Genomic DNA, 72,089 nt, shown 5'->3' with positions numbered 1-72,089 from the left:
TTTCCAAATAAAGGAGAAAAATAGACAACACAATCAACTCTTCTCTGAGCAAAAAGTTTGAAATTATTACTGAAAATGGAAAGAAACAAACCTGAAAGACATCTCTGACACTGGATAGAATTGGACAGACAATGGGAGGCAAAGGCAAGAGAGAAGCAAAGGCATCCTAATCTCCTTAATTCAACTGAACTTTTTAATAGCTTTTGAGTCCAGCAGCATTCCTAGACAGTCTGAGAATCCATGAGGGGTTCTCACACTTTAGTGTCACATTCCTAAAATCTTATCTAATAAGGACTACGAACCATTTCCCCACCCTACTCCCAAAACATAAACACCAATTTTGCATTCAATTACAGTGGTGGGGAATCATAAATCTCTTGTTGCTGGTTCATGATCCCTAGATTCAGAACCCTGTTCTAAATTCTAAAGCTCACTTATAGAAAAATATCTCTAGTAACAATACATAATTCAGGAGGCGGTCACTACAAGCTCAGCTCATATAAACTGATTATCTCTTTCCTTAGTCCAGCCCACCAAAAATCAGTTTTCTTTCTAGACCTCCCCGTTTGTGTTAGTGACTCCCTTTACCGGAGGCTCACAGGCCAGAAGCCCCAGGGGATGTCTTCGACTTCTCCCTGAGCTTTGCTTCACACGTTCAATTTGTTATTACCAAAAAGAACTGCCTCTTATGTTAGTGCCCTGCTGCTCCAGACCCAAAATACTGCCGCTGCTTCCTAAGCAATGGGATATATATGTAGACAATCCATTCGTGACTGACTAAGTTCTAGATATTGGAGTTAGGGGGAAAAATAATTTCTGCTCTCAAGAAGCTCATAGAGGGGCTGGCCCCGTGGCCGAGTGGTTAAGTTCCAGCGCTCTGCTGTAGGCGGCCCAGTGTTTCGTTGGTTCGAATCCTGGGCGCGGACATGGCACTGCTCATCAAACCACGCTGAGGCAGCGTCCCACATGCCACAACTAGAAGGACCCACAACGAATATACAACTATGTACTGGGGGGCTTTGGGGAGAAAAAGGAAAAAATAAAAAAAAAATCTTTAAAAAAAAAGAAAGAAGCTCATAGATATTGGGAGTGGGGAAGCATAAAGTAGGAAATTAAAATGCAAAGTGAAAAGTGCCTGATAAGGGTCCTCAACTCAGATGGGGAATAGGAAGTCAACGAGAGAAGACTCTTAAAAGGCCAAAGACCCATCTCCCAGAAAACTCTAATTCACCTCATAATTCCTATGGTTAATATCATACAGTTAGCACTAGCTGTCTTGCCCTCCTCTTCAGGTTTTTCCTGTGTTTATGAACTGTCTCCAAAAATAGACGCTAAATTCTCTGGAGGCAGAGACCGTAGCGGATCTGTCTCCTCACAGTGCCACCCTGTGCCTTACTCACAGCAAGAACGCAATCAGTACTCGTCAATGGGCCGAAAAAGAAGGGACGGGACAGAAAAGAAAACATTCACCCAAACTATCAGGGGTGGCCGGACTCGGCACACTTGGGTAATACACATGTCAAAAGGGCAGACATGCAACCTCAATTACAGTAAAACAAACTACATTTCTTTCCGAAGGCCGCGTCTGCCACACGCAGTCCAGAGCGCTGCGTGGAGGTAAGTTGGTGGAGAGGAAGAGGGAAGCGACCCCCAGGTAAAAACAAAAGGCTCCTTCCAATCTCCTCAAACACGCGCGGACGCCTCCGCCAGTGGCCAGCCCTGAGGAGGGGGCCAGAGTGACAAGTCGCCGCTTTTCTCCCCCCTTAAAGCAGCGCGTCTCCGCACAGAGCCGCAGCGTGCGTGCGGAGGCGGGCCGGGCGCTCTCTCTCTCCCTCCTTGTCTTACCTGCTTGGACAAGAACCTGCCTAGCTCGCTGCGGCTCTTCTCGTTCTTCGCAGCGATTAACCGCAGCGGCGCAGCCGCCACCTCCAGCAGGAGATGCTCCATGACCGCGGGTCCTCCGCCCGGGGCGCCCACCAGCGCTCCCTGCCTCGACCAGAGCCGCCGAGCCGCTGAGGTCCCCACGCCGGACCTGCCACCAACTACGCCCCCAGGAAAACTGGCCGCCGCTGCTCCACAGACACCGGGAAAGCTGCGACACACGTGGGGGAGCACGCGGCGCAATGCGTCATCAGCCCGCGATGGCGACGGCAGGACGGCCGCAGCCCCACCCCCTCGGCAGCGGAAACGCCGAGTGTCACTACCGCTCCAATTCCGGGAGGGGAAGCGAGACAGAGATATTGCGTTCCGGGTCCAAGGCGTGCCGTGATGGAAGGTCCTGGAGACGACGCATGGCGGGACAGAGAGACAGAGGATTCCACTAGGCTGGAGAAGCGAGGGAGCCCCAAGGGGCGTGTGATCTTCAGCCCATCATGCCTCCCTCCGCCGCAACACGCAAAAAGATCGTATATCTAAAAAAAGTAGATTCGCCTCCTCAGACCCAGCAATTCTCCTAGCCTATGGAAATTCGCATACGAGTGTGACTAGCACACCCCTTGCAACCTTCTTAACATAAGTATTGGAAATAAGTGTTCCAAAATAAGTTTCTGTACTGACGTGGGCAGATCTCTAACAGGCAATGTTACTATAATTCAATCTTTTTAAACTGTATTTGAATTTGAATTTTTTCCTAGAGTTTGAATGTTTGTTTCTAGAGAAACTCTAACTCAAGTGCAGAACTTCCAGAACGAGTAAACTGTGAAAATGGAGCAGAAAACATTTCCAAATAATATTGTTTTAATTTCCAAGAAGATTGAGAGAGTTCCCTGAGGGCATAGCACAATGGATGAAAAGTGACCCACACTTGGGAAGTTACTCATTTTTTCCCTGGTTATCTCCCATGTATATATGAAGGATACATGTTAATAAACTTGTGTGTTTTTCTCTTGTTAATCAGTCTTTTATTACAGAGATCTCAGCCAAGAACTTAGAAAGGTAGAGAGAATATTATTTTTCCTTCCCAAACACCCTTTCTAAGGAATCTGTTGAAAGAGGTGCCCATCTTTATGAGGGTATAAACCCAGGAAAAGGAAGACATGGGATCTGAGAAATGAGATATTCAACACAAAGAAAAATGTAAAAAGAATACTCAGAATAACTGTTAAGAGAAATCCCAAGACTTTCAGCTGGGTAGCAGCAGAAAATTAACAGCTCTTGAGTAACTAAATAGATAGGTAGATCAATGGATGCCCGGGTTTGGGAGTAGAAGAGACGATTGACTGCAAACAACCATGAGGCAACATTTTTGGGTGACGGAAACATTCTAACACTAGTTTGTGGTGATGGTGGCACAACTCTTTAAATTTATGAAAATAATTGAATTGCACACTTTCAACAGATAAATTTTATGGTATGTGAATTATACCTCAAGAAAGCTCTATAACTAACAATAATAGTAATCAGCAAGGCATAGGGTGTGTGATCAAACAAGATTGGCAATATACTGATAATTATTGAAACTGAATGCTGGGAAAGGGGAGTTAGTTGTACTCTTCTTTCGACTTTTGTGTATGTTTGAAAATTTTCCATAATAAAAGGTAAAATAGGGGCCGGACTGGTGGCACAGCAGTCAAGTTTGCACATTCTGCTTCGGCGGCCTGGGGTTCGCTGGTTCATATCCTGAGTGTGGAGCTACACACAGCTTGTCAAGCCATGCTGTGGCAGGTGTCCCACATATAAAGTAGAGGAAGATGGACATGGATGTTAGCTCAGGGCCAGTCTTCCTCAGCAAAGAAGAGGAGGATTGGCAGCAGATGTTAGCTCAGGGCTAATCTTCCTCAAAAAACTAAAACAAAATAAAAGGTAAAATATTATTTTTTAAAATACTACTAGGGTCATGCCAAAAGGACTCAAGTACTAAAGGGTCTGCTACCCCAAAATATGCCACTTAGACATGAAGGAGTTCAGGACATGCCACCTCAAAATATGCCACTTTGGCATATTGATTATTTTGAGCTAAAGGCACTTTAAAAACAGCAGATGCAAAAAGGGCTCTCTGACCCCCCCTCTTCCTACCTAAAGACAGGCCATAAAATTTCCCATAAGAAATGTACAAGGAATAAAAGAACATTGTTATCTCCAGGGATTGGTAATTGACACAAAAATGGATCTGTACAAACTTACTAAAGAACCCTTATCTTGCACTGGTTTCCCCTTCATATATCTCCTAGTCTCTTCCCTGCAATTTACTGCCCCTAGCCCAAACCCCTTTTGTCTTATCATTTCTTCACAAAAGTATTGCTTCTTTGTCTGGAAGATATATTTCTTGAGCTGAAGGCAATTGAGAAGCAGCAGATACAAAGGCTCTCTGCCTTTCTCCTATTTGCCTAAAAGCACCATATAAAGTTGTAAAAATTGGGGCCAGCCCCGTGGCCGAGTGGTTAAGTTCGAGCGCTCCGCTGTGGCAGCCCAGGGTTCGGATCCTGGGCGCGGACATGGCACCACTCATCAGGCCACGCTGAGGTAGTGTCCCACATCCCACAACTAGAAGGATGTGCAACTAAGACATACAACTGTGTACGGGGGGGTTTGGGGAGATAAAGCAGAAAAAAAAAGTTGGCAACAGTTGTTAGCCCAGGTGCCAATCTTTAAAAAAAAAAATTTGTAAAAGTATCCCCCCTCGCCTCTCTACCAGGCAGGACAGCCATTAATCACTGGAGACAACTCTAGACCTTTATCAGCCCTGCGATGGCATCAGAGGAAAGTACGTAACAAACCTCCTCACTAAAACTAGCCCTTATCTATCATTAGTTTCCCCCATATGGTTGCCTTCACACAATGTGCCACCCCTAGAAGCTCAAAGTTCTTTTCCTTTGTCTTGTCACTTGTCAACAAATAAGAGGCATAAACTGCAAGAGAAGCAAAAAGTTTATTTGGGGTCTCAAGAATTGCAATTTGGAAAACACAGATTTGAATAGAAACTCGAATGTGCTCCATTTACAGGAGAGGGGCTCAGGCTTTTAAGGTAAAAGGGAGGAAAATGAGGTAAATTGTATTAAAAAGAGTTCATCAGTGCCAGATGAGGTAAGACTAGGTTTGTAATTCATAGATTGGCTTGAGATTCGGTCATCAGGCAAAAGACTAGATTCGTACTCCATCGATTGGTTAGCAGTTCGGCCATCGGCAAAGTTCAGTTTCATCAGTCCTTACAAACAGGATATTCTTGTTCTTACTGACTTCTTGGATTGTTGGAGGTTTGGTACAGTTTAGAAGATAAGGAAAACAAGACATGCAAGGCAATTCCTCTGAAATGGCTGCTCTGGCTCTATTCTAATATGGCTCCAGTCATGTGATCTTTCACATACTTCTCTAAAATTCTTTGTGTGTGTGAGGAAGATTGGCCCTGAACTAACTAACATCTGTTGCCAATCTTCCGATCTTTTTTTGCTTGAGGAAGATTGTCACTGAGCTAACATCTGTGCCAATCTTCCTCTATTCTGTATGAGGGATGCCGCCACAGCATGAGGAGCCATGTGTAGGTCAACACCCAGGATCCAAACCCACAAACCCCCTGCTGCCCCTAGCCTCCCCCAGCTGTGACTGCCGAAGCGGAGTGCTGGAGCTTAACCACTAAGCCACTGGGCTGGCCCTATTGTTGTTTTTTTTTTTTTTAAGATGCTATATAAGCCCAAATTCTAGCAACCTGTCTGAGTTACTTATTGCTAAGTGCTACCATGTGTATGCATGGTGCATATGTTAATAAACTTCTATTTTCCTCTTGTTAATCTGTCTTTTGTTAGTCTGATTTACAGGGCCCAAGCAAGAAAACCCAAAATGAGTAGAGGAAAAGATTTCTTTCCCTCCCTTACAGTACCAACTTAAAGAAGCTCCCACTGACAAAGATGGTGCAATTTGAGCTTCAATAAGGCTAACAATTGCAATGAATTCAAACCTGTTATATATGTTTAAGTCCAAGAATATGTAATAATACTTTTAAAAATTGGTCATGTCTGGAGAGCAAAAAATCAATCTTGCAAGCTGGTAAATAAAGGGAAGATATCAAAAATTTATCTTGCCTTTCATATATGAATTGTACTACTCAGGCAACCAAATAGAAGATGATGAGAAGTGTCTCTTCATAAAAATATTCTTGTTAATGTAAAAAAGAATTGACAGAGTTAGCATGTCACCGTTTCCCAACCTCCAATTAATTGATCCAATCATTAAGTATCAATGGCTGTTGACGTCACAAAAGGAGCAAAAAAACTGACTTTAGGTGGCTCCTGATGAAAGAACATGATATATACCACCTATAGTTGTGTCAAAAGGATCAAATCTCTGAATCCAGATGCCAATTTGCAGGAAATAAAGAGCACAAAGGAATGTGTTAAACTTCACCATGAATATGTAATCAGCAAAACCTAAACTGTTGGGAGATTCTACAGGTCAAAAGCAAAAGTTTTTCAAGAGATAAATTTAAAAGAAAAGAAAAGTATGGGAGGGGAAACTGCATATTAGAAGAGACTTCTGTGGACTGAGTCTTTGTATCCCCCGTCATTCATAAGTCGAAGCCCTAATCCCCAGTGTAACAGTATTTGGAGGTGGGGCCTTCGGGAGGTAGTTAGGTATAGGTGAAGTCATGAGGGCAGAGTCTCCATAATGAAATCAGTACCCTTACAAGAAAAGGAAGAAACCGGAGCCCCCTCTCTCTGTGTCCTGAGAGGATGCAGCAAGAAGGCAGCTGTCTGCAAAGCAGGAAGAGGGCCCTCACCAGACACTGAATCTGCTGGCACCTTGATCTTAGACTTCCCAGACTCCAGGACTGTACCAAATAAATGTCTGTTGTATAAGCCACCCAGTCTGTTGTATTTTGTTATAGCAGCCTGAACTAAGACCGAGACTTATGAAACTTATCAAATTTTTAAAACACAGACAAGAGTAAATTATAGTGCCTAGGGATGCACACTTGGTTAATAAAACCTTAAGATGCAGGGAAGTTTTTACTCTGAAAGTCAGATAGTGGTTACTTTGTGGGAGGAGGAGACGGGACAGGGTGTAGAGAGAAGCTTCTAAGTTTGATTTCATGACGTGGGTTGCAGTTACAGTGATATTTACCTAATAATAATTCGTTAATCTATACTTTTTTTGTTTTACAATATAAAAGTTTTTTTTAAATGAATGCAGAATATGCAAATAAAAACTAAAAAATCGTGGGATTCAGACTTAGGACACATCAAGGGTAAGAGTTCTTATTTCTCCCAGGTATTCTTCTTTAACCTCTAGTTATTGCTGTCAAAAAATTATTGGTATCTCATTAGGATAGCAAAAGTATTATGTGAGGTTGAGGGGCTGGTCTGGTGGTGTAGTGGTTAAGTTCTCACCCTCTGCTTTGGCAGCCCCGGGTTCACAGGTTCAGATCCCAGGCACGGACCTACACACTGCTCATCAAGCCACGCTGTGGTGACCTCCCATATAAAAAATAGAGGAAGATTGGCACAGACATCAGCTCAGCAACAATCTTCCTTAAGCAAAAAAAGAGAGGAAGATTGGCAACAGATATTAGCTCAGAGCCAATCTTCCTCACCAAAAAAAACCAAAAAAGTATTATGTGAAGTTGAGAGAGTGCTGAACCAGCCTCTGAAGACCTGAGGCATTGGTTGCACTTCTTCCATTAACTAGTTGTTGGACCTAGGTTAAGTGACTTGACCTTCCAAGACTTTGGTTTTTCTCTATAAGTTATGATTCTCTGTGTGTCTCCCAGGGTCGATAAAAACTCCTGGAACACAGGAAGCACCTTATTCATCTTCATATCTCCCACAGCACTAACATATTGTGTCTCACATACAATAGGCATTTAGTAAATATTCAATCTTTATAGGTATTTAGATGACTGAGAAAACCAGGAGCAATTTACTTAATTAAATCACTTGTGCAAATTAAAAAGAAATACATTTGTTTAGAAGCTGATGCATTAGCTGATTACTTATCAACTATGTAAGAGCAAATACAAATTAAGAGGCTTAATTCTCCTTGTTGAAAACGAAGGGAAGAAACTCCTCCTCTCCACTCTTCACCTCTCCCTTTTCTTTTGAAATTTCTTTCTCTCTCATTTTCAAATACATGTACAGTTGGTCCTTCATATCCTTGGGTTTCCTATTCTAGGATTCAATCAACCATGGATTGAAATCCCTGGATGTGAAATCCGCAGATATGGAGGGCCCACTGTATTCATTATACTCACATAAGGGACTTGAGCATCCTCCCATTTGGGTATCCGATGGAGTTCCTGGAAACAATTCCCCGCGGATACCGAGGGATGACTGTAAATCTTTTTAAATAAGCCTTTGCGAGTTTCACAACTCAGGAATTTTCCTCAAGGACCTGAGAGCCATCACTTTAGAATGAAATCATCATCAAGGAAAATAATGCCCAGTTGCCCAGTTTCTGGGGAGGAGATGGGCCTAACTTGTCACCTGACTCCAAATTGCAAAACTTACCTCATGTAATGGATTATATCCATTTGGCTATTGTTAAATTAATTAAACAAGGAGGTCATTAGACTGAGGTGGCTCTAATGCCTTGGTGTCCATCCTAAGTAAATCAAAATCTAAAGCTGTAGGGGCTGGCCCAGTCGCTGAGTGGTTGAGTTCGTGTTCTCCGCTTTGGCAGCCCAGGGTTTCACCAGTTTGGATCCTGGGCACCGACATGGCACTGCTTCTCCGGCCATGCTGGGATGGCGTCCCACAGGGCACAGCCAGAAAGACCCACAATTAGAATATACAACTATGTGGGGGGGTGGGACGTTGGGGAGAAGAAGAACAATATCTAAAGCTGTAAATGCCTGCATGTTAGGAAATCAAAACACTAAGGACAATCAATCACAAACAGCCAGCTAAGCTTTAAGCTATAGCCAATCAAATAATTTACTTTCTTTGCTGCCGCCCTTTCTCTATACGTATAAGTCTTTGCCCTGGGTCCTGTCAGCAGAGCACTCCTGACCACTTCCAGTTTGATCCTTCTCAATTCCGATGGATCTTTGCTCAAATAATCTCTGAAAATTTTTAATATGCTTCGGTTTATATAAAAGGGTGAGATTTCTTTCAGACTTTGCAGTCTCTTTAAGGGATTGTCTGTGATGCATGTCACATTCTGATCCAATGCTTATTCAATAATAAAATTGTTTTCTTTCTCTTCTACCTTTGACGAGAGATTTTCTAGGTTGGGAGGAGATTTTGTTTTTAATTATATTTCCCCCAACAACTGTGATTTCATATGTAAAACAAACAGTAAAAAGAACCAAAGCACAATGAGAATTAGAAGAAACTAAGCCACTCTCATAGTTATTATGGGCAATGAACTCCTTACTAAATTACCAGTTTCTTCCCTAAACATTGACTACCTCTTATTTGCAGTTAGTTTAGTCAATACATTATAGATCTTTGTGTTATTCACATTGAATAGTAAATGCCCACAAGAGCCCTCCAAAATTCTTTTTCTTTCTCAAGATTTTCTGATTCCAACTGTTCCTAATTCTCACACTCAATGTCATTTTAATGAATCAATAAATGTGCATTTAATACTTTTGCCAGACACACTGCTAGGTCCTGGGAATGTAAACATGATGGACAGGGCCCCTGTCCTTAACAGAATCTCAATCGTAGGGTGAAGATAGCTACCTAAGGGACATTGCCATACAAGGCTGAAATAGGGAGTTAGGGACAGGGTACAGGGAGAATACAAATAGAGAGGCTGCCAACCCAACCTAGAAGACAGGAAAAGCTTTTGGAGAAAGTGAGAAGTAAGCTCAGGCTCAAAAGTAGTATAATAGATTTTATCAAAGCTTTAAAGAAAATTCAAAGGAATTACACACTAGATGCTGTGAAACAACTTGATAACAGTACTCCATTTTGTACCCTGGACTCCATCTTTTTACAAAAATATGAAACCGTGCCGACCTTGCTGACTTGCCAAAAAGGGAGTTATTTGCTGAGAAAGGACTTTATGAAGGACTGTGCAATAATATACTTTTTCTAGTAGCAGCAAGATGTCCTTGAGTAAGCCAATGAACGTTAACATAAATTTATGTTCCCTAACAAGCAACGGAGGTATTTGTTCTGGGCTTTCCTTTTTGCTAATAAAAACCCTGACTCTTATTCCTCAGGGGGGCACTTTTCTGGCTGCTGCCAGACCCTCTGTTCCCTGAGTTGCACTTCTAAGACCCCCAAATAAACACTCTCCTTTTGTTTTGCAGGTCCTTCTTTTTTCTGTGTTGACAATGCTGTTTTTCCAGTATCCAGGGGAAGAAGAAAATATGCTAAGCTGTTCTTGGGACCTCTGCTGCTAATCCTACTCCCCTATCTCAATCCCCCTCCTCTCTGCCTAGCTCTGGGAGAGGCCCCTGCATCAGGTGAAGCTGTCTCTTTCAGGAAAACTCCATTCCTTTTCCCACAGAGTTTGGTCTCACCTATGCTCTGTTCTCTTTCCAAAATATCACAGAGACTTTCCAAGACATATTAACAGCCATGCATTTCTCAAAGTCTAACTTCTTTAACCAATACCCTCCCTTATAATTCTTTTCTTTTTTTTTTTTTTGAGGAAGATTAGCCCTGAGCTAACATCTGCTGCCAATCCTCCCCTTTTTGCTGAGGAAGACTGGCCCTGAGCTAACATCCATGCCCATCTTCCTCTTTTTTATATGTGGGAGGCCTACCACAGCATGGCGTGCCAAGCAGTACCATGTCTGCACCCAGGATCCAAGCCAGCGAACCCTGGGCCACTGAAGCAGAACGCGCGCACTTAACCACTGCACCACCAAGCCGGCCCCCCCCCCCCCCCCTTATAATTCTTAAAAAACAAGACCACAAGCCTGAAACAGAGCTGCTTATGCTCAGCCCTACATCATCACACCAAGACCTAACAATTACAGTTTCAGCTCTCCTAGAAATGGAATCGTAAACCAGTCAAAAAAATTGGATTGTTCTTTTGTTATTGATCTGTGGATGTGAATGTGGCTTGTTTTGTTTTTACTTTTGGGTTCTTTTTTTTTTTTTTGGTACCCTGAATATAACTTTTTTTTTTTAAAGATTGGCACCTTAGCTAAAATCTGTTGCCAATCTCCTCTTCTATTTATTTATTTATTTATTTATTTATTTTCTTCTTCTCTCCAAAGCCTGCCAGTACATAGTTGTATATTCTAGTTGTAGGTCCTTCTGGTTGGGCTATGTGGGACACCTCCTCAGCATGGCTTGATGAGTGGTGCCATGCCCTCGCCCGGGATCGGAACCAGTGAAACCCTGGGCAGCCCAAGTGGAGCACGTGAACTTAACCACTCCATGACAGGGCCGACCCCTGGATATAAGTTTTTGTCAGATATATGTATTATAAATATCTTCCCCTGGTTGGTAGTAAAAGAGTTTAGGACATGCCACCCCAAAATACGCCACCTTGGTATGTTGATTATTTTGAGCTGTAGGCATTTGAAAAACAGCAAATGCAGAAAGGGGCTCCTCTGAACTTCCCTTATCTGCCTAATGACAGGTCCTCCAAAAGGAACTCAGTTGTCAAAAATCCCATCCCAGGAAGTTTCATCAGCCGGGGAGGATTGACTCTTATCAAAGGAGAGGAGACTAAAGGTCAACACTACACCCAGACAAAGGTCACAAACTTTCCTGCCTCCCATCTGGCTTCTAAGGGCCCATTCGTCTTTCCTAAAAATCATTTACTCTCTTCTAAGAGGTCTGCATTTCCCGCTTCCTCTATTGAGATGGTATACAAGCTCTCAAATCTCACTGTTTTTTTGGGGGGTATTCACTTTTTTCCCTGTGATGTCCCTGTGCATGTAATATTAAAAATTAATACATTTGTATGCATTTTCTCCTGTTAATCTCCCTGTTGTCAGTTATTTCATAGACCTAGCTATTGGACCTAGGAGGGTAGTGGAAAAGTTTTTCATTCTCTACTGTAGCTTTCCTTTTCACTCTCTTAATGGTATTTGTCGACAAACTGAAGTTCTTAATTTTAATAAAGTCCAATTCATCAATGTTTTCTTTTGTGGTTAGTGCCTTTTTATCCTGTTTAAAAAATTTTTTGGCTATCCCAAATGTCACCTGGAGAAGTCCCTAAAACATTTTCCATGGCTAAGGCTTTTCTTTAAGTTGTGCTTGCTTACAGGAACCAATGCAGAACATTACCGGGTGGCCAAACAGCAGAACCGGTCCAAAATAGCAAGGTCCAAGATGGTGATGGGGTGCCATTCACAAAAGGAAATGTGTGCAAAAGGTGTAGTGTGCAAGAAGGGAAGATCTGCATGTGCCCCAAATGCTTCCACCCTGAGCAGTGACGTGGAGACTGCTCCTCTCTCACATCCCATAAGAACCCTCCCTACCTTCTCTTCAGGGAGAAGGTGTGTTAGGACATGAGCTCTGCCTCCTCCACTCATTGATCAATGAATAAAGTTTCTGTTCTGCTATTCCAAACCTGGTCTCGTTCTATTGGTGGGAGCAGCTCTGGGCAAAACAACCCAGTTATGAGTCACCAGTCCCGTGGGGCTCAGTAACACAAAGTCATTAAATTATAATCCTATGCTTTCTGCTAGAAGCTTTATTGTTTTACCTTTTACGTTTAGGTTTATAATCTATCTTAAATTGATTTTAACGCATGATATGAAGTACCAGGTTTTTTCCTTATGGATATCCAGTTGCTCTACACCATTTATTGAAAAGACAATCATTTATCCACTGAATTGCTGTGGCACCTTTGTCATAAATCAAGTAATCCTATATATGTGATTCTGTTCCTAGACTTACCATTCTAGGGGCCGGCCCAGTGGCGTAGTAGTGGTTAAGTTTGCATGCTCCGCTTTGGTGACCCAGTGTTCAGAGGTTCTGATCCCCAGCGTGGACCTATACACTACTCATCAAGCCATGCTGTGACGGCGTCCCACAGACAAAATAGAGGAAGATTGGCACAGACATTAGCTCAGAGACAATCTTCCTCAAGCAAAAAGAGGAAGACTGGCAACAGATGTTAGCTCTGGGCCAATCTTCCTCACCAAAAAAACCCAAAAAACAAAAACCCCTAGACTTTCTGTTCTATTCCATTAGGCTGTTTGCTTAAACTTATACCAATACCACATTGTCATAATTACTGTAGCTTTATAGTTAGTCTTGAAATCTGGTTGTATCAGTCAGTGTTTTCCAGAGAAACAGAACCAATGGGAGATATGTATGCATAAGTAATCAAATAAATAAAAAATCCTATAATATATAATATATATACGACATATATATAAAATATATGTGAAATTGACTCATCTGATTACGGAGTCTAGGAAATCCCATGACCTGCCATTTGCAAGCTGGAGACCCTGGAAATCTGGTGGTGCAGTTCTAGTCCTATTGCAGAGGCCTAAGAACCAGGAGCACTAATGGTGTAAGTCCCAGTACCAGAGCAGGAGAAAATCCATGTCCTAGCTCTACAGTCAGGCAGAGAGAGTGAAGTCTCCCTTCCTCCATCTGTTTGTTCTGTTTAGACCCTCAGGGGATTAGAGGAGACTCACCTACATTCGGGAGGGCCATCTGCGTTATTCAGTCTACTGATTCCAATGCTAATATCATACAGAACACCCTCACAGACTCACCCAGAAATAATAGTAACCCAACATCAGGGCACCTGGTGACCTAGTCAAGTTGACGCATAAAATTAACCATCTCACTGGTAGTGTAAGTCCTCCAACTTTGTTCTTCTTCAAGAATGTCTTAATTACTCTAGTTTAACAAGGTAGTCTTCACATTACTGTGTGGAATACTTTCAATTTCCTTTTCTCTATCTCTAGTGTCTACCTCACGCTTCACTGTTCTCTTCCAATAAAACAGCCATGGGGCCAGCTGGTGGTGTAGTGGTAAATTTACACGCTCTGCTTCTGGTGGCCTGGGGTTTGTGGGTTCAGATCCTAGGTGCAGACCTACGCACCACTCGTCAAACCATGTTGTGGTGGTATCCCACATAAAAGAACTAGAAGACTTGCAACTAGGATATACAGCTATATACTGGGCTTTGGGAAGAAAAAAAAAAGAGGAAAATTGGCAACAGATATTAGCTCAGGGCCAATCTTCCTCACCAAAAACAAAACTGCCATGTGACAGTTCTTCCATAAAACTTTATAGAGAAAGCAAAGAAGCTCTAAAATTATACCTTTTCTATAACTTGGGTAACATCAAATTCCTCTGCCTAGAGCCCTCTTTTGTCTACCATGTTAGGCCAAACACTTAATTCTTCAGTATAGATACAAGTCCCCAAGGGTCATGGGGTATTTTGCTTCCCTATAAATTTCTATAACACAAATCTGGTCCTTCACCTTCTTTGCTTAAAAATCCTTCGCTGGCTCCCCTTTGCGCTTCAGGACAGACCCAAACTCCTTAAGTTTGGTTTACACAAGCCTCTGCTTCCTCTAGAGCAGGGGTTGGCAAACGTTTTTGGTAAAGGGCCAGATAGTAAATATTTTAGGTGTTGCAAGCTATATGGTCTCTGTTATAACTATTGAACTCTGCTACTGTAGTGCAAAGCAACCACAGATGATAAAGAAACAAATGAGTTTGGCTGTGTTCCAGTAAGGTTTTATTTATAGAAACTGAAATTTAAATTTCATATAATATTTTTTTAAAGATTTCATTTTTCCTTTTTCTCCCCAAAGCCCCCAGGTACATAGATGTATATTTTTAGTTGCGGGTCCTTCTAGTTGTAGCATGTGGGATGCCACCTCAGCATGGCTTGATGAGTGGTGCCATGTCCGCGCCCAGGGTCCGAACAGGCGAAACCTTGGGCTGCTGAAGCAGCACGTGCGAACTTAACCACTAGGCCACTGGGGCCAGCGGCAAAATTTCATATAATTTTTGCCTGTCATAAAATATTATCCTTCTTTTGACTGTTTTCCCAACCATTTCAAAATGTAAAAGCCATTCTCAGGTCATGGGCCAGACCATACGGAAACAGACAATGAGAAGGATTTGCTCCATGGGCTGAAGTGTGATCCCATGCTCTAGAGGCTCATCCTTTCATGCTCCCTCACAGGCACTATGCTTCCTACGTGGCCCTACAGAACCAGTTTCATTGGCCTTGTCTTACCTCAAAGCCTCTGATTAAACTATTCCCCTGTCCAGAATGCATTCTCATTCCCCCCAATCCCCCGTTTCCCTTGGCTCAGTCCTCCACCTTCAGATCTTGGTTTAAAGGCTACTGTGTCTGAGAAGCCTTCCTCAGTGGTTGGCTTAGGCGTCCCTTCTAGTACTTAATGAAATTACTTCCTTTGTCTTTCCCCCCAACTAGAGTCAAAATTCTTGGACTCGGAGACTATGTCTGATTCATCTTTGTATTTCCATTGCCTAACACAGTGATAGCAGATAACAATAGCCAACATTTATACAGTGCTTACCCCATGCCAGGCACCTTTCTAAGTGTTTTACATGTGTCAACCATTTAACCCTCACAACACCTTATGAGGTAAGTACCGTTACCACAGAATCCCAAGGAAACTGACTCACACAGTAGACTCAGTAAATATTTGTAAATTAATGAATATCATTATACAGCCATGCTGAACATTATTCTCCTAACAAACCATGCTGTTTCCTGTTCCCATGCATTTGTTCATACTGTACTCTGTGCTTGGAATAGACACTACTCCTTCCATTTCCACTACCATCAACCTAATCTACTTTTCAATACTTAGCCTGAAAATTCTCTCTTCTGCCCCAAGTAGAAGGATAGTCTGACCACTTCTTCCCTTGGGTGCCCAGTGTTCCATATCCTCCCATTTAGAACTCTCAGTCATCCTCTCTCTCTGGGGTTGGGCCTTCCTCTTTGTATCCTCAGCACACCAAAGGAGCTCAATAAATGCTTTCTGAAAGAATTAATAAATGCCACTCTCCAAGAATAGCAACTTCTTCCTAGGGTGTATATTTTTCCAAAGCTGTGGACACAGTCTTCTAGACACTTATATAAACAGATACTACAAAGAGTCCAACCAAGGTCACCCTGATAGGATCCTATAGGAGAAAAAATGCGTGTATGAGTCTTTGTGTGACAGCTCCTCATATTCGTCCATGTCTTCACCTGTGAAATAGTGAACGTGGGGAATGCAGGAATCTGTTTTACTTTTCCAATTCTTTTTCTTTTTTTTAAAACAACCATAGCACCTACCATATTGCCTGGCCAATAGTGTCTTCAATAAATATTTGTTAAAGTGAAGAATATTGAACAAATGAGACACTGAAAAAAGTAAGAGAATCAACATTTAACAGTGCCACACTTCTAAGATCCAAGAGTTTGGCTCTTCCAGGTTACAAGGAAGAGAGAAGTGCTGAGGTGCAGTGAAAGATGCATGAGGATGGAAAGGGAGCCCAGGAAGCTCTGAAAGTGGGTCGCTGAGGCAAGCAGAAGCAGTGGCTCCCTGTCAGTCATGCCTCAGCAGGAGCACTAATGACTGACAGCAGTCTTGTCATTGCCTTAAAAGCACTTGGGTCTATTGGTCATTATTTTAGTAACTGTCAGATTTAAAACTCAGTTCCGCTCTACTGCTTTTCACTCTTCTGCCTCTCCCTCTCCTTTCAGTTTCAACTACCTTTTTTCTGTGTATTTCATATTTAAAACTCCCTTACAGAAAGAGGATAAGATTGGATCAGTTGGTCACCATCTAATAAGAATAATTCTATTAGGCCCTCCTTTATGTCAAATCCCAGAATAGGATATGGGAGTATAGTGGCCTATGTTGTTGGAGGAGGTCATCCCGAGGATGTGACCTCTGGCTGACCCTCCACCTGGATCCTGGGAATCAGAGACTCCACACTGCCTCCTCTGTCCTTGGAACGTACGTTCTGCCCCCTGTTCCCGCAGTAGGACCTGTTTCAAGGACATAGCCTTGAGAGAGTAATGTGTTGTTGAGACCATCTGAACTGAATACGTGACTAAACAGAGGTAAGACCTCCAATATAAACTTTTAAGATTCTGGCAGGTGAGTGTGGAGATCTATTTATCTTCATGCCTCCTAAGACAAGCCTCGTATGTAAGTTCCCTTACTTATTAAATCTGCCACCTGGTAATCTGCAGGGGTCTGTCTCTTTCTTGGGTCTTGCCTTGCCCTCTGTGTATAGGGGCCAGTTTCAGGGTTCATCTAGGGAACTCCCAAGGTTGTGAACTAATACACATGTCCTACATTTGCCCTGGTCTAGCCAGTAGATTAGTGGTCTTCACAGTTTTGGGAGGTTATAAACCCCTTTGAGAACCTATTGAAAGCTAGGAAATTTTCCCCCATAAAAATGTACCAATTCATAATTTTTTGCAAACAGTTTCAGAGGGTTCCATTCTCCAGGCTCATCCATAAGCACTTACCCTTGTGCATATCTCCATCATATTTTGAACAATACCTTGCTTTGTGGTACAACAAGGTATTCCAAGATCATCTTTTTTCCCTCTTGCCCCAATTCTGGATCATCTATATCTCTAAAGAGTTCCTTTTAATGAGGAATAGTATTTAGAGACAGAGATCTGGACACTATGAGTGCTCCTTGTTATTGGGGTGTCACTGCTTAGGTCCTTTCAGAGAGCAGAGCTAAGAAATATGAATATATATAATATACACACGTGTATACAGACGTATGTATTTAAATCATCAATTCATACTGATACTTCTAATCCAATCCCAAACCACAGGATTCTTCTTTGCCTTTCTGCATCCATATTTGTATCATCCTTTTCCCATAGTGAGAACTTAGGCTCCCACAATAATCAGTATATTTCTTCGTTTCTCAAATTTACAATCCACATGACATAATTTTGGAATTGCTGCATTTATACCACTACAAGCAACAAAGTTACTAAATGAAGATTAAGATTTATTTGCTGATTTTACGGAGCTGGCCCCACGGTCGGGTGGTTAAATTCACACACTCGGCTTCAGCGGCCCAGGGTTTCACTAGTTCGGATCCTGGGCGTGGACATGGCACCGCTCATCAGGCCACGTTGAGGTGGTGTCCCACATGCCACAACTAGAAGGACCCACAACTAAAATATGCAATTATATATTGGGGGGATTTGGGGAGAAAAAAGCAGAAAAACAAAAATGAAGATTGGCAACAGTTGTTAGTTTATGTGCCAATCTTTAAAAAAGAAAAAAAAAGATTTATTTGCTGATTTTTAAAATTTGTCTTTGTTTTTGTTTTAGATTGAGGATGTATAGTCAAAGTACTATGTTGCAAAGTTTCTTGGGTTAGCTTTTTTTTTTCCTTTTCTATGTGGATGTATTTCTTTGAAATGTAGATAAGTTCATTGGTTTTTGTTTGTGTTCATAGTCTTTTGATTTAAGTTGAAAGGTAAGAGAAGTTGACTAATGTTGTTAAAATTACTAGAATAAGAGAATTTGAGATTCACTATATGTTTAGCTAGTTAGGAATGTTTTACTTGTCAGGGTTTTTATGTTTGTCCTACCAGTATCTGAAGTGTTTAAAAAACAGATCAAATGCATTACATTTATAAATGGAGTTTAAAATAGTAAAGGGAATTTAATTAACTATACTCTGTAAATAGGAGTGATTATTAACTTAAGTCAATCAAACATCAAAGTCCTCCTCTGGCTTGCCATTTTCGCATTTCAAGTAACAATTTTAATAAAATTCTACATTATTTTGTCATTACCACTACTGTTCCAGTTATCTAATGCTGTGTCCAAATTACTTTAAAACATAATGACTTAAAACACCATCCATTTTGTAATATTTCACAACTTGAGGGGTAGGAATTTGGGCAGGGCTCAGCTAGAAATTCTTCTTCTCCATGACGTGTTGACAGAGGGCATTCAGTGGTATTGAGCTAGTGGATGGGCTGGTCTGGAAGGGTCCAAGATGGCTTCACTAACATGTCTGGTATCTTGGCAAGGATGGCAGGAAGGCTGGGCTCAGAAGGAAATATTAGCTGGAAGTCCTGGAACATCACTCTCCTTGCATTCTATGGTCAAGCTAGTCACTAAAGCCAGCCCAGATTCAAGGAGCTAGAAATTAGACTCTAATTCTCAATGGAGGAGTAGCAAAGAATTTGCAGTCATCTTTATCTACCACAACTATATCCACTTTTTGAGATTTCTAACAGAATTTTCCAGATGAACATCACTTTCATCTAAATTATTTGAGTAAGAGAATTAAAAAAAAATTATATATAATGCTATCACTGGAAATCTTAACCATAGCCACTAGTACCCACATTCACAGTACTGAATATCTTACACTTGCTCCTTTAGATATACTCCCCCTCATCTTCATTCTGCTTTCTGCCTTTAGGCGCTGACTGGTTCAGACAATGGGGAGTCCCAGTAAAAGATCTCCCTTTTAGTGGAAAATACTATTTAGAAATCATGATTTGGTGAGCAGGGGAACTAACAACAGACTCTGCAGAAATACAAGGGATTATAAGAGAATACTACAAAAAACTCTATGCCAACAGAATGGATAACCTAGAGAAAATGGATAAATTCTTGGACTCCTACAATCTCCCAAAGCTCACTCAAGAAGAGGCAGACAATTTGAACAGAGCAATCACAAGGAAAGAGATTGAAACAGCGATCAAAAACATCCCAAAGAATAAAACCCCAGGACCAGATGGCTTCCCTGGGGAATTCTACCAAACTTTCAGAGAGGATTTAATACCTATCCTTTTCAAGCTATTCCAAAAAATTAGGGAAGATGGAACACTTCCTAACACATTCTATGAGGCCAACATCACGCTGATACCAAAACCAGACAAGGACACCACGAAAAAAGAGAACTACAGGCCAATATCACTGATGAACATAGATGCAAAAATCCTCAACAAAATTTTGGCAACCAGAATTCAGCAATTCATCAAAAGGATCACACATCATGATCAGGTGGGATTCATACCAGGGACACAGGGATGGTTCAACATCCGCAAATCAATCAACGGGATACACCACATCAACAAACTGAGGAATAAAAACCACATGATCATCTCATGAGATGCAGAGAAGGCATTTGACAAGATCCAACAGCCATTTATGATAAAAACTCTGAACAAAATGGGCATAGAAGGAAACTACCTCAACATAATAAAGGCCGTATATGACAAACCCACAGCCAACACAATACTCAATGGGCAAAAACTGAACGCCATCCCCCTGAAAACAGGAACGAGACAAGGATGCCCTCTATCACCACTCTTATTTAACTTAGTACTGGAGGTCCTGGCCAGAGCAATCAGGCAAGAAAAAGGAATAAAAGGAATCCAAATAGGGAGGGAAGAAGTGAAACTCTCGCTATTTGCAGACGACATGATCTTATACATAGAAAACCCCAAAGAATCCACTGGAAAACTCTTAGAAGTAATCAACAACTACAGCAAAGTTGCAGGGTATAAAATCAATTTGCATAAATCAGTAGCATTGCTATACTCCAATAATGAACTAACAGAAAAAGAACTCAAGAACACAATTCCATTCACAATTGCAACAAAAAGAATAAAATACCTTGGGGTAAATTTAACTAAGGAAGTGAAGGACCTATATAATGAAAATTACAAGGCCTTTCTGAGAGAATTGGATGACGACATAAGGAGATGGAAAGACATTCCATGTACATGGATTGGAAGAATAAACATAGTTAAAATGTCTGTTCTACCTAAAGCAATCTACAGATTCAATGCCATCCCAATGAGAATCCCAATGACATTCTTTACAGAATTAGAACAAAGAATCCTAAATTCATATGGGGCAACAAAAGACCCCGAATTTCTAAAGCAATCCTGAGAAAAAAGAACAAAACGGGAGGCATTACAATCCCTGACTTCAAAACTTACTACAAAGCTACAGTAATCAAAACAGCATGGTACTGGTACGAAAACAGGTGCACAGATCAATGGAACAGAATTGAAAGCCCAGAAATAAAACCACACATCTATGGACAGCTTGTCTTTGACAAAGGAGCTGAGAGCATACAATGGAGAAAAGAAAGTCTTTTCAACAAATGGTGCTGGGAAAACTGGAAAGCCACATGTAAAAGAATGAAAATTGACCATTCTTTTTCACCATTCACCAAAATAAACTCAAAATGGATCAAAGACTTAAAGGGGAGACCTGAAACCATAAGGCTTCTGGAAGAAAACGTAGGCAGTACACTCTTTGACATCAGTATTAAAAGGATCTTTTCGAACACCATGTCTTCGTAGAGAAAGGAAACAATAGAAAGAATAAACAAATGGGACTTCATCAGGCTAAAGAGCTTCTTCAAGGCAAATGAAAACAGGATTAAACAAAAAAACAATCCACTAACTGGGAAAAAATATTTGCAAGTCATATATCTGACAAAGGCTTAATATCCATAATATATAAAGAACTCACACAACTCAACAACAAAAAACTCAAACAACCCAATCAACAAATGGGCTGGAGACATGAACAGACATTTCTCCAAAGAAGATATACTGATGGCCAATAGGCACATGAAAAGATGCTCATCATCGCTGATCATCAGGGAAATGCAAATCAAAACTACACTAAGATATCACCTTACACCCGTTAGAATGACAAAAATATCTAAAACTAATAGCAACAAATGTTGGAGAGGTTGTGGAGAAAAAGGAAAACTCATACACTGCTGGTGGGAATGCAAACTGGTGCAGTCACTATGGAAAACAGTATGGAGATTCCTCAAAAAACTAAAAATAGAACTACCATATGATCCAGCCATCCCACTACTGGGTATTTATCCAAAGAGCTTGAAGTCAGCAATCCCAAAAGTCCTATGCACCCCAATGTTCATTGCAGCATTATTTACAATAGCCAAGACATAGAGGCAACCTAAGTGTCCAGCAACAGACGAATGGATAAAGAAGATGTGGTACATATATACAATGGAGTAGTACTCAGCTGTAAAACAGAACAAAATCATTCCATTTGCAATAACATGGATGGACCTTGAGGGAATTATGTTAAGTGAAATAAGCCAGCGAGAGAAGGATAATCTGTGTATGACTCCACTCATATGAGGAATTTAAAATTACGAACTAAGAACATTTTAGTGGATACCAGGGGAAAGGTGGGTTGGGAGGTGGGCACAAAGGGTGAAGTGGTGCACCTACAACATGACTGACAAACATTAATGTACAACTGAAATTTCACAAGATTGTAACCTATCATTAACTCAATAAAAAAAAAAAGAAATCATGATTTGGGTCTTTGGTATGTTAATGATGTATTGCTACTGGGATGTTATTGCTTCTAGACCTTTAAGGAACAGAAATAAGAAATATATATTTTTAAAAATCATAAATTCATGTTGACATCTCCAGTTTACATATAATAGTGTAGAATTTTCCCCCTAACTTTTTTTATTTTATGTTTGGATCTCTTTTCTCTTTTACTAAATATCTTGATTCTTAAAAATATTAACATATTACATATTTCTTTATCCTACAATACACAGTTGAATCTTAGTATCCACAGGAGATTGGTTACAGAACCCCCTCCCCCAATACCAAAATCCATGGATGCTTAAGTCCCTTATATAAAATGGTATAGTATTTACATATAACCTACGCACATTCTCCTGCATACTTTATTTTTTATTTTATTCATTTATTTTTTGAGGACAATTAGCCCTGAGCTAACATCTGTCACCAATCCTCCTTTTTTTTTGCTGAGGAAGAGTGGCCCTGAGCTAACATCCGTGCCCATCTTCCTCTACTTTATACGTGGGACGCCTGCCACAACATGGCTTGACACGTGGTGCATAGGTCCACACCCAGGATCTGAACCAGAAAACCCCTGGTTGCTGACGTGGAATGTTTGAACTTAACTGCTGTGCCACCAGTCTGGCCCCCCTCCTGCATACTTTAAATTATCTCTAGATTACTTATAATGCCTATTACAATGTAAATACTACATAAACAGTTGTTATACTGTATTGTTTAGGTAATACTGACAAGAAAAAAGTCTGTACATGCTTAGTACAGATGCAATAGTTGTAGGCCTTTCAATCCATGGTTGGTTAAATCCACGGATGCAGAACCTGTGGATATGATGGCTGACTGCCATAAAATAGTTTCAAATTACAATATTAATTCTAACAAAACTACTCCACGAAGTATATGATTTCTTTGCAGTTCTTTTTGTCCTTAGAATATATCCCACTAATAATGTACAGTCAGAGCACTGTGTTCAAATGTCAGTTGAAATAATTATTTTTGTCTGAGTGGTTATATTTCTCTTGTTTACACAGTTAGGTTCCTTTATTTCAATTTACTTTCAATTTTAGCATTTTTTTCTTTCTGATTTAATTCAATCTTTGAATGTATGAAACACATGGTTCAAAAGTAAAAGTTTATAAAAAGGAAAACAACACTTTAAATAGGTGAAATATATGCTATGTGAATTATATCTCAACAAAGCTGTTGCTAAAAAAAGGAAGAAAAGCCATGCATATTTGCCTATAAAAATATTGAAATAGAGGTTTAAGAAAAAAAGCCGTACTCAAAGAAGTCTCCCTCCCGTCTCTATTCCCTGAGCCAGTCTTCTCCCATAAGTTATCCTTTTCATTAGGTTCTAATTTACCCTTCAAGTGCTTCTTATGCAACAACAAGCAAATGGATGTACATCCTTTTCCCCATTGTTTCTTACACAAAAGCTGGCATATCACATACACCGCACTGTACTTGTTTTTCCCTTAACACTACACTTCCTAGATTACTCCATAGAAGTGCATAGACGTCTTCTCTATTGCTTCTTTTTTTTTAAGCAACATTTGCAGTTGCGATTTCAGGCTCCACAAAACATGTAACTGTGTTACATTTCCTTGTTTCTGATAAACAGAAAAAAATACTCATTCCTTAGTTGACTTCTATAAGTATGCCAAACTGGCATTCACTGAGATCTAGCCAAGTGAATATCTTTAAACCAATCACTAATTTCTTTTCAGTGTAAAGTATTTAAGAGAGTAACAGTAAAATGAGAGGCTGTGTAAGGAGTTCAATAATAAGACCACTCTTTTCTGGATGATAATTTGGGGGGAAACTTTTAGTTGTTTTTGAAGTCTACATGCTATGTACTCAGTAAATATTTTTTGATGAATGCCATCATTATGCACCCATGCTGAAAACCAATATTCAATAAGTTGCTAAGTTTTGTCGATTTTATCTCCTGAATATTCTAAAATCTATCCCTTTCCCTTACCTACCATCTCCTTCTGATTCTCGTTTTCTATAGCCTGGATCACTGTAAGAGCATCTCAAATCCTCTTTCTCAAGGCCAATGGATCTTAATAATGCAAATCAGATCATAACCACCCCAAGCTTAAAATATTTCAGTGGTCCCTCATACCTCATCATTTAAAGGTAAATTCCAAGCTCTTTGACATACATGTAGCTTTTCAAGTTCTGACCCCTGCCTCCCTCTCCAGCCTCACCTCTCACTTTACACTCCAGCAACAGTGAACACCTTGTATGTTGCACACCCTCTATTTCCCCAGTCTCTGCTACCTGGAATGCCTACCTGACTAACTTCTCAGAAGCGAAGCTGATTGGGGGAGAATGTAGGAAGCCAGTGTTCACCCAGAACATATTCTTTCCAATGGGAGCCTTTTCAAAAAATTTAAAAATATTAAGTTGATACGACAGTTGCAAGTTGTTAAAACGGACAAACAGGAGGAAATGGCAAGGGATCGAGATCAAGATTAAGATCTCCAGATGAGGTAGCAGAGGAAGCCGGCTTTGCTTTACTTCCCCACCATTCAACGGTGCAGGCTCTGTGTCTGGAGACTAGACTCTACTGGCTTTTCTGGTTCCTGCAGGTTCTGTAAGACAATTCAGGTATTCTACCCTCTAAAAAGCTCTCCCTCCCACTTCGCTGGATTGGTATCCTCTCCTCAAAGCTCCCAACACCTTGGGCTAAGTTGTCTTCCTATCATCCAGGAAAGTGAGGGCAAAGAACAGCGCTTATTCATCGTTATCGAGCCAGCGCCCAGCATTCGGTTGATACTCAACAGAATTTATAGAATAAACGACTAAATAAACGACAGGGCCTTCTCAGAGCTTACTTTCCCTTTCCTTAAAGAACTCGGACCCAATCCCTACCTCCGCCAAGGTCCCGCCCCTTCCGTAGTAAAGCCCCGCCCCGTCTCCGTCCCCGCCAGTTCAGGCCCCGCCCCTTTCCCTTAAACCCGGTCGAAGACTACGGGAGTTTGGCGCCAACCGTGTTTTTTTCCCCCCTCCCAAAGGCGGGAACTAGTTATGTGCGCCGCGGCGTGCTTTGCGTCTGATCTGATTGGCTATGGGCGCTCAATCCCGCCTCCGCGTTCAGATTGCGGCCTGGCATTGGTGGGCATGCCAGGGAGACCTCGGTGTCCAGAAAGGAGCCCGGGCTACCTTGGGCCGGGCAGGGCGGGTAAGTTGTTGTGGGGGTCTGGTCCGTGCCGGGCTGACGGAGAAGAGGTTGCAAGGCGCGGTAGTGCCCCGAGCGAAGGCCGGCGGCGTTTGGGAAGCCAAGGAGTCGCAGGGAGCGGCGGAGTCGGGTGTGTGGGGGGGGGGGGGCCTGCTGATGTCCAGGGCCCGCAGGTATCCGCGTTCCCGCTGCCCGGTGCAGCTCTTGGGCTCGCACTCAAGTTCCTCTGTGGTCCCTCGGGAGGGTCCAGGCGGGGGCTGGGAGCGAGCGCACGTCGGAATTGCCCTTTCGACCGCTGCTCTCGCCCCTCCCCCGCAAAACCCAATTTCATCTTGGAATGTAGTCTTAAAGGCTTTCGGATGGGATTCTCTGGAGGAATGGGTTTTTCCGAAGTGTCAGGTGGTCCTTGAGGTTCGTTGTTTCCGGTGGTCATTGACGTTGGTTGTTTCGGAGACTGCTGTGCCCTGAGAAGTTGTCTTGATCTCCACAGCGCCTAGAACCGTACCTGACACACAGTAGGCCCTAACGCAGATGCTAATATAGAATTCACAGAATCTAGGATTTGTGCGTCAGGGATCAAGTTGGCATTGACTCGGATTCTTCCCTGGTCTTTCCCATTCTCCACAGCTCCAGCTCCAAACTTTTCACCTGTCCTCAAGGCCCCTGCCCCATCTCAGTCATTGTCTCCTTGATTGGAGGGGGACAGAAACTCTCAGGGCAAGAATCTCCCCACTCTCACCCCAGTCATCTTCTAGCGTTTCTTGCCATTTTACAAGAGATGGCCTTCTTTCAAAAAAATTGTACTTTTCTCCCTAATGAATCTTCTTGATTTTGTCACCTGGCTTTAGAGACAGAGCTGGGATCTCATTTCAGATCTGGCACGTAATAGCTGTTTGACCTTGGGGCAAGTTTGTTAATCATCTGTATCTGTTTCCTCATCTGTAAAATGGGAAAAAGAGTAGTATGCATCTCATGGGACTTTTGGGAGAGTTTAAAATAAGTTAATAATATATTTCGTGCTTTTAGGTCAGTGCCTGGCACATAGTGTTCAGTATATGTAGTGTTTATTGTTATTTTCCCCTTATATGTTCTTCAGGAATCTTGCAGTGTTAGATTTGAGCCTAAAAATACACTATCCTGCTCCCCTGGCTTTTTCCTGTTTTTCTCTACCAATGCTTACTTCATTCCCTCAGTTTGTTTTTTTTTAAAGAAAACTTCCTTTAGACTGTCTTTTTAAGACATTGTCCTATCACAAAAGACCAGCTTTGTTTTCATGTCTGAATCCATTGGAATTGTTCCTCAAAAGATTATGAGTGAGCTTGCAACTCTTTTCTTTCATCATCATGGTTCTCAACCGTTAAAATTTTGCCTGTACACTTTTCATAGGTGCAACACTCCTATCAGTAGCACCTCTCATTATATATCGAGCTCCTCAACTGGGAGAAGGTGAGAGCAAGTGTGAAAAAGCCCCTCTTCCCAAGAGATTCTGATACGTAATCCTTCTCTGCTCCCTTCTCCCTTCCTTTCCAGGAGAATCACTGGCCTTTGTGATTTCAAGAGAGTAATCTCAACTATGCCAATTATGTCTTGTCTTCAGTCCTACATACTCCAGTTTCCAGGAGTCTATAGATATCTTCGTTTGGATGTCCTACAGATAATTCAGCACATCTTCTTTGGTTCTCCATTTCAGTTAAAAGCATGTACTACCTTACTATCAAAGCTAGAGTAAGTGTCTTTAATAAGTTGGGAATTTCATTTATTCCCAACAATTTTTTTTTTATTACCTGCCAACCTGCCAGGCCCTATGCTGAGAGCTGGGGATGCAACGGTGAACAGCACAGAGCCAGTCCTGGTCTTCATGAAGCTTACAGTCCAGTGGCTGGGATGGACATTTCTCCAGGAATTCCACAAAAATGTAATCATAAACTGAGAAGAGGCCATGTAGAGAAAGGAGACAGTGGTATAAGAATATATAACAGAGTGCCTAACCTAGTGGAGACAGATGATAGCCAGGGAAGGCTCAAACATTACTTAAACCAAAAAATCAAAGGTGATTTAAGTGAAGATAGAGCTTTGAGGAAAGAGCACTGCTTGCAGAGGCCCTGTGGTGGGAGGGAACAAACAGCATGTTCAAGGAGCTGAAAGATTGCTGAGGAATGGGGGAGAACGATGCAGACTAACACTGCAGGGTGGGCAGAGGCCAGGTCACTCAGGGCTTAGTAAGCAGAATTGTGACAAAATTTGTTTTTTAACCTAAAATCAGCAGGAAGCACTGAAAGGTTTTAAACAGAGGAGTGAACCTGATCAGATTTGCAATTTTGAAAGACAGCTCAGGCTGTGGTTTTGAAGTGATCAAGAATTGACATTTGAATACGTTTTCCATTAAATCTTTTTGATTCTGCCTTGGAAATCTCTCAGATCTGCTTCTTGTCTTTATTCCACTTCTGCTAACTTAGTCATACCCTTCAGTGTCTCCTGCACTGTTTTAATAGTCTTTTCTGTCTCCCTTGCCACTAATGTTTTCTATACTCTTCTTGCTAGAGTTAAATTTCTGAAATGCAGATTTCGTTATGATATTCCCCTGCTTTAAAAACCTTCAGTGCTTTCCCCATTCCCTGCTGGATGAAGTCTAAGTATCTTAATTGTGTAATACGTCACCTGATTTTTCTAAAATCTCATTTCTTAGGTTCTAATCTGTGGGTATTCACACCCAGACTTGCTTGTGAGCTCATGGATAAATGTGGGGAGATGGTGTCAAGAATTGTGTTTGCAATTCAGGAGCTCAGTTTCATTGAACCTTGGCATTTTGGAAACCTTGGGATAGTGAATGATGGGGCTAGAAAGGTAGGTACCAGTCCATATCAAAGTAAGGAGTTTGGACTTATTCAGTAGACATTGGGAAGTAAGGGAAAGCAGGAAGTGATATGAGCAGGACTGCTTTAGAAGAACTAACTCAGCAGTTGTGTGTAGCATGTAATGTGGAGAGAGGAGATAATTAGATAGCTATAGTGAGAGATGGAAACAGATTCAGATGGCAAGAATGAGCGTAAATGGGAGAAACATTGCAGAGTAGCGTTAGTAGTCTATTAGGGAATGCTAGTGCTACTCAAGGAAGTAGAGATGTCAGGAGGGGACAGATGTTGATGGAAAGATGATCTTTTTTGGTTTTGGACTTGGTAAGCTTGGACATAACAGCAAAGCGTTTATTAACTTTGACATCTTAGTACTGACTATTGGTTTGTATTTTAGTACAACCATTTCCTAATTTTCTTTTTTTTTTTTAAAGATTGGCACCTGAGCTGAGATCTGTTGGCAGTCTTTTTTCTTTTCTTTTTCTTCTCCCCAAAGCCCCCCAGTACATAGTTGTATATTTTAGTTGTAGGTCCTTCTGGTTGTGCTATGTGGGATGCCACCTCAGCATGGCCCAACGAGTGGTACTAGGTCTGTGTTGAGGATCCAAACCGGCGAAATGCCATGCTGTTGAAGCAGAGCGCGTGAACTCGACCACTTGGCCACGAGGCCAGCCCCAAATAGCTCCTAATTTTCAAGCACTCTGAGGGGGCAGCAGAGGAGTCTTTAAATGTGATCTGATACCCTTACTGTGGCAGTACTTGCTCTTTATCCTCTACCTGCTTGTGTTTGCCCATCAAGTGTTTAACCCAAAGAGATAAATTTTTTTTGCAGTTCTAGAAAATAAGACATTGATGTCCAGGAGTTCATCACCTTAGGAAAGTATTCAACTACATTTTTTTTTCTCCCCAAAGCCCCAGTATATAGTTGTATATCCTAGCTGTAGTCATTCTAGTTCTTCTGTGTGGAATGCCACCTCAGCATGGCTTGATGAGTGGTGTGTAGGTCGGTGTCCAGGATCCAAACTGGTGAACCCCGGGTTGCTCAAGCGAAGTGTGCAAACTTAACCACTTGGCCAAGGGGCCAGCCCCTCAATTACATTTTTGTAAGTGCCCAGTAGCATTTAGAGCTAGTTAAGTGTTATTGAAATTGTAGTAACCACAGTTCTGTGAAATCCTCTTTGTGAGCTTTTCGTGGTAAATGAGACTGTAAGATAAATTTGTTTTGTTTAAGCCACTAAATTTGTGGTAATTAGAGCGGCAGTAGGAAACTAGTACACTCAGTCATGCTATGCATATTTCATTTACTCTAATAGACACATGTGGCTAGTAGTTACCATATTGGACAGCTCAGATATAGAACATTTTTGTCATCATAGAAAGTTGTACTGGACAGCACTGGTCTAAAATAATAGTTCTCAAAGTGTGGTCCGTGGGCCAGCAGCGTGGCCTGGGAACTTTTTAGAAATGCAAATTCTGAAACCTCAACCCAGATCTACGGAATCAGAAACTTTGGGGATGGAGCCCATCAACCTTGTGTCTTAGCTTCTCCAGGTGTTCTTGAAGCATGCTAAAATCTAAGAACAACTTCAGAGAGCAAATGATTGCAATAGAGGTTGCTCAGTGTAATAATAATGCATTCAGTGTGTCAGTAGAATAAGGGAATGGGGATTAACTATGTCAGTAGAAAAGCGTCTTCTCTTTTATGGTAGCTGGGTTTAGGAAGGGGATGAGCAGTCCAGGTAGAGAAACAGAATGAGCAAGATATTGTGGAATTGAACTACATGGCCTAGTGTAGAAGCTGTAGGTACAGACATTTCTGCTCTAATACTATGTGCATTCTTGAAAAACCTTTGGTTCTGCAACTCACAGAGTTTATGGGAAAAATAGGGGCAGAATACTCAAAACCTATCTACCCATGTTACTAGAACACCAATAGGAACAATAACAATTTTAAAAGATTGACATAATTAAGAAGACATGTTAAATTCCTAATAGATAAATGTCTCAGTAAATACAGGTCTTTTTCTCAAGAAAAAAGAAAGATGAAGATAGCTTGATGGAGTGAGAAATAAGGAAGGATTGAGGCTGTTGATGTGTGGAGACAAGAACAGAGGGACATAAACCTCAGAGGTTGTAGGTGTAGGGGCAGTGGAAGTTTTATGTGAAATGTTGTGAGGCAGACTGGATGGCTGTGGCTCACTCCCTTATGTTTGGGTCCCCCAAACCGCTACAAAGATTGAGGAAGACCATGCTTACACTCTTGCAAGACAAAGCCTGTTGCTGTACTGAGATGAGGAGAGGACATGATGGGCATCTAGGGAAAGGACTTAATATACAGGACTAGATTCCTTCAGGGCTGTCTGCATTTAGCTGCTATTAATTAATGGTGCGAAGCTTTAACAGCCTGGGCAGAACTCTGAACCAACGTAATTTTGGCATTATACTGACATCATTTCTCTATTTCTCAGTAATGTGTACACTAACTTGCATTGTAGCAGGATGTGCTATGGTGGTACAGAATCTGTCGTGTGGCCAACTAGGGTAGGTGAGGGGAGTAGTGTGAGATAGTTGGAAAAGTAGTGATAGTTATTTCTGGAAAGGCCTTGGGTTCTGTGCTAGGAAAGCTTAACTCAGTAATATTGTTTTGGGTAGTTTTAGGAAGATTTCTGACATGGGAGTGAAACACAGGCCAGATATAAACAGGATTAATTTTGGCTTCAGTGTGGAAAATGGTAAGAGGAAAAAGATACTGGTAGTATGAAAACTAGCTGTGAGATTTTTATAATAATTTTTTTGGCCTTTTTTTATTGAGGTAACATTAGTTTATAATATTATATAAATTTCAGGTGTACACCATTATATTTTGACTTCTGTGTAGACATCATGTTCACCACTCAAAGACTAATTACCATCTGTGACTGTACACATGTGCCCTATTACCTCTTTCTCCCTCCCCCCTCCCCCCTTCCCCTCTGATAACCACCAATCTAATCTCTGTATCCATGTGCTTATTTGTTGTAGTTTTTATCCTCCAGTTATGAGTGAAATCATACAGTATGGTATTTGACTTTCTTCGGCTTACTTAGTTTGCTTAGCATAATACCCTCGAGGTCCATCCATGTTGTTGCAAATGGCAAGATTTCATCTTTTTTTTTATGCCTGAGTAGTATTCCATTGTGTATATATACCACATCTTCTTTATCCATTCATCTGTCGATGGGGACTTAGGTTGTTTCCAAGTCTTGGCTATTGTGAATAATACTGCAATGAACATAGGGGTGCAAATATCTTTTCCCATTCATGTTTTCGTGTTCTTTGGATAAATGCCCAGAAGTAGAATAGTTGGATCATGTGGTAGTTCTAGTCTTAATCTTTTGAGGAACCTCCATATTGTTTTCCATAGTGACTGCATCAGTTTACATTGCCACCAGCAGTGTATGAGGGTCCCTTTTCTCCACACAGTTAAGTTCGCATGTTCCGCTTCTCGGTGACCCAGGGTTCGCCGGTTCTGATCCCGGGTGCAGACATGGCACCACACTGCTTGGCAAAAAGCCATACTGTGGTAGGTGTCCCACGTATAAAGTAGAGGAAGATGGGCACGGATGTTAGCTCAGGGCCAGTCTTCCTTGGCAAAAAGAGGAGGATTGGCAGTAGTTAGCTCAGGGCTAATCTTCCTCAAAAAAAAAAAAAAGGTAAATTTGAGAGACTTAAAAATTAAATCACTAAGAATTTGTGACTGCTTGAGAATGAGTTTGGAGAGAAGGAAAGAGTCAAAGATAACAGAAGCTCATAGCTGAGAGTGAATTTAGGCAGGAGATGATTGATTGTTGATACTTCCTATATCCAGGCATTTACGCTGTTTGATTTTTTCCATGATTATGCCTTACATAAACATTCTTTTCATTCTCACCCTCTCCATCTTGAGTTAAGTCTTATCATGGACTCTTAGAGCAGCCTCCTTCCCAGTTTCTTTTCCTATACTTTTGTCTTTCTAGTTCATTCCACACATTAATCTTGCTATTTCATTTCTTTATACCAGTGTTTCTAACTCAAACATTCAGTGCTTCTCTCTTCTGAAAATTCAGGACCAGACTCCTTGGTCTGACATTTAGTATCTTCTGTTTGACTCTAAAGAAATTTGTCATTCTGTTTTTTTTTTTTTTGAGGAAGATTACCCCTGAGCTAACATCTGCCTCCAATCCTCTTTTTGCTGAGAAAGATTGGCCCCGAGTTAACGTCCGTGTCCATCTTCCTCTACTTTATATGTGGGATGCCTGCCACAGCATGGCTTTGATAAGTGGTGCCATGTCCACGCCGGAATCTGAACCCGTGAACCTGGGGCTGCTGAAACAGAGCACGTGAACTTAACTGCTATGCCGTTGGGCTGGCCCCCAGAAATTTGTCAGTCTTATCTCCCAATCCTGTTCTATCTGAGGTCCGTTCCAGCTAGGCTGTTTCATTTATAGTTCTCCATGTGTGCCTTTCCTCCAAGGTTAATGGTGTTCTAATTTGGAATCTACGCATCTCCCCAGATACCTCTCACTCCTCTATTGATAGGCGAGTCCTTCCTCTACAAAGCAAGTCATCAGCAATGTGTGTGCTTTTATTCTCCACACCTTTGCCAACATTTGGGAGTGGATAGTGGCTAGAAGAGGGCGTGAGGAGTACTTCTAGGGTGCTGGTAATGATTTGTTTTTTGATCTGAGTGGTAGTTATATGGATGTGTTCAGTTTGTGAAAAATCAGAGGACTGTATACTTATGATTTGTGCTTTCTTCTGTATTTATGTTATACTTCAATAAAAAGTTTACTCCCTCATCATCAAAATAAAAGATGTCCTGACTGTGCTAGGCCCTTTGTACTTCAATTTGAATTTTATGATCAGCTTATTAAATTTGACTGGAATTGCTTTGAGTTTATAGGTAAAGTTGGGGAGAAGTGCCAAATTTGATGTTGAGTTTTCCTATATATGATTGAGATATATTCTGTCCTGTATTTAGACAGAGGTAGACTGCCTGCTTTTGTAAACAGAGTTTTATTAGAACCCAGTCACACCTGTTTGTTTACATGTTGTTTGTAGTTGCTTTTGAGCTACAGTGGCCAAGTTAAATAGTTGTGCCAGACGAGATGGACTGTGAGCCTAAAATAGGTACTTTCCGGTTGTTTAAGAAGAAAAGGTTTCTAGACCCCTGATTTAGATCTTTTGTTATTTTCTCCATAAAGGTCTTGGACATTTTGTATTAGATTAACTATGTACTTTATGGTTTTATTGTTGTAAATAATATCTTTTTATTAGCTATGTTTTAAAACTCTTTGCTAGCATATAGAAAAGCTATTGCCTTTTTTTTTTTTTTTTAAAGATTTTGGGGCCTGCCCCAGGGTTTCACCGGTTTGGATCCTGGGCGCGGACATGGTGCCGCTCATCAGGCCATGTTGAGGCAGCGTCCCACATACCACAACTAGAAGGACCCACAACTGAAATATACAACTATGTACTGGGGGGAATTTGGGGAGAAAAAGCAAAAGAAAAAAAGAAGATTGGCAACAGTTGTTAGCTCAGGTGCCAGTCTTTAAAAAAAAAAAAATCTCATTAAAGATTTTATTTTTCCTTTTTCTCCCAAAGCCCCCTGGCACATAGTTGTGTATTTTCTTTTTCTTTCTTTCTTTTTTTTTTTTCAAAGATTTTATTTTTTTCTTTTTTCTCCCCACAGCCCCCGGTACATAGTTGTATATTCTTAGTTGTGGGTCCTTCTAGTTGTGGCATGTGGGACGCCACCTCAGCGTGGTTTGATGAGCAGTGCCATGTCCGCACCCAGGATTCGAACTGGCAAAACCCTGGGATGCCGGTAGAGCACTCGAACTTAACCACTTGGCCAGGGGGCCAGCCCCCCATAGTTGTGTATTTTCAGTTGTGGGTCCCTCTAGTTGTGGCATCTGGGATGCCACCTCAGCGTGGTCTGACGAGCGTTGTGTGGGTCCAGTCTCAGGATCTGGTCCCGGGCTGCTGGAGTGGAGTGCAAGAACTTAACCTTACATCGCTGGTCCGGCCCCCTTTGCCCAGTTTTGATGTCTAGACTGTACTAACTTTATAAAATTATTTGTCTCTTAGCCTTTTTTTCCTCATTCTCTTGTCTTAAATCTATTATGTTTTCTCTCTTCTTTAAAGGTGTATTAGAGAATTTTCCTGTAAAACTGTCTGGGTTTAGTCATTTCTTTATGAGTAGATCTAACTACTATATCAAATTATTTAATCATGCTAGATATGTCTTTGTTTTCTATTTCTTCTTGAGTCAGTTTTGGCCATTATGTTTTTCTGAAAAACTGTCAATTTCATTGAGCTTTCAATAGTATTTCAATAATTTAATCTCTGCTATGTATGAAGCTGTCTCTCCTTTTTTATTCCTAATGTTTCTGCCTTCTTGCTTTTACTTGATTAGTTAAGCCAGGCATATGCCTATTTAATTTGTCTTTTCAAAGAGCCAGCATTTATTGTTATTCGTCTTTATAGTGTTTATTTCTTTGTATTAATCTTTGTTCTTTCTGTGTTTCTTTCTTTGGGTTTACTTCGTTCTTTTTCTTTTTTTTTCTTTTGCTGTACAAAAGAAAATTTTTTTCTTTTGTTTGTAAATTTTCAAAGGAACTGGGGAATTTGAAAGTGCATTGTTAACTTCGAGTTTTATTGGTCTTGATAAAAGCACTTCTGTGGTATTTGTTGAAACTTGCTCTATCTTGATAGATAGTCAGTTTTTATAAATGTGCTTGAAAGTAACATCAGTTCTCTTAATTATTGCATGCAGGGATATAAAATCATCAGATCAAACCTGCCAATTTCATATTCAGAGCTGTGTCTCTAAATTTCTTTAACTGCTTGATCAGCATAGCAAAGTGTGTTAAAAATCTCTATTGTGACTGTTTACCTGTATTGGACAGGATCCAATAAGGAGGCAAAAACTACGTGGTAATTTGAAAAGAGAAAGCTTAGTGTAACGAATTATTAACAGAGGATTGGAGTAACTGAGAATTGGTTAATAAGAGTTAAAGATAACTCTAAAGAACATGGGAATAACAGATATAGGGAGCAGCCACCATCTCTAGAGTTGAGATAGATCATCCAAAGAAGAGCTGTCTTCCCCCTCATTGGAAAGAACTGGGGCTACCTGGATGGTGGAGAAGTTGCTAAGTGCCTTGCTGGTGACACTGCTTTGAATCTGACAGAGGAGGTGCATAGGGAAGCTCCTGGATGCTACTGGCTGTCAAGTGCTGGGGGATCCAGGAGTTGGAGAAGCTGCCATCTCCATGAACCTGGCAGGAGAAAGTGTATCCTGCAGGAGCCTATTGTAATGGAAACCTCATTTATAGGAGGCAAGCATGTAGAAAAATTGTGCCCTGTGGGAGCCTAGTGCTGGAGAAACTGTCTGCTGCAGGAACCGAATGCTGGTGAAAGCATGCTCTGCAGGAGCCTGGCTAGCCAGGGTCACTGAAACTAGGAAGAGAAACCTCTTTGGCAGTGTCCCTCCAGCAGTCTCTAATGACAAAGCTTAACATCGTGCCAGTTAGCAAAAGAGAAATATTTACAAAGCCCGTCTCCATTATCACAGAAGGGTGCATTTGGAATTGAGAGGCATGATAATTGCCACAGTTCCTTTAACTTTTTATGTATACATAGTGAGAAACCACATATATAACTTCTTTTGATGACTTCTTTATATTACGATATATATTATTCTCAGAAATAACTTTGAAGAACTTTTCTTTTTGTTGAGGAAGATTTGCCCTGAGCTAACATCCATTTCCAGTCTTCCTCTTTTTTTGCTTGAGGAAGATTTGCCCTAAGCTAACATATGTGCCAGTCTTCTATTTTATATGTGAGTCACTGCCACAACTGATGAGTGGTGTAGGTCCGCACCTAGGAACTGAACCTGAGCCGCTGAAGCATAGTGCACTGAACTTAACCACTAGGCCGGCTCATTGAAGAACTTGTAATGCAACATGTCATATGACTAAGAAATAAGCAGTCACTTTCTCTTAAATTTATGAGCAATTTTTTTGTGTGTGAGGAAGATTGGCCCTGAGCTAACTTCTGTTGCTAATCCTCCTCTTTTTGCTTGAGGAAGATTGTTGCTGAGCTACCATCTGTGCTAATCTTCCTCTGTTTTGTGTGGGATGCTGCCACAGCATGGCCTGATGAGCGGTGCTAGGTCTGCGCCTGGGATCTGAACCTGTGAACCCTGGGCCACCAAAGTAGAGCGTGCATACTCAACCACTATGCCACCGAACTGGCCCCTATAAGTAATTGAAAAAAAATACCTTCTTTGGTGGGGGGCATAGAGATTAAGATGTGGAGACAATGGTCCCACCCACAAACAAATGGAGAAAAACTTAAGACATATGAGGGACAAAAGATCCAGGATTTGTCGGGACTTTTATGTTTATTTCTTAGTTTTAGCTCACTAGGCCAAGTAGAATTTTTTTTTTTTCAGGTAATTCCTGCCAGTAATAAAAATTAAACCTGTGAAACAACACGCAGTGAAAACTTTTGGTCTGTTTGATCTGTGTTTAACCAGATCATTAGATTAGCTGATTTCCATTCTGTAAAAACGCCGTTGACTGATGCTCCCCACTCCACACGACAGTTTCTAACTAGTAGTAGATTACTCTTAGGAAGCCTGAGTTTCTGCCCCACCGGTTGAATTTTGCTTTACCAAGAGTCAGTTACATTATTTGCTAAATATAATCAGGCCATTTGTACCTTTTGTTATTATTGTACAGTCTATATTATAACAGTTAATTAATCAAATCAGCTTATCGGAGAAAAGGTTGGAATGGCAATGTGGGGAATGAAGAAGGAATGAAGAAAAAAAGATATATACCTTAATTTTATTTAACAGAGTGACATAAATTCTCTCTCTTGTGGTAGAACCATGGCCATTTCTTTGAATGTGAATCCAGTGATTAGAGTTCTGACTTCTTTCGTGCATAGATCATACCCATAAGACATTATTATGATTTGCAGCAGTTTTTTCATTAAAGTGGAATAAGAACTTAGATACTTGTGAATCCTTCTGAGTACAGGCTAGATTTCTTCTTCCAGTACTTTGGATTATTTCACCTTCACTTGATTTGACAAGCAGTTATGTATGTGTCTTGCTACTTATGAGTCTTTCCAAAGCACTCGGCCTAGTTTTCACTGGAAAATTACCCTTTGGTAATGTGATCTTTCATCATACTATTATTTAGAAAAATAAGGAAACACACATAGTTTGATTTGGTAATAAATGCACCTGGCTGTTGGTAAGTGTATATCTCAGTTGGTGGGAGCAGAAATATGCAGGTGCAGGTACCCTTAACGACCCCCAGTAGCCACAGTGGCCATAATTCATTGACCATAAGCAGCATTCCTCAGGTTTTACTGGCAGAATGGAGAATGTCATATAATTCTGATTTTTTTTTACTGTTTTAGATTTTTATGTTGCTTCCAATCTTGCCACTACAAACAGCACTGCATTAAATATTCCTGTACACATATTTTTGTAATCATGTGCTTGTATATCTGTAGAACAAATTACTAGATATGAAATTGTTGGATCAAAGAGTATTTAAAAAGTATTGATAGCCATTGCCAAATTGCCTCCATGCAGCTTGTTCAGTATACATTTGAGTGATGTATGAGAGTACTTCTTTTCCCACACCTTTACCAACCTAGTATGGTATCAAATTGTTTGCTGTTTGCCTGTCTTACTATCTTACTGATGAAAACATGTGTCTGGAGTCTCTAAGACCACCCCCAGGTTTGATGATTTGCTAAGAAGACTCACAGAACTTACCATATAGTTGTACTTATTTAATGGCTTATTTTAGTATAAAAATTAATTTCTATTTTTGTCTAATTTATAAAATTAATGTCATTTACTTCATGACACGGCTTAACCATACCAGCAACTTTAAGGTTTTTGTCTTAGAGAGTTGGCTTTTGGAAAGTGTTAATCTTTTTTTGAAATCACAGTAGTGAGAGAACTTATTCAATATATCCAAATTTGAAAGTTGCTTTTTAATTTAAAGCTTGCTTTATTCTCTGAATTGTGAGGTTGATTTTAATAGTGGAAAATCTTTATGTTTGGTACTTTAGATGGCGACTATCAAAAGGAAATAGGATCATGGCAGCAGATGATGACAATGGTGATGGAACAAGTTTATTTGATGTCTTTTCTGGTAAGAGCTCATTTTAATTCTTTCTAAATTTATTTATTTAATTACAAAATCATTTACTAATTCTTATTGAAAAAAACTGTCATTATGAACTTTTTATCCCCACACGTAAATGAGTCAATACAGTAAAGTGCCTGGCAGATAGGAAGTGCTTAGTAAATCTGAGCCTCTTAAATGTAGTAAAATTAGCAGCTTTGCCAATAAAAGTGGTAATGACTTTTATTGTCATATCCAAAAAAATGTGTTTGTTACTCTTGAAGTTAATGCTACCCGTAGGTGCGGTCCTGCTTGTTTACTCTTGTTCAGGGAAAAATTGACAGTCACAGTGAATGATTAGTTTGCGAGAGATAACTGAGACCTGGTGGTAAAATAAGCTCATAGGTTACAGATAAGTTCAATAATATGCAGAATATAAATGTCCAAATCCTGACATAATATTTATCTGATTCTTTTGTCTTGTTATATTATCCCAAGCAACCTCATTAAATTTTTTGAGATTATAGATGTATATTTATTGACTAGAATTATGATTACTCTGTTATAGAATGAAAAAGGCAGTTGTAAAACATGCCTAGTAGAATTCCATTTTTGCTTAAAATATATGTTTTTTTAAAAGTAATATTCATAGATATGGAAGAATTCACACGAAATATGGCCATCATAACCACTCTGGGTAGTGTTGTTTTTTGGTGTTACTTGTTTTTTGCTGATGTAGTTTCAAATTGTTACACTGCTATGTAATTCTCTGTTTCTTTTTTTGTAAGGAAGATTGGCCTTGAGTTAATATCTGTGCCAATCTTCCTCTACTTTGTATGTGGGATGCTGCCACAGCATGGCTTGATGAGCGGTGAGTAGGTCTTCGCCTGGGATCCAAACCTGTGAACCCTGGGCCACTGAAGCGGAGCGTGCAAACTTAACCATTATGCTACTGGGCCAGGCCCTGTAATTCTCTTAAGATAATCTTTTTTTTCTTTGAAAAATTCTAAGCCAATAGAAATGTTGAAAGTATAATATAATGAACACCTTTACTTTTCACCTAGATTCACAGTTAACTTTTTTTAATTGAGGTAATGTTTTATAACATAAATTTCAGGTGTACATCATTGTATTTTGATTTCTGTGTAGATTATATCATGTTTGTCACCCAGTGACTACTTACCATCTATCACCACACACACGTGCCCAGTCTCACAGTTAACTTTTATTACATCTGCAGCTCTTATTATTTTGAAGGACGAAACTGTATCATTAATCTTGTTTGCTGGAAACGGCTGTCTTCATTTCTACATGTTATTGTCTCTCAAGTTCCTGTCCATGTGTGTACATGTTTTGATAATCACAGCCACAGCGTGTGTTTTGCTTTGCATTTTACTTTTTACCACTTAACAGGATTTCACAAAAATTTTTATTGCTTCCTATAACATTTTTGTAATTGTCTTTTATTTGTTTGGAAATAATTTGAAACTTAAAAGTTTCAAGACAGCATACAAAGAACCTTTTACCCAGTTTCTTCCCAATTTACCTCTCGTTAATTTTTTTTTTCTGAGGAAGATTCACCCTGAGCTAACATCTGTTGCCAGTCTTCCTCTTTTTGTACGTGAGCTACTGTAACGGCATGGCCATTGGCAGACAAGTGGTGTAAGTCCGCTCCTGGGAACTGAACCTGGGCCACTGAAGTGGAATACATTCAACCACTAGGCCACTGGCGCTGGCTCCCTCTTGTTAATATTTTATACTAGTGGCTTTATCATCATACACATCCTCTCTTTTGAAATACATGTACACATCCACAATTTTTCATGATTTATTAGAGAGTAAGTGGCATACATAACATATTTTACCCCCAAATACTTGTGTGTATTTCATAAGAAAAAGTTGCTTTTCTTACATAACAATGGCAGTTATCAATTTCAGTAAATTTAACACTGACACAGTACTTTTATTTATAAATGCCATTTTCATTCCAATTTTATCAGTTAACCCAATAGTGTCCTTTATTATTGTGATTGGATTTAGATTTATCATTTTAATATTTCATTTTAGTTTGTCTCATCAGATTTTTTTTTTCTGATTTTCTTGCCTTCTTTCAAGTATTATTTGAATATATTTGAGAATTTCATTCTAATTTGTATATTAGCTTTTTGGCTATACCTCTTTGCATTATTTTTTAGTGGTTGCTCAAGGGATTGCAAAATACATCTTTAACATTTTGCAGTCTCCTTGTTAGTATCATACCTTTTCACCTAAGATGTAGAATCTCATATGTGTGGTTACATTTGACCTCCATCTGTCCGTTTATGTTAAAGATGTCATAAACTGTACAATACAATGCTTTAATTTTTACTTTAAACGATTCTATATATATTAAGGAAATTAAGAAGAAAAATTAGTCTTTTATATTTACTTAATTATTTACCATTTCTAATTCTTCTAGTATCCCTCTAGTATCATTTTCCTCCCTGTTCTCTGTTTTTTCTTCTGGGACTCCAGATATATAACATGTGAAAACTTTTGGTGATTATCCTATAGGTTACTAAAACTTTTTTTTTTCAATTTTTTCCTCTCTGTTCTTCAGGTAAGTTCATTTTTATATCTATCTTCAAGTTCACTGGCTCTTTGGTCAAGCACATTCAGTGAATTTTTTTTACATTAGATATGGTAGTTTTCAGTTTTAGGATTTTTATTTGGTTTTGGGATTTTTCTTTGTTTCTTTTGTTTCTATTTCTCTGCCAAGATTTCCTATGTAGTAATTTTGGATTGCATTCTGGACATTGTAAATGTGATGTTATAGAGACATTGGATTCTGTTATATTTCTCTAAAGAGTGGTGGTGTTTTTAATTTTAGCAGATATTTAACTTGGCTGAACTTAAACTTCTGTCTTCCCTATGGTGGATAGCAGCTGAAATATCTGTTCATATTCTTTAGCTTTAGCTGGACTTTTGGAGTTGTAACCTTTACTTGTGTAGTTTGGGGGTCACTCAGAGATTTGGGGGCACAATTTGGGGAGTCCCCTCTGTGGCGCTCTGAATTTCCTCTCTTACTTTCTATTTGCTGTTATCATTCCCAAAGTTTTTTCTCTGGTTCTTCAAGCTATTAGGACTAGGGGTTTCCATCTGAGTTTTCACTGCCCAGTTTTAGGGCTCCGACTAGGGCCTATATTTCCACAAAAAAATTGTTATAAAAGGGGGCTAGGGAACTCACGCAGCGCTGTTTTCTTCTTTCAGATGTTGTCTGCCTTCCAGTTTTTGCCTGCTGTGGGCTGCTCTCTGCATTTTCAGATGGCTTTTTTTTTTTAATTGACTTGTAATTTATATATAACATTATATGAGTCTCAGGTATACATTGAAATGATTTGATATTTATATGTATTGTGAAATGATCACTACAATAGAGCGTTTGACTGCAGATAGCTTTTGATATTTTGTTTAGAGTTTATAGTTGTTATCTGCAGGAGAATTGATCTAATAGAAACTACTCTGCTATTCCTCGAATTGGAGCCTTCTCACTAGTATATATTTGAAGGTGAGTTTTTAAGTCTAAATCTGAGGTAATCGAGTCATAAATCTGTGTGCTAAGATCTTCCTGTTTATAAGGATGTATAAAAACTTCTAGGGGGCTGGCCCGGTGGTGGAGTGGTTAAGTTTGAGCACTCTGCTTCGGTGGCCTGGGGTTTGCAGGTTCAGATCCTGGGTGTGGACCTACACACTGCTCATCAAGCCATGCTGTGGTGGCATCCCACATACAAAATAGAGGAAGATTAGCAACAGATATTAGCTCAGGGCCAATCTTCCTCACCAAAAACAAACAAACAAACAAAACAAATAACCCCCCCAAAAAACTTCTAAACAGTTTCCCTTTTTGGCACAGAGTAGGAATGGAAAAACTTCACTAAGTGCATGAAGTCAGTTTTAACTAGTCTTTGATTTTCTTGCAGCTTCTCCTCTTAAAAATAATGATGAAGGTTCTTTGGACATATATGCTGGGTTGGACAGTGCTGTTTCTGGTATGTAAATTCTATAATAAAATAGTTTCATTTTGTTTGGTCAGTCCATTGGAAGTGTTTATTTTATTGTTACAAAATCTTGGCGTAAACTACTGAACAATCGGCCCATTCTTTCACATGATTACACTCAGGTGATTATTTTTTTGCCCAAAGCTTGATCACTGAAACAAATTAGCACTCAGGTTTGTTATTCATTTAGCTCTCAGATTTAATTGGACCTTGTGCAAAAATATTTTGTACCATTGAAAAGCAGCTGGTGGTGGTGTCTATACATATATTACTGGCCATACTGTCACAGGTTACATGACGTTAGAACTTTTGCAAAGGGTGGTTATAAATATTTTTGAATGAATCAGTGAGAGTGTGATATGCAGAGTCTAATGACCTATCCAAATTAGAAACCTTTTCCAGAATCATATCTCTGAAAGCTTTGAACAAATATGGTCCTCACACCTGATTTGTTGACACAAACGTTTTAGATAAATTGGTTTTCCAACTCTTACCTGTGAAATCAGTATAGATTTGGATGAAATTGCAGGAGATGGCAAAATGTATAGTCCTTTGAGTTGAAATGGAATGTGACATCAGAAATCTTAACATGTATTTTTTCCAGTGTTATTGAGATATAATTGACATATAACATTGAGTAAGCTTAAGGTTCAAGGTGTTGATTTGATACACTTAATTTATTGCAAAATGATTACCACTGTAGCATTAGGGAACACCTGTATCACATCACATAATTACCGTCTCTTTTTTGTGGTGAGAACACAAGATCTACTCTCTTAGCTACTTTCAGTTATATAATACAGTATTATTAACTGTAATCACTGTGCTGTACATTAGATCCCCAGAACTTAGTCTCTTATAGCTGGAAGTTTGTACTCTTTGATCAACATTTCCTCTTTTCCCCCACCCCCAGGCCTTAGTAACTACCATTTTAGTCTCTGTTTTTCTGCTTTTGGCTTTTAAATTCCACGTATAAGTGATATCGTACATTATTTGTCTTTCTCTGTCTGACTTATTTCATTTAGCATAATGTGCTCAAGGTCCATCCATGTTTTCGTAAATGGCAGGATGACCTTTCTCGTGGTTGACTAATATTCCATTGTATTTGTATACCTCATCTTCTTTATCCATTCATCTGGTGACAGACACTTAAGTTGTTTCCATATCTGGGCTGTTGTGAATCATGCTGCAGTGAACATGAGGATGCAGATATTTCTTCGAGGTCCTGTTTTCATTTCCTTTGGAGATATACCCAGAAGTTGGATTGCTGGATCATATCGTAGTTCTATTTTTAATTTTTTGGGGACCTTCCATATTGTTTTCCATAGTAGGTGCACCAGTTTGCATTCCCACTAACAGTGCACAAGGGTTCTCTTTTCTCCACATCTTTGCCAACACTTGTTATCTTGTCTTTTTGGTGACAACCATTCTAACAGGTGTGAGGTGATATCTCATTGTGGTTTTGATTTGTGTTTCCTGATGGTTAGTGATGTCGAGCGCCTTTTCATGTACCTGTAGGCCATTTGTATGTCTCCTTTGGAAAAATGTCTGCTCAGTTCTTCTGCTTGTTTTTTAGTCAGATTTTTTTTTGTGCTATTGAGTTGTATGAGTTCCTTATATATTTTGGATATTAACTCCTTATCAGATATATAGTTTACAGATATTTTCTCCTATCCTTTATGTTCTCTTTTCATTTTGTTTTTTGGGTTTTTTTTTTTTGCTGTGTAGAACCTTTTTAATTTGATGTAGTCCTACTTGTTTGTTTTTGCTTTTGTTGTCAAATCCAGAAAGTCATTGCCAAGATCTTTTTCTAGGAGTTTCATGGTTTCAGGTCTTATGTTCAAGTCTTTAATCCATTTTGAGTTGATTTTTGTGTGTGGTGTAAGACAGTGGTCCAGATTTGTTCTTTTCTATGTGGCTGTCCAGCTTTCCCAAGACCATTTATTGAAAGCACTGTCCTTTTCCCTTTTGTGTATTCTTGGCTTCTTTGTTGTAAATTTTAATTGACCATATATGTGTGGGTTTATTTCTGGACTGTATTCTGTTCCATTGGTCTATGTGTCCGTTTTTATGCCAGTACTGTACTGTTTTGTTTACTGTGGCTTTGTATTTTAGTTTGAAATCAGGAAGTGTGATGCCTCCACCTTTGATCTTCTTTCTCAAGATTCCTTTGGCTCTTTGCGGCCTTTTGTGATTCTATTGTTTTTTTTCTATTTCTGTGAAAAATGACATTGGAATTTTGATAGAGATTGCATTGAATCTGGAAACACATATTTTAACGTAAGGGTTTTTTGTTTGTTTGTTTTAGACAATGCCTCCAAATCCTGTGTACCATCCAGAAATTGTTTGGATTTATATGAAGAAATTCTGACTGAAGAAGGAACTGCAAAGGAGGCAACGTATAATGATGTATGGGTTGCCAGAATTATTGGACAGTTATTTTACTCTTTTATAGCTCCTGAAGTACAGGCATCAGCTTACTATTGAACAGACGCTCTGTGTTTAGGAAGTAGCTCTTAGACTAAAATAATATTTAATTCAGTTTCTGCCTGGAGATCTGCTTTCAGTGTTTACTGAATGCTTATCTAAATTTAGTTAGAATTTTGCTTGATTAATTGTAAGTGTCTGAATATATAAAACCTCACCAGGCAATCAGTGTGATATAACATTTTATCTTTTCATGATATCTACTAAGTTATAAAATGTCCAACACTTGTATCAGATAAATTTCTTTCCACTGTATTTGAATTTTAAGGTTTGGAGATTGAATGTGAAACAAAATATATTATTAGTAGGGCCAACTTTAAAAACCAGTAATCTTACTAGATACCTGTTAGTAGAAATAGACCTAATCTTCCCTTCTTAGTGGATTGATTTGCAAAATTTTAAATATTTTGAAATGTCATTTAAGCTAAGAAAAGAATTTAGAATGATGCTTAAATTAATCTTTTTATGTCATACAGTTGCAAGTAGAATATGGAAAATGTCAGATGCAAATGAAAGAGTTGATGAAAAAGTTTAAGGAAATACAGACACAGGTAGGATTATTATGAATGTTTTATTTTTGCCTTACTAAATTTTTAAATCAAAATTTAATAAAAACTTTTTGTTAGAAATTAAAATGCTAAAGTGTTAGCAGTTTATAAGGAAACTATTTTTTTAGTATTAAATGAAATAGGAAATCTGGCAAAACATGCATTATTTCCTATGTCAGTGAAATTGATACAGGAAAACTGCTTGATGTATTAAATGATATTGACATAAAAAATCTGTTAGATTAGTTAACAGTTAAATAATAAAAAATTCACAGAGATGATATCAAGTGGTTTAAAATAGAATGGTTTGAGGAGAAAAGATTTAGAATGGCCGTTGGGGGGAAAATGGTCAGACCTTCACAGTTTTTGCCAGTCACTTTTTTGGTGATCATGCTGCAAAAATCAGGAATGTCATATCTTGTTCTGATTTTTTATTTTCTGGTTAAGTTATTTCTCTTCCTTTTCCCATTCCCCAAAAGAACCAGTCAATCCTAGATTTGTTCTTTGTTCATCTGCAAATTAGTACATTGTTGGAAGTTAAAGCTAAGTTGTTAAATATAATAAAATTTTTATCATTTTTATTTTCAATTTTCAGGATGACTCACATAGAACTTTTTTCCTGTTATTTATTGTTTTTTCATTTTGAGACCTGTTTTAAGTAGTTCGCTTTAAATAACGTTTCTCTGGTGCCAGTTATCTTCTCTGAATCTCAGCTTCCCCATCTGTACCATAAGCATAATAGTACTTCTCAAAGGACTTTTTTGAGAATTACATAAGGTGAAATATATGATGCCTGGCAGGTAGTTGGCATTCAATAGTCACTAGCTATTATAAGTAGTAGGGTTTTTTCTTTTTTTGAGGAAGATTAGCCCTGAGCTAACATCTGCCGCTGATCCTCCTCTTTTTTTGCTGAGGAAGACTGACTCTGAGCTAACATCTGTGCATATCTTCCTCTACTTTATATGTGGGATGCCATGGCCATGGGATGCCATGTTGGACAGAATGGCTTGCCAAGTGGTGCCATGTCTGCACCTAGGATCCGAACTGGCAAACCCCGGGCCACTGAAGCGGAACATGTGAACTTAACTTCTGCACCACTGGCTGGCCCCTATAAGTAGTAGTTTAATAATCCTGTAGATATATGCTTTATTAAATATATTTTATGATGTTTAGAATTTCAGCCTAAAAAATGAAAACCAATCTCTTAAAAAGAATATTTCAGCACTTATCAAAACTGCCAGAGTGGAAATAAACCGCAAGGATGAAGAAATAAATAATCTTCATCAAAGGTATGATTGAGGGGTGTGGGTCTGTTTATAAATTACGTGGGTATTGATATGTGGAACATTTTTAACTTTGAGAGGAAAGATATGAAAGCCATTCATTTTATTAAATATTTAAAGTTTCACTGTGACTAATATTCTAATGGTATATTATCATGATGACATATGTATGATTATTAATGGAATATTGCCACATACCTGTCTTAATATATTCAGTTTTCTAATATACTGGGATCTTGCTGTGGTACTGTTTTCTCCTGAGAAGATGATGGTGTGTATTTCATGGGTTCTTCTAGGCTCCTGCCAGATTACTGAAACATCAAGAGGATATCTGTGCTCATATTCCTTGTTTATAGACAACCCTTAACCCAGCTCTCAATTTGTATATTCTTTTCCCTTTCAAATAATGTTTTACTTAACTTCTCTCTCTCTCTGTTTTTTTTTTTTTTGGTTGGGGGCAATATTCTGCTCTGGAATTTCACCTTTCTCCTCTCCTTCGTAGTCAAACCTCCAAAACAGTTATCTAAACTTGCTGTCTGCATTTCCTGTTTCTCCTCATTCTTGAACCCATTTCTCTCTGACTTCTGCCTCCATTGGTCCACCAAAACAGCTGTCATTTTGGTTGATAGTGACTGCCACTAAATCCATCAAATAATTTTTTTTTATTGAGTTAATGATAGGTTAGAATCTTGTGTAATTTCAGTTGTACATTAGTGTTGTCATTCGTGTTGTAGGTGCACCACTTCACCCTTTGTGCCCACCCCCACCCCTGCCTTTCCCCTGGTAGCCACTAATCTGTCTCTTTGTCCACATTTTTAAATTCTTCATATGAGTGGAGTCATATAGAGATTATCCTTCTCTAACTGGCTTATTTCACTTAAAATAATTCCTTCAAGGTCCATCCATGTTATTGCTAATGGAATGATTTTGTTCTGTTTTGCAGCTGAGTAGTATTCCATTGTATATATATACACCACATCTTTTTTTTTTTTATTGAGTTAATGATAGGTTACAATCTTGTGAAATTTCAGTTGTACATTAATGTTTGTCAGTCATGTTGTAGGTGCACCACTTCACCCTTTGTGCCCACGCCCCACCCCACCTTTCCCCTGGTATCCACTAAACTGTTCTTAGTCCATAATTTTAAATTCCTCATATGAGTAGAGTCATACACAGATTATCCTTCTCTCGCTGGCTTATTTCACTTAACATAATTCCCTCAAGGTCCATCCATGTTATTGCAAATGGAATGATTTTGTTCTGTTTTGCAGCTGAGTAGTATTCCATTGTATATATGTACCACATCTTCTTTATCCATTCGTCTGTTGCTGGGCACTTAGGTTGCCTCTATGTCTTGGCTATTGTAAACAATGCTGCAATGAACATTGGGGTGCATAGGACTTTTGGGATTGCTGACTTCAAGCTCTTTGGATAAATACCCAGTAGTGGGATGGCTGGATCGTATGATAGTTCTATTTTTAATTTTTTGAGGAATCTCCATACTGTTTTCCATAGTGGCTGCACCAGTTTGCATTCCCACCAGCAGTGTATGAGGGTTCCTTTTTCTCCACAACCTTCCAACATTTGTTACTATTAGTTTTAGATATTTTTGTCATTCTAATGGGTGTAAGGTGATATCTTAGCGTAGTTTTGATTTGCATTTCCCTGATGATCAGCGATGATGAGCATCTTTTCATGTGCCTATTGGCCATCAGTATATCTTCTTTGGAGAAATGTCTGTTCATGTCTCCAGCCCATTTTTTGATTGGGTTGTTTGATGTTTTGTTGTTGAGTTGTGTGAGTTCTTTATAGATTATGGATATTAAGCCTTTGTCAGATATATGACTTGCAAATATTTTTTCCCAGTTAGTGGGTTGTTTTTTTGTTTAATCCTGTTTTCATTTGCCTTGAAGAAGCTCTTTAGCCTGATGAAGTCCCATTTGTTTATTCTTTCTATTGTTTCCCTTCTCTGCGAAGACATGGTGTTCGAAAAGATCCTTTTAATACTGATGTCAAAGAGTGTACTGCCTACGTTTTCTTCCAGAAACCTTATGGTTTCAGGTCTCCCTTTAGGTCTTTGATCCATTTTGAGTTTATTTTGGTGAATGGTGAAAAAGAATGGTCAATTTTCATTCTTTTACATGTGGCTTTCCAGTTTTCCCAGCACCATTTGTTGAAAAGACTTTCTTTTCTCCATTGTATGCCCTCAGCTCCTTTGTCAAAGATAAGCTGTCCATAGATGTGTGGTTTTATTTCTGGGCTTTCAATTCTGTTCCATTGATCTGTGCACCTGTTTTTATACCAGTACCATGCTGTTTTGATTACTGTAGCTTTGTAGTAAGTTTTGAAGTCAGGGAGTGTGATGCCTCCCGTTTTGTTCTTTTTTCTCAGGATTGCTTTAGAAATTCGGGGTCTTTTGTTGCCCCATATGAATTTTAGAATTCTTTGTTCTAATTCTGTAAAGGATGTCATTGGGATTCTGATTGGGATGGCGTTGAATCTGTAGATTGCTTTAGGTAGAACGGACATTTTAACTATGTTTATTCTTCCAATCCATGTACATGGAATGTCTGTCCATCTCCTTATGTCGTCAGCCAATTCTCTCAGAAAGGCTTGTAATTTTCATTATATAGGTCCTTCACTTCCTTAGTTAAATTTACCCCAAGGTATTTTATTTTTTTTGTTGCGATTGTGAATGGTATTGTGTTCTTGAGTTCTTTTTCTGTTAGTTCATTATTGGAGTATAGCAATGCTACTGATTTATGCAAATTGATTTTATACCCTGCAACTTTGCTGTAGTTGTTGATTACTTCTAAGAGTTTTCCAGTGGATTCTTTGGGGTTTTCTATATATAAGATCATGTCGTCTGCAAATAGCGAGAGTTTCACTTCTTCCCTCCCTATTTGGATTCCTTTTATTCCTTTTTCTTGCCTGATTGCTCTGGCCAGGACCTCCAGTACTAAGTTAAATAAGAGTGGTGATAGAGGGCATCCTTGTCTCGTTCCTGTTTTCAGGGGGATGGCGTTCAGTTTTTGCCCATTGAGTATTGTGTTGGCTGTGGGTTTGTCATATACGGCCTTTATTATGTTGAGGTAGTTTCCTTCTATGCCCATTTTGTTCAGAGTTTTTATCATAAATGGCTGTTGGATCTTGTCAAATGCCTTCTCTGCATCTCATGAGATGATCATGTGGTTTTTATTCCTCAGTTTGTTGATGTGGTGTATCCCGTTGATTGATTTGCGGATGTTGAACCATCCCTGTGTCCCTGGTATGAATCCCACCTGATCATGATGTGTGATCCTTTTGATGAATTGCTGAATTCTGGTTGCCAAAATTTTGTTGAGGATTTTTGCATCTATGTTCATCAGTGATATTGGCCTGTAGTTCTCTTTTTTCGTGGTGTCCTTGTCTGGTTTTGGTATCAGCGTGATGTTGGCCTCATAGAATGTGTTAGGAAGTGTTCCATCTTCCCTAATTTTTTGGAATAGCTTGAAAAGGATAGGTATTAAATCCTCTCTGAAAGTTTGGTAGAATTCCCCAGGGAAGCCATCTGGTCCTGGGGTTTTATTCTTTGGGATGTTTTTGATCGCTGTTTCAATCTCTTTCCTTGTGATTGCTCTGTTCAAATTGTCTGCCTCTTCTTGAGTGAGCTTTGGGAGATTGTAGGAGTCCAAGAATTTATCCATTTCCTCTAGGTTATCCATTCTGTTGGCATAGAGTTTTTTGTAGTATTCTCTTATAATCCCTTGTATTTCTGCAGAGTCTGTTATTATTTCTCCTCGCTCATTTCTGATTTTGTTTATTTGAGCTTTCTCCCTTTTTTTCTTTGTGAGTCTGGCTAGTGGTTTGTCAATTTTATTTATCTTCTCAAAAAACCAGCTGTTTGTTTCATTGACCCTTTCTATTGCCTTTTTTGTTTCAATAGTATTTATTTCTGCTCTGATTTTTATTATTTCTCTCCTTCTGCTGACTTTGGGCTTCATTTGTTCTTTTTTCTCTAGTTCAGTTAGGTGTACTTCAAGGTTGCTTATTTGGGATTTTTCTTGTTTGTTAAGATGTTTCTTAATACAGCTTTTGCTGTATCCCATATGAGTTAGTATGGCATGCTATCATTTTCATTTCTTTCCAGGTATTTTTTTATTTCTTCTTTAATTTCTTCAGTGATCCATTGCTTCTTCAGTAGTGTGTTGTTTAGTCTCCACATCGTTGTGCCTTTGTCAGCTTTTTTCTTGTAATTAATTTCTAGCCTTATAGCACTATGATCAGAGAAGATGCTTGTTATTATTTCAATTTTTTTAAATTTGTAGAGGCTTGCCTTGTTTCCCAACATATGGTCTATCCTTGAGAATGTTGCATGTGCACTTGAGAAGAATGTGTATTCAGCTCTTTCAGGGTGAAGTGATCTATATATTTCTATTAAGTCTAATTGTTTTAGTTTTTCATTTAGCTCCACTATTTCCTTGTTGATTTTCTGTCTGGATGATCTGTCAATTGATGTGAGTGGGGTGTTAAGGTCCCCTACTATTATTGTGTTGTTTTTAACATCTTCCTTTAGGTCTGTTAATAGTTGCTTTATGAATCTGGGTGCTCCTGTGTTGGGTGCATAGATACTTATAAGCGTTATTTCTTCTTGATGAAGTGTCCCTTTGATCATTATATATTGTCCCTCTGTGTCTCTCTTTACCTGTCTTATTTTGAAATCCACTTGGTCTGATATAAGAATTGCAACACCTGCCTTTTTTTCCTTTCTATTAGCTTGAAGTATTGTCCTCCACCCCTTCACCCTGAGTCTGTGTTTGTCCTTGGGGCTGAGGTGTGTTTCCTGGAGGCAACAAATTGTTGGATCTTGTTCTTTAATCCATTTTACCACTCTGTGTCTTTTTATTGGAGAGTTCAATCCGTTTACATTGAGAGTGATTATTGATGCATGTGGACTTAATGCTGTCAATCTGTCGCTCATTATCTTGTTTTCCTGCGTTTCTTTTCCTGTGTGCTTTAGACTACCCATTTAATACTGCAATTTCTTATGCTGGGTTCCTTAGATTTTTCCTTATTTATGATTTGTGACTCTGTTCTGTACTTTATTTTAGTGTCTACCTTGAAATTTATATTTAGAATCTCGTGTATAATATAGTCTATTCTCTGGTGGTCTCTTACTTACTTGACCAATACTGATTTAGACCCTTTGCTCTTCCCCTCCTAAATAATTATTTTCATTTCTTATTCCAACTAGTCTTATGAATTTGTAGTTAGAGTGCTAAGATCGTCCTTGTTTTGGTAGTTTCCTTATTTTTACCCTAATGCTATAATTGAATATTTGCTATCCTGTTCTGGTTCTATCCATCGGTCTCCCTAGTCTGTGGATTGTGACCCCTTTCTCCCTTTTTTCTTTTTTCAAGTATGAGAGCCTTCTTGAGGATTTCTTGTAGTGGAGGGCTTTTAGTTACAAATTCCCTTCACTTTTGTTTGTCTGGAAAAGATTTAATTTCTCCCTCATATCTGAAGGAAATTCTTGCTGGATAGAGTATTCTTGGCTGAATATTTTTATCTTTTAAAGCTTTGAATATGTCACTCCATTCTCTCCTAGCTTGTAAGGTTTCTGTAGAGAAATCTGCCGACAGTCTGATAGGGGCTCCTTTATAGGTTATTCTCTTTTTTTTTCTTACTTCCCTGAGTATTCTTTCCTTTTTGCCAATTTTACTACTATGTGCCTTGCAGTAGGTCTTTTTACATTGACAAATCTAGGAGATCTGAAACCTTCCTCTACACACTTTTCTCCGTCAATCCCTAGATTTGGGAAGTTCTCTTCAATAATTTTGTGAAGCACACTTTCTGCTCCATTTTCCTTCTCCACATTCTCGGGAATCCCTATGATCCTTATGTTCTTACTCCTCATTGAATCCATTATCTCTCGGAGATTTTCCTCGTTTTTTTAAATTCTTAGTTCTCTTTCTTCCTCTGTCTGGAGCCATTCAGCCTGTCTGTCTTCACTTATGTTAATTTGCTCTTCTGTGGTGTCTACACGGACATTCAGGGAATCTGAATTCTGTTTTATCTGGTCCATTGTGTTTTTCATCTCTAGTAATTGTTTGATTCTTCTTTATGATTTCAATCTCTTTTGTGAAGTAACTCCAGAACTCATTGGCTTGTTTCTCTATCTTTCTCTCTACCTCATTGATCTGTTTGATTATAGCTGCTCTGAACTCATTTTCACTTAGTTTACCTATTTCCAAGTCCTCAGGACTTAATTCTGTGTTTTTATTGTTTTCCTTCTGGTCTGGGGCTTTTATAAATTGCTGGATAGTAGAGGAGCAACTTTTTTGCATGGTGGTAGAATTCAGTTGCAGTTACAGCCTGTCGCCACTAGATGGGGGTCGAGAGCTGCGTGTTCTGACCTCTCCGCCTTCAGGCAAGATGGCTGCGCCCAGTGGCTTTGCCGGGAGGGAGGGGCTGCTATTCTTGTGGCCGATCTGGATTCAGATCAGTTCTGTTCTCTGGTCTCCCGGGGCCCTGGGTTTATGGGGTCCCCGTGCGCGGAAGCTTTCCCCCGTCAGCGGGTTTCCACTGTACTGGTGGCAGGAGTCCTAGACGATCCCCTGGTCACGTGGCCCCTCCCCCACTCCTTTCCAGACGCATGCAGCAATCCCAGACTCTAGGGGAGGGAGCGAAGTTCTCTCCTACCCTGTTCCAGCTCCTCCGAGGCCGGCAGCAGGGTCTCCGTCCTCCATCTTTCGATAGTGTAGGTCTCTAAGTCCTGGCATTAGGTTTATTAGCTGAAATTCAGGTTTTTTTTCCAGTCCTTTGTTGTAGTTTGGAGGGGAGAGAGTCCCAGGTCAGCTCACCCCGCAATTTTGCTCCCTCAATTTCCCCATCAAATAATTTTGATTTCTCATTTTAACTTGTCCTCACATGCTATTTGCCGTAGTCGACCCTCCTTTCTTGAAATAGTCTCTTCCTTTGGCTTTCATGATTCTTCGTTCCCTTCCTAACTTTAAATTTACTCTTCTGTACTTGGCTGCGTTGGAATTCTTCACAGCTCAAACCTATGTCCTTTCCTTTCTCTATCAGTATTTTCTTTGGAGGTAATATCACTCATGTTAGGTCAGTTCCATTTATATGTAGATAATTACACGTCTGTAGAAAATTTTCAAAATTACCTCATTTAAAACTGAATTTATGATCAGACTTCTTCTGTTCTGTCCTAGCTTAGTGGATTCCCCGTCATTTATTCTGCCGGTGAAGCTAGAGACCTAGGGGTAGTATGACCATTTAATATAATTGCTCAAACTGGGATACTTTTGAGAGTAGAAGGGGTGCTATTAATAAGTACACTGAGATTGTTTGGCAAACTGAGACACAGTCACCCTGCGTAGAAGTCGTCATTGACACTTAGCTCTCTATCATCTCTCAGATCCAAATTCCTTGCTGTGTCCTGTTGATTTTTATGTCTTTATAATCTCTCAAATGTTTCGTTTCTCCACATTTCTACCATCATTGCTGCCCCTAAACTGTCATCTGAACTGGCAGTAGTCTTTGTGCTGGTATCCTGCATTCATTCTTGCTCTTTCCAGCCTCTGGTTTGTCTCTTCTCAATATTAAAGCCACAGGATACTTTCTAAAGCACAAGTCTGGATATCTCAGTATCACAGAACCAGCCCATCCCACCCCCTTTCTTGATTAAAATACATCAATGACTTTCCATTGTTCTTAGGATAAAAGATCTAAGTCTTAACTTGGCCACAGGGCTCTTCACATTATGGTCCCAAACTACTTCTCAGGCCTGCCTTCTTGTTTACCTTTGCCCTGGGTGTCATATCTCTGCTATATCTCTGACATTCTTTTGGTTCCTTGGTTGTACCATGAACTCTGCCTTTGTGTGGACTGTTTCCACTGCCTGCAGTGTTCCTCTCCTCCACCTGCTAGATACCTCCTCATCCTCAGATCGCAGCATAAACATTCTTTTCACGGAGGATATGTGTCTATTCTCTGCGACTAGGTCAAATCTCTCTTTAGTAGCTTTATATACACTTGTGGTTGTTTAAATCATGGATGGGATTACTTGATTAGTATCTTTCTGTTCCATTAAACTGTAAGCTTTATGGGAGCAGGGACCATGTCTCTGTTCCCTCACCATGTTATGAAGCACCTAGCACAGTGCCTGACACGTGGTAGATACTCAGTAAATGATTGAAGAGTGAATGTAGACAATCTTGTGTGGACCAGATGGCATTATAAAGCACTTTTGAAAATGAAGATGGTTGTGCATGTTTACCAACCTAAATCCCACCAGTGCAACTAGGATAAGATTGGTTCCTGAAGTGTTCGGGAAATTTTATATGTAGCTGAATCTTTTAGGAGAGGGATATGATGTTTGAACAGGGTGAAAAGAGAAACTAGGTGAATAAATGATGAGAGTTATGTCGTTAGATTGTTTGATGTGATTATACATTAAGAAATGTTCTGTGAAATAGTTTCACTTTTTAATTGTGAGCTATGCCTAGTATTCTAATGATACATGTTTATGATTTGGTTGAAACTTGATGTTTAAAGGAAAAAATGCAAATATTAATATAAGGTGAAAATTTAAGAGCAAATTATGGAAAGTGTTTAATATACAGGTTTATTTTAAAATAAAACTTTTGAGGGCCAGCCCCATGGCCTAGTGGTTAAGCTTGGTGTCCTCCACGTCGGCATCCCTGGGTCGGTTCCTGGGTGCAGAACTACACCACTCGTAGGCAGCTATCCTGTGGCAGTGACCCACATAGAAAATAAGAATATTGGCAACAGATGTTAGCTCAGGGCAAATCTTCCTCAGCAAAAAAATAAAATAAAATTTTTGATAGTATTTTATTTAGTACAGAGTTGTACTAAATATGTGTTATGAGCTCTGTGGGCTAGAACTGTCTTTTATTGTTGGTCAGGAAGATTGGCCCTGAGCTAACATCTGTTGTCAATCTTTCTCATTTTGCTTGAGGAAGATTGTCGCTGAGCTAACACCTGTGTCAATCTTCTTCTCTTTTGTATGTGGGACGCCACCATGGCATGGCTTGATGAGCAGTGTGTAGGTCCACATCTGGGATCTGAACCCATGAACCCTGGGCTGCCAAAGCAGAGCATGCGAACTTAACCACTACACCACTGGGATGGCCCCTAGAACTATCTTTTAGGAGCTTATGGTTTAATAAGTTTGATGCACCTTACACATGTACATCCTTTGTTGAATATGAGTTCTTTGTTGGATAAATTCATTGCAAATATCTTCCCATTCTTTGGCTTGTCTACCACTCTGTTTATTGTGTCTTGTGAGGAATAAATGTTCTTAATTTCAGTGGAATTCAGTTTGTCAAATCTTTTTCTTTTTTGGTTAGTGCTTTTTATGTTCACATTTTCCTAGTTGTCTCAAGGCTGTCTTCCAATGTTTGGTTTTTTGAGTCGGAATCTGTTATTTTCCTACGGCTGCCATAAGAATGTACTACAAACTGGGTGGCTTCAATAACAGAAATTTATTGTCTCACTGTTCTGAAGGCTAGAAGTCCAAGATCCAGTTGTCAGCAGGATTGATTCCTTCTGTTGGCTATGTGATGGAAGGATCTGTTCCAGGTCTCTCTCCTGGGCTTGTAGATGGTCACATCTTCCTTTATGTCTACATATTGTCTTCTCTCTGTACTTGTCTCTGTGTCCAAATTTCCCTTTTTCATAAGCACACTTGTCATAGTGGGTTAGGGCCCACCCTAGTGACCTCACTTTAACTTGATTACCTCTGTAAAGACCCTATCTCCGTGTAACGTCATATTTTGAGGTACTGGGGGTTAGGACTTCAACAAAGTTCTTTGAGGGGACATAGTTCAACCCATAAGAAGATCCATATAAAGTCTACAGATTACCTTAGGTTATATGTCTCCTGTGTCCTCTTTTGTTTTATGAAAATCTCCCCTTATTTCTGAGTCTTTTAAGTTTTGGTGTTCTCTACACATTTAGTACTGATTAGGAATAGATTTATGGGAATTTGGGAAAGTTATGGAAGTTTACAAAGAGGGACCTATATTACTACAAAAAGCTAAAATGAGCTGTTTACATTTTATTGTTAGGAAAGCTGCCAGTTTTCTGAAACACTAATGAAACCTTAAGACTTATTAGGCTTTTTTTTTTTTAAACAATAAAATTGTTCCCCTAGGAGAGAATCCCAACTCTATATTTCTTTCTATTTTTGCTCAGTATGTGCCTCTTTAAGACAGCTGTTGATGCTTTGGTTTACTGTGGGATTGTATGTGAAACAGAAAATTAGGATAGGGAGCTACATGGAGTTCTATTTTGATTGTATCAGTTGTCAAGCAAGATTTCGCTTTTCCTTCTGTTTCAGTTGGGCTAGAGGGAGTGAGAGCAAGAAAGTAATATCACTTGTTCTAAAAGAAGGGAATTTGTGGTTAGTTTGGGAGTTGTATGTGCATGGTGAAGGAAGTGGCAAGTGCTGGGATATAGCTGAGAGGTCCTCCAGACTTTGTTTGAGGAAGGCTTGCTCACTTAGTAGGAAGCTGGTAAATGCCTATCACTCACGCCTTTATACAAAATAAAATTAGTTTTGCCAGTATGTGGGCCGCTGAATTTTAAAGTTTATCACGTGATTAAAATTTAGATTATTAAAAAGTAATCAACTTTTTTTTGCTGTTTATTTCTCAATAGATTGTCCGAGTTTCCACATTTTCGAAATAATCATAAAACTTCAAGGACATCAGATATAGTTAAAACAAAAGATCTTAAATCCAGATCTCCTCATTTGGATGACTGTTCAAAGACTGATCACAGAGTGAAAAGTGATGTTTCTAAAGATGTACATCATAGCACTTCACTGCCAAACCTCGAAAAAGAAGGGAAATCACATTCTGGAAAAAAAGGCACTTTGCATCTGCCTACATCTCTTGAAAAACACTGCACCAATGGCATTTGGTCACGTTCCCATTATCAGGTTGGTGAGGGTAGCTCCAATGAGGATAGTAGAAGAGGGAGGAAAGATACTAGACATAGCCAATATAGCAGAGGAACTGACAGGATACGAAAAGACTTAAACACGAACTGTGGTGATGGTGAACCAAGGAACACAGAGGCTAGTCAAAGGCTACAAGGACGTCCTGAGAAATATGGTAAAGGTGAACCCAAGGCTGAAAGCAAAAATTCAAAGTTTAAAAGTAACACAGATTTGGACTATAAAAATGAACGCCTTAGTTCTTCTTGGGAGAAAGAGACCTCTAGAGAAAGGTCACACACTCGAACAGAATCTCAAAGTGACAAAAAACCAGAAAGACAAAGTGAAAGATCACAAAATATAAATAGAAAAGAATTTAAATCACAAGACAAAGAAGAAAGAAAAGTTGATCAAAAACCTAAATCAATAGTAAAAGACCAGGATTATTGGAGAAGATCTGAACGAGCATCATTTCCTCATTCCAAGAATGAAATAACAAAGTCTTCTCATAATTCAGGTAAATACCATGTAGAAGAGAGAAGAGGAAGGGAAGATTGTAAAAGAGACAGGGGTGTAAGTAATCATAGTTTCCAAGAAGGAAGATGTCCCTCTTCTTTTTCAACTAGTAGAACTCACAAACACATTGACTCCAAGGAAGTTGATGCTGTGCATCAATGGGAAAATACACCTTTAAAAGCAGAAAGGCATAGAACTGAAGATAAGAGGAAAAGAGAACGAGAAAGCAAAGACGAAAATAGGCATATGAGAAATGAAAAAAGAACGCCTACAGAACATTTGCAGAAGACCAACAAAGAAACTAAGAAAACCACTACTGATTTAAAGAGACAGCATGAGCCAAAAAATGATAAAGGTGAAGTCTCTAATAATGATATTTCCCAAGAAGGAGATAATAAAGAGCTTACAAGTAAAGCTGAGAGTGGTCCAAATGAAACGAAGAACAAGGACTTAAAGTTGAGTTTTATGGAAAAATTGAACTTAACTCTTTCTCCTGCTAAAAAGCAGCCTGTTTCTCAGGACAATCAGCATAAAATAACCAATACTCCCAAATCCAGTGGCATATGTGACGTAGAGTCCTTGGTGCAGGCTAAAACAGTGACATGTGTTCCCTCTGTCAGTGAACATATCACAGAGGAAACCAAATCAAAGGTATTGGAACCAAATGATGCTCTTGCAGCAGAATCTGAATCCAGGACTAAAATTCCAGAAAGGAAAATGGAAGAAGAAAATAGCTTGTTAGTTAAATCTGTTGAGAATACTATGCCTTGTGATGTGCCCGTTTGTGGTACAGAGACTTCCTTCTCAGCACCTGTGGAAATGGAAAAAGCAGAATCCTTGTTTCCATCATCAACAGAAATGGAACAAACCATTAATGGTGCAGGGGCAGCAGTTCCTGTGGTAGTGGACATATTACAAACAAATGTTTCTCAAAACTTTGGCTTGGAATTGGATATCAAAAGAAACGATGGTTTAAATTCTTGTAGTATTTCTGAAGGTATAGAAATGAAGGAGGCTTTTTCAACACAAGTGGCTGAATCCAGTGGAAGCATTTTGCAGCCTTCAATCGAAGAAGATGGTGTTTTGCCAGTAGTCCTTTCAGAAGATGGTAACCCACAATTTGAGCCTTCTCTTGTAGGTACACCACTGGTTGAGAATAAGTCTTGTCATTTGGAGCCTTGCTCACCTAAAGAGCCTCTAGAATCTTCACTTCAGCAGACTGAGTTAATGGACCACAGAGTGGAAATTGGTGAAACAAACTCAATATATCATGATGACGAGAACTCAGTTCTGAGCATTGACCTTAATCACCTGAGACCTATTCCAGAGGCCATCAGTCCTCTGAATAGTCCAGTGAGACCTGTAGCAAAAGTCCTTAGAATGGAAAGCCCATCTCAAGGCCCATTATATAGTAACAGTCATAAAGGTAATAGTTTGTATTATCTTCTATACCTTATCTTTTTGTGAGAATGTGGGTGCCGTAAGCAAGATGAATTAGTGCTTTTTCTTTTTTAATAACATGGCTAACATATTATCCAGACCCCCGTTGTTAACTTGAAATGTACGTTGAGTTGTTAAATTTAGGTAATTCTTATTTATGTAAAAAAAGGGAGTGGTAGAACAAATCGTTTCATATACCCTTTGCTTGCTTTCAGGTATATTTTTGTTGTTCAGAAACCATCATCAAATGGCATAGAATAGGTGGTTCTGCTAACATGAAGTAAAGATACTTGAGCAGTGGGTTGATGTTATCCAAATGACCAAACTCTGTACTACCACTCTTGTCAGTTACCTTCTGAGTATATTTTAAGGCCAGTAAAGACCAATGACATGAATAAGTATTAATCAGGCAGTAACATTCTGCTAAAAAGAAAAAGTTATTAGAATAGTAAATTGCTTCAGTATTTAATTTTTTATTGTATTTTGTATAGAAATGTCAAATGACTAAGACTCAATGATCATATGATTATAATATACTTTCTCACTTCCACAGATGTGTTTCCACCAGATTCAGCTCATTCTACCTCCAAGAGTCAGTCTGATCTCAATAAGGAAAATCAAAAGCCAATTTGCAAATCTGACAGATTTACAGAAGCAGACTCCCTTAAGAATTCATCTTTAGATGAATTAGAAGAAGGAGAAATTATAAGTGACAGTGAAAAATCTAAACCACAGAAAAGTTTTGAAAAAAGTGCCAAACCTAGAGCCTCTGCTGACGTGCAGCATACAAAAACTAGCCCAGGAAGTAGGAAAACTGCTGTGCATTTGGATAAAGACAGTAGGAAAACATCTTCTGTAAAGATCCATCAGACCAAAAGCAAATGGAATAAAAGACAAAGTGAATCTAGCAGATCTTCAAAAACAGAGAAGAAAGATAAGACAGTGAGCACTTCGAGCCTGGAAAAAATAGTTCCAATTATTGCTCCACCCTTTTCTGTACGAGAAGTTATGCACATGTTACGAATGATAAGAAAACATGTAAGGAAAAATTATATGAAATTCAAGGTAAAATTTTCATTACTGCAATTTCATAGAATTGTTGAGTCAGCAATTTTGAGTTTCACATCACTGATTAAGCGACTTGACTTATCTAAAATCTCTAAGTCAGTGACTGTTTTGCAGAAGAATCTCTGTGATGTCATAGAATCCAAACTTAAGCAAGTTAAAAAGAATGGCATAGTGGATCGCTTATTTGAACAGCAACTACCAGATATGAAAAAAAAATTGTGGAAATTTGTCGATGAGCAACTTGATTATTTGTTTGCAAAGCTTAAGAAAATCTTAGTAAAGTTTTGTGATTCTGTAAACTTCGGTAGCGACAGTGACGAAGGAAAACTTGAAAAGAGAAATAAAGAGAAATCACAATATTTAAATTGTCGGAAGGGGAATGTGGACAGCTCCAGCAAAGAAGTACTGAAAGAGAAATCCCCCACATCAGAAGGTTCTGTTTATTATAGGTCCTTGGTGGGATGTAAAAAATCTGAGGAAAAACATCAAGACCAAAATTGTTCCAATATTAACACAGTGAAGTATGACATTAAAAAAAGTTTTAACAGTTGCTTTGATAATATTAAGAACTCTCAATCAGAAGAGCACTCCTTAGAACTAAACTGCCTGAGCGCCCCAAAGCCGGGAAAAATAGAAGGAAGCACCGTGGAGGATGCACAGACGTCCCAGCATGCAGCTTTGAAGCCAGAACGCAGTTTTGAGATTCTTACTGAACAGCAAGCATCTAGCCTTACTTTTAATTTAGTCAGTGATGCACAGATGGGTGAAATATTTAAAAGTTTGTTGCAAGGTTCTGATCTTTTGGACACCAGTGTTAACTGTAATGAAAAAAGTGAGTGGGAGTTAAAGACGCCAGAGAAGCAGCTGCTAGACAGTCTTAAGTGTGAATCTATACCAGCATGTACAACGGAAGAGCTAGTTTCAGGAGTGGTTTCTCCATGTCCTAAAATGATTAGCGATGATAATTGGTCATTATTATCATCTGAGAAAGCTCCATCTCTGTCTTCAGGGCTCTCATTGCCAGTTCATCCTGATGTGCTGGATGAAAGTTGCATGTTTGAAGTGTCCACTAACATAGCTTTAAGTAAAGATAATGTATGTAGTTCAGAAAAGAGCAAGCCCTGCATTTCTTCCATACTTCTTGAAGATCTAGCAGTCTCTTTAACAGTACCATCACCTCTGAAATCAGATGGTCATCTCAGTTTCTTAAAGCCAGAAGTATTGTCTACTTCAACTCCTGAGGAAGTTATTAGTGCACATTTCAGTGAAGATGCCTTACTTGAGGAAGAGGATGCATCTGAACAAGATATTCATTTAGCTCTGGAGTCTGATAATTCAAGCAGTAAATCAAGTTGTTCTTCATCATGGACAAGCCGATCTGTTGTTCCAGGCTTTCAGTACCACCCTAATCTACCCATGCATGCTGTCATAATGGAAAAGTCCAATGACCACTTCATTGTGAAAATACGACGTGCAGCACCATCTACCTCCCCTAATCTTAAACAGAATATGGTGACTGATGAATCATTGGCATCTTTGCCTAGAGTGGAAAAGGAAGCTGATGAAGCAGCAGAGAAAGAATATACTTCCTGTCAGAATAGAGTTTTTAAACCTGTGGAGGAATTGCAAAATTCCAACAAACATGTTGATAGCAGTAAATCAGCTCAAGAAGAAGAGGACTGTGTGATACAAACACAGGTTCCTGATATATACGAATTCCTTAAAGATGCTTCAGGTAAAGTGGGTCATAGTAATGAAGTGGCTGATGAATGTTTCAAGTTGCATCATGAATGGGAACCAAAAGTGCCTGAAAGTGTTGAAGAATTGCCTCCAGTGGAAGAAATCCCACATTCTGTCGAGGATCATCTTCCAAACACATATATAGACCTCACAAAAGATCCGGTCACTGAGACCAAAAACTTGGGGGAATTTATAGAAGTAACAGTTTTAAATATTGATCAGTTTGGCTGTTCTGGAGGCAATTTGGATCAAAATGCTCCAATATTAGACAATATGCAGCCTGATACTGTGGGTGCCTTTATTGATTTGACACAAGATGTTTCAAGCGAGAGTAAAAATGAAGGTAACTGTCCTGCTTTAGCAGTTGAAGGCTTAGGGTGTCAGGTGATATGTGTGGATGAAGATAACTGTAAGGAAGAAAAGGTGCAAGTGGCAAACAGACCTTTGGAATGTGTTGTTGAGGAAGCCTATATCGATTTGACCTCGGAATCTCCCAGTTCATGTGAAGTAAAACAGGATGATGTAAAGTCAGAGCCAGCACCAAATTCCCATAGTTCAGAGGTGCCTGGGGCTTTGGATAATGCTCAGAAAAAGAGAAAAAACCTTTCTGATCTAAATCATTCTTCTCAGAAAAAACAGAGAAAGGAAACAGACTTAACTAGTAGGGAAAAGACTAAAAAAATTACCCAAGATTCTGGTGAGAATGGTGAAGCTCACCGAAAGAAAGCCAATAAAAAAAAGGCCCCTGCAGTGACTCAAGATTCCTCATTAAAGGCAAGCCCAGGGATTAAGGAGCCATCAGCAGCATCTGCCACTTCTACAGGCCTTTCTGCAAAGAATGTTATTAAAAAGAAGGGAGAAATTATAGTTTCATGGACAAGGTAAGAATCTTGTGAGACCTTTAAATCACCGGGAAATTTTGAGAGGCCAGAAATCTGTTCTGCTGTGTCATCAGTTTTTTCTATCCTAAAATAAGGAAAGTGATGACTGACTTCAAAAGTGGCCAAAGTTGGTAGAAAATACTTCCTAAGGTACAGTCCTGCTGTACTGTAGAACCATCTAGAGCAGTGTCTCCTAACCAGGGATGTGCGTTAGCACCATGGACAGAAATTTTCATTGTGTTTTAACTTCATCTTTTTCAGTTAAAAAGAATTCTTTCGTTTGTAAGGAGCTGGTGTAAGCACATTTTTGAAAGAAGGAATGACAGGTGGTAAAATAGGCCAAAATGTGTGAGCATTTGTAATTTGAGTTTTCCCTTAAAAGTTTCAAAAAACTTTCATAAGTAGGTTATACTTTTGACTTTCTGTGAACTTCTTAAGAAACACAGATTTAAAGACCCCATTTCAGATGTCAAGGTAACCACAGTTGTGAACCATTGAGTTAGAGGGCCATCATCTCCAGACTTGACTAGAAAGCGTAATGAGGGAAGCTGGATTTTTTTTAAATTGGTGATCAGTTTTGTTTAATATCGCAGTCCTCTTTGCCTTCATTTCAGGTAAATTGCAGATGGCAGACTAGAATCAGAGATTGTAATAGCACACGTTGGTTCAGACATGTAGAGAAAGCAGAGGTCTGGGGTTAGAAGGTCTGGATTCTATTTTACTTTTGGTTCTTCTGCTTCTTAAGTCTGTGATCATGTTTGGGTCCTAATTTTTGAAGTACTACACACATTAAAAGTAGAATTCTAAAAGCTTTAATTTTGTCATTAGAAAAATAAATTAATATGTTTGTTTTAGAAAATTTGGGAATATATATGAGTTCAAAGATTAAAAGTCATCCATAATCTTATTTCTCAAAGATAACTATTGTCCATTTTTGGTATGTACTTTTTTTTTTCCTATGGATTTTAATAAAAATGTCACCAATTGGTGGACATTTAGGCAGTGGAATTTTTGTTACCTTTCTGCTCTAATTTACAAAAACTAAATCCTATTTTTCCCCCTTCAGAAATGATGACCGGGAAATTTTACTGGAGTGTCAGAAAAGAGGGCCATCATTGAAAACATTTTCTTATTTAGCTGCCAAGTTGAATAAAAATCCATATCAGGTAACTACCCAATTTTTATATCTCTATAGTTTCATAGATGTTACTACTCTAAATACTTAGATTTAATTTTTAGCATGTTTAAAATGTGACATATTGGTGGGGGCTGGCCCCGTGGCCGAGTGGTTAAGCTCGTGCGCTCCGCTGCAGGCGGCCCAGTGTTTCGTCGGTTCGAATCCTGGGCGCGGACATGGCACTGCTCGTCAGACCACGCTGAGGCAGCGTCCCACATGCCACAACTAGAGGAACCCACAACGAAGAATACACAACTATGTACCGGGGGGCTTTGGGGAGAAAAAGGAAAAAATAAAATCTTTATAAAAAATGTGACATATTGGGGCCAGCCCGGTGGCGCAGCAGTTAAGTGTGCACATTCCACTTCTCAGTGGCCTGGGGTTCACCAGTTCAGATCCCGGGTGAGGACATGGCACTGCTCATCAAGCCATGCTGTGGTAGGCGTCCCACATATAAAGTAGAGGAAGATGGGCACGGATGTTAGCTCAGGGTCAGGCTTCCTCAGCAAAAAGAAGAGGATTGGCAGCAGTTAGCTAATTAGCTAATTAGCAGGGCTAATCTTCCTCAAATAAAAAAAATAAAATGTGACATATTATTAGCCAACTTCTTAAAACTATAATTCTTCATGTAAGACTGTTAAAAATTTGATGATTGTGGAAGAAGTTTATAACAATCCTAATTTTCTTTTCTGTTGCCTTACCATTTACTTAATTGATCTCAAGCAATTTTGTAATCATATTTGCTTAAGAAAGGTTAATGTTGAAAAGTTAAACTAGCAGATATTTCATTTTTCTAAACATTACTTCATCTCGTTATTGAGAGTAACTTTCTCTGTCTTCAGATGTTTTGTGAAAATATTCATCAAAGATAAAAATAATATTGAAGTATTTATAACGAACCCTCATTTAACATTTTTCAGGTCTCAGAAAGATTCCAGCAGCTAATGAAGCTCTTTGAAAAGTCAAAATGCAGGTAGTTAATGGTTACACTACAGGAGACTAGTAAAGTAAATGGTTGACACTGTAACCGTGCAGTTGATGGCCTGTTAGTCATTGAAGATGTCAGTAGTGGGTGAGAGACATCCACTTGAGTTCCTGCTTCAGTCACAGGTTGGAGGATGTTGCTCGTGCAGGCTTCTCAGGCCACCTCATCCACAGGAGCACGCTCAGAGGGAAGCCTGCTGCCGTTCAGATCAGCAGGGCATCTCTCCTCATCTCTCAGATTGCTGATGTGTCCAAGGTCGGGGGAAATGCATTTGATGGTTGATGGGAAATTTTTTGTAGATGAAGAAGAATAAAACATTCTTGAATAGCAGTATGTTTCATAGGCAGTGAAGTCTGTGCAGTGATTGTAATTTAATATTATTCACATTTTTAATTAGGAGTGCTAAAATACTTTAAAATACAAAACGTGCATTCATAAACGTGAAATCCATTGTCATCTGAATAGATGACGTGATTTGCCATGTTAAATTATTAATAATGTTCACAGACATGTTTCCTCAGTTTCTTTAAGCCATTCTTATACAGGTTTATTAAGGCAATAGTATTTATCAGCAGGTTTTTTCCTGTAAGATTTGAACCAATTGCTTAAACATTTTGGACTTTTACGGAAGGAAAATTGTAATGCTGTTTCACGTCATTATTTTTCATTTGATTTGTGGTCATAATTATTTGAATGCTAAACAGCCAATTTTAAATTAAGTTCAAATTACATCTGAATACAAATCATGTTTGGACATAGATCTCAGTATGAAGAGTTCTGAATATTTGAGTTATAAATCTGTTTCTAGACCCAATGTAAATTACTGTCTTTAAATAATCTGTTAATTTCAGTTTGCTAATGAGATTTTCAGAAGATATTTAGTATTTTACTGTGAAGTTAAAATTCTATTTATGTAATTCACAATGTAAGATTGAATAATGGGGAGTTTGAAGAAAAAGCTTATTCTGAAGAACTTCTAAAAAAATAGTTTAAGACAAAAATGGCCTGATTATTTTTTAGATTCATTGTGTTTTAAAATTTTCACTGCCTTGAGGAAATTAAACTGAAATTTTTGTTTTAACTGAATGTTATCTTGAAATATGACTTCCATTGTCTTGTGAAGATAATGTACATTCATGAAGGAATTAACTTGTATTTGGAAGTGATGCTTATTAGTTTGAAATTTCCAAATTTCATTACACATCTGAAATTTTTTAATGGATTTGATATTTGAGATTGTATTTGCTTGCATGATAGCACAAATAATGGGTTATTTCATTCCTAGCTTGCTTCCTGAGTTTTTTCCTCCAAGAACTATAGTCTCATTAAATTCTTGTCAAAGTCAGAGTATAACAATAAAGTTACCAAACAGATTCTGTAAAAAGCTAGTTCTTTAACACCAAATAACTGCTTACTATCTAAGTAGAACTCGCTTTAAAAGAACAACACTTTATGAAATGGTTGTATCAGAAAAATAGAATCATAACTTTAGCATTTTCTTACATTGCAGATAAGTTGCTGAATTCCTTGGGATCTTAATTGATATTGCATACTACACAGAAGCTCGGAATTCCTCATGTTTTAAATGGGGAAGTAGAGGGCAGTTTTATGACATATTTGATTACTAGATAATAATTACATTTGTTGTTACTTGTTGATTCTTTAATTTCAAGTCAGCATGTTCAGTGTTCCAGTCATCAGTCTGATTTGCTTACCTGTTATTGGTCAAGAATTTTATTTTCAGACAGGTTAAAACTTGTTATTAAGATAAAAGCAACAAGTATATAATATTGAAACCTTAGTTTTGATATTTCAAAGACATGACTTTCTTTTCTAGATTTTTAAAGATAGTTTTGTAGCATTTTTAGTTTGTTTTCATTTTTATTTGCTTTTCTAATTGCCTCTCCTGATTTGGTAAATTGTAAAATAATTTAAATAGTATATCTGTAAATATGTATAATTGTAATGATGTAAAATACTTTGTGTATGTGTGTTTGTGTGTATACACACACATAAATGGCTTTGCCTAGCCAAGGGTTTTTTTATCTGTATAAAACTTTTTGTATAAAATTTGCTTTCAATACCAGTAATGTATAAATAAAACCATGTAAAGTTCTGTTATATTTTGATTAGAATATTTCTTTTAGTGTGTGTAGATAATAATTAAAAGAAAAAAAAAGATAAAACTCCCAGGGGATGCGGGGGGCTATTTTGAAGTGGTTCTTGGTGGGGATGTGGCTGGCTGAATGTCTGTGAGTAGATTCATTAGAGAAAATCAGTTGCCTTTGCCTGCTTTCTCACAGCAGGTACTAGTACAGTGGACCAGAGGTCTGCTACAGCTGTCCTCCCAGATAAAGATAAAATCAGGGCAGCACAAAAGCCCTTTCGGGTGAAGATTTGGGGAAAACAGGGAAGGATTGACTAGCTTTCCCATTATTTGTTCACCCTTCCCCTTCCAGACTCATAGGACTGGTGGGTTACAATCTAGGCCCTGGACTCTAGGAAGTGCCTTAGGAAACTGCCGTTTCTCCCGTGGCGTCTGAAGGGGAAGCCCTGATCTGAAGCATTACTTGGCAGATGACAAACTGAAATAATTAACTGTGGTTTTTGGAGTGTTGAGGCTGTCCACCGTAGCACTTTTCTTCTTTTGTCTGTTTGAACCCCAACATAGCCCAGAGGGCTAGCCCTCAGCCCTTCCCCAGTACATTCTATCCTCACTCAGAAGTGCCCATACTACCATGTAAATGAGTTCACAAGCCAAAGTAAAGTGATACCTAAGAGATGCCACTGGTTCAGAAGAAAACAACAAACTGGGTTGCATAAGACCGTCAGAATCTTAAATAAAGCCAATAAACATTGAAAGAAAAAAGGGAAGATTTTAGCAATGTGATACAAGAATAAGAAATAACCAAGTAGACATATAAAAAACATTTAAAATAAAGAACAATAAAATGGAGTAAAAATAGAATGGATGCCTGAAGAATGAATTAGTGAGTTGGAAAATCAGATTGAGAAACTCCCAGAAGGAAACAATAACAACAAAGAGATAAATAGAATATACAAATGCAGATTTAAGTGAGATAAGGGATAGAAGTAGATGTACCAACATTCAGGTAACAAAAAGAGGTCCAGAAGAAGAAAATATTTGAGGATTGAAAGGGCCATTGAGGGCAAAACAAGAAAGAGAAGGAATTACCCATATCTAGACACATACTGAAATATAATGAGAAAAATCTTTCTAGCTTTTAGACAGTAAATCATTGTGTGAAGAAATGGAATCAGATTGACCTCAGTGTTTTCAAGAGCAATACTGGTTGTAAGAAATCAATATTTTTAAAGTACTGGACCTAAAATTTTACATCCATTTAAATTGTTATTCAAATATGAGGGCTTAATAAAAAGTAAGATTTACCACTCAGGGGCCGGCCCCATGGCTCAGTGGTTAAGTTCGCACGCTCTGCTGCGCTGGCCCAGGGTACTGGTTCGGATCCTGGGCGAGGACATGGCACCGCTTGTCAGGCCACGTTGAGGCGATGTCCCACATGCCACAACTAGAAGGACCCACAACTAAAATATACACTATGTACTGGTGGGATTTGGGGAGAAAAAGCAGGAAAAAAAATTGGCAACGGTTGTTAGGTGCCAATCTTAAAAAAAAAAGATTTACCACTCAAAGATCCACATTGTAAATATTTTTGGAGAAAATACTCAACAAAAACAAGTCCAGGAGATATTTCAAGAGCTAGGGTGTAAGAGTGGTCAGATATGTTGGTAAAGTTTGCTTAGGGAGAGAAAGGTGTAAAAGGAACTCTATGCGTAATAAGCCAGAATTAATTTTAGACAATATCAGCATGATGGAGATCAAGGGGAGGTAAGAATGTTACGGTTCTTGCTTTGTTAGGATGAAGATATGGATATAAAAATGTCGAACTTTTAAAATTGAAGTATATCACAAAAGAAGTATCTCAGTAAATTTTCACAAGGTGAACATTTGTATAACACCATCCAGGCCAAGAACGAGAACTTTGCCAGCCCCTAGAGAGCCCCTGTCCTATTCCTAGTTAGAATCTCCCCTCCTCCTAGAGATTAACACTATTGCTGATGTTACCATAGGTTAGTTTTGCCTGTTTTTCAATTTTCAAATGGAATCATACATCGTAGGTACTCTTATTTGACTTCTTTTGCTCAGAATTATGTTTGTGAGATTCACCCATTTAAGTTGTTTCCAGTTTGGGGTTATTTAAATAGTGCTGATGTGAACACTGTGGAAATGGTTTTTGCTGCACGTGTGGACACATTTGTGTTGGATTTATACCTAGGAGTGAAGCTTTAGCAAATACTGCCAAACAGTTTTCCTAAGTGCTTTTATCAATTTGCACGCCCACAGTAGTCTATGTGCGTTTCTTCACACGCTCTCTAACACTTAGTATTTTCGGTCTTTAATCTTAGCCTTTCTGGTGGAGGTGTATTGATATCTGTTGAATGTTTGTTGACCATTTGAATATCCCCTTTTTGTAAAGTCCCTGTTCAAGTCTCTGACTTATTTTTCTTATTAATTTGTAGCAATTATTTATATAATCGATATGAGCCCTTTCTTAATTCTATATGCAGAAATACGTTCTCCTGCTTTGCAGTTTGCCTTTTACTTTGTCACGTATATCTTTTGATGATCAGACATTCCTTTTTTTTTCCTGCTTTTTCTCCCCAAATCCCCCCAGTACATAGTTGTATATTGTAGTTGTGGCTCCTTCTAGTTGTGGCATGTGGGACGTCACCTCTACATGGTCTGGTGAGCGGTGCCATGTCTGTGCCCAGGATCCAAACTAGGGAAACCCTGGGCCGCTGAAGCAGAGCGCGCAAACTTAACCATTCGGCCACAGGGCCGGCCCCTGGATGTTCTTAATTTTAATGAAGATTTAATTTATCATTCTTTTCATTTATGGTAGTACCTGTTGAAGATATCTTTCCTGACTCCAAAAGGATGAAAATATTTTCTTATGTTGTTATCTAGAAGCTTTGTTGTTTTACCTCGCACATTTACATTTACAGTTCACTAAGAATTCATTTTTTTTTGCAGGATGTAAAGTAGAGGGTAATTTTAATTTTGTAAAATCATCTCAGTGACCAAGTCCCCTTCGTAGTAAAGACTGTCCATACCCCACTGCTCTTGAGTGCCTGTATATGCATGAGTTTCTTTCTGCAATCTCTATTCTGTTTATTAGTCTATTTGTCTACTCTTGCAGCCATATTATCACTCTCGATTATTGTAGCTTTAAATAAGTCTTGATATACAGTAGGCAAGTCCTGTCACCTTTTTCTTTCTTCACCACTGTTCATGGGTATATTTGAGCTTTTACATTTCCATGTACATTTTAGAATCAGCTTATCAAGGTCTGCAGAAAACCTGTTGGGATTTTTGACTGAGCTCACATTGAATCTATGGGTCAATTAATTTGGGGAAAATTGACATCTTTACAATGTTGAATTTTCCAAACCTTGAGCATGGTACATCCCACCATTTATTTAAGTTAATTTATTTAAATAATATTTATGTGTGTGTGTAAGTCTTGCATATTTTTCATTGGATTTATCTTAGATATTTGATAGTATTTGATCCTATAGTAAATGATTTCTTTTTCTGTTTGGCATGCAGAAATACACTTGACTTTATATCTAGAAACTTGCTGAACTATCATATATACGCTAAAAATTTATGTGTAGATTCTTTTGAATTTTCTGTACAAAATCATAGTTTTATTTCTTCCTTTGTAATCTTTAAACTCTTTTTTTTTTTTACATTTTTTGCACTTGGCTAGGGCCTCCAATATAATAATGATTAGAATTGATAATAGCGAACTTTCTTGGCTTATTCCTGATCTCAGAGAGAAAGCTTTTAGTATTTTATCATCATGCTTTTTCCTGTAAATTTTTTTAAATGGATACTCTATCAGATTAGGCAACTTTCCTCTATTCCTGGTTTTCTAAGAGCTTTTTTAAAAAGTCATTAATGGATGTTTATTCTTATTAAAATTTTCTCCCTTTATTTTGTAAATGTAGTGAATTAAATTTATTGGAGTATAGTTGACATACAATATTATATTAGTTTCAAGTGTACAACATAGTGATTCAACATTTGTTTACATTACAAAATGATCACCTTCATAAAACTAGTAATAATCTGTCATCAAACAAAGTTATTACAATATTGTTGACTATATTCCCTATGCTGTACATTACATCCTCGTGATGTTTATTTTATGACTGGAAATTTGTACCTCTTAATCTCCTTCACTTCTTCCACCCATCCCCCATTCCCCTCCACTGTAGCAATCACTGATTTGTTCTTCGTATTATGAGTCTGTTTCTGTTTTGTTTTTTTAGATTCCACATATAAGTGAAATCATAAGGTATTGTTCTTTCTCTGTCTGGCTTATTTCGTTTTGCATAATACCCTCTAGATCCATCTATGTTGTCACAAATGGCAGAATTTCGTTCTTTTTTTATGGCTCATATTCCAATGTATGTATACACCACATCTTCTTTATCCATTCATCTACCAATGGAC

The 72,089-nt window shown here is 38.9% G+C and overlaps 2 protein-coding genes across 2 annotated transcripts in view; one reads left to right on the top strand and one right to left on the bottom strand.

Annotated features, from left to right (window-relative positions):
• The window catches only part of MDN1 (midasin AAA ATPase 1), a 170,898-nt gene extending 168,755 nt beyond the window's left edge, over positions 1-2,143 (bottom strand). The window contains exon 1 of the mRNA XM_046676076.1: positions 1,846-2,143. Within this exon, the coding sequence (XP_046532032.1) occupies positions 1,846-1,947 (102 nt within the window). The 5' untranslated portion in view covers positions 1,948-2,143. The remainder of the gene's footprint in view (positions 1-1,845) is intronic.
• Positions 2,144-25,234: 23,091 nt separating this feature from the next.
• CASP8AP2 (caspase 8 associated protein 2) lies at positions 25,235-67,645 on the top strand. Its single transcript, XM_046676849.1, has 10 exons — positions 25,235-25,372; positions 38,347-38,429; positions 42,362-42,430; positions 44,748-44,848; positions 45,403-45,477; positions 46,648-46,763; positions 57,438-59,659; positions 60,227-63,362; positions 64,429-64,528; positions 65,460-67,645. Exons 2-10 carry the CDS (start codon positions 38,375-38,377, stop codon positions 65,514-65,516), a joined length of 5,931 nt encoding a protein of 1,976 aa, XP_046532805.1. The 5' UTR covers positions 25,235-25,372; positions 38,347-38,374; the 3' UTR covers positions 65,517-67,645.
• Positions 67,646-72,089: the final 4,444 nt, after the last annotated feature.

Source organism: Equus quagga, chromosome 11 (genome assembly GCF_021613505.1).
Source record: "Equus quagga isolate Etosha38 chromosome 11, UCLA_HA_Equagga_1.0, whole genome shotgun sequence".
Taxonomy (NCBI): domain Eukaryota; kingdom Metazoa; phylum Chordata; class Mammalia; order Perissodactyla; family Equidae; genus Equus; species Equus quagga.
This window is presented reverse-complemented; position numbering and strand designations above follow the sequence as displayed.

Excerpts from the sequence above, each read along its gene's own strand:
- CASP8AP2 (XM_046676849.1), top strand. The coding sequence starts at position 38,375 with ATGGCAGCAGATGATGACAATGGTGATGGAACAAGTTTATTTGATGTC. Across the intron at positions 44,849-45,402 it reads AGGAGGCAACGTATAATGAT|TTGCAAGTAGAATATGGAAA; the intron begins GTATGGGTTGCC and ends TATGTCATACAG. Across the intron at positions 45,478-46,647 it reads TTAAGGAAATACAGACACAG|AATTTCAGCCTAAAAAATGA; the intron begins GTAGGATTATTA and ends TATGATGTTTAG.